The sequence below is a fragment of the Durio zibethinus genome, chromosome 26 (genome assembly GCF_047325235.1).
Source record: "Durio zibethinus cultivar Kanyao isolate XHJ-2024 chromosome 26, ASM4732523v1, whole genome shotgun sequence".
NCBI classification, from domain to species: Eukaryota; Viridiplantae; Streptophyta; class Magnoliopsida; order Malvales; family Malvaceae; genus Durio; species Durio zibethinus.
Window position 1 is genome coordinate 10529145 of NC_143187.1, and position 72089 is coordinate 10601233.

Consider the following 72089-nt stretch of genomic DNA (forward strand, 5'->3'; position numbering starts at 1 on the left):
TTTTTATTTGGATTTATTTAAATTTAAATTAATCAAATTATTTTTTAAATTTTATAAAAGATATAATCATTTTATTTTGATGTAAGACGATATTAAAGGGTCCAATTACAAATTTTTGTTTGGAGGTGGAATGTGCGAATAGAGGAGCCAAACAGGCTGCTTTAGTGGATTTGGGTCGGCTTAGATGGAATTCAGATATTTTTATTTTATATTATTTTTATTCGTATTAGATTTAGATTTAAATTAATCAAATTATTTTAAAATTTTATAAAAGATATAATTATTTTACCATGTATTTAAGTTTATACATTTTCAAATTTAAATCAATTTGCATTCAATTTTTTTAAAATTTTTTAAAATCTAAATATTGATTTTATTTTTTAAATAAAATTTATCAAATTCGAAATGATTTTACCATAACTAATTGAAAGTATGGCTAATCATGTGATCTAAGGCGGTTCATGGACACTGATCGGATTCATTGGATTAGCATTGTGATAAGGGGAAGCGGTGGAGGTGACTGACAGGGGAGACAAAGTCACCGTTGGGACTTTGGATGCACGCAATAATGGGCTCTGCTTTTTTTCGCGAATGGGAACGCAATGGAGCACGTGATTTTAATTCAGACAGGACATCAATAATTAACTTTACATTAACATACTTAAACCTTACTTTGTCATTATTTTACGAGATTAGCATCTTTCTTGTCGCCTTGTCTAAACGACCAACTCATCCTTTCGAATATAAAAAAATTGAAAATTTCAATTAAAGAATGTCATGTTCACACTACACTCAAAACCAAGGGCATCTTTCATTTTAATAATTTAGGACTGTTTTTTCATTTTTTAAAAAAGACAAAACAAAACAGAGACATATGCTCAGAGTTCATTGTTGTTCTTGTACATGAAACAAGCTTGTTAACGATGTACTTTTCTATTGAAAAATCAAACAATGAAAATTTATTTTAAGTGCTACGAAATGAATGACATAATCGCAAAATATATATACTGTTTTGTACAAAAAGTTAGAAGTGGGTCATTGAATTTTTCATTACCCAAAGAATTTGTTTGACACAATGATTGAATATAACTTTGAATTTTGACAAAAGTTGAATGATTTTTTTTAATAATTGTAGACCATTTAAGAAATTCTTTTTTGTAAAGTCAAGAACTAAAAAAATTTTTAAAAAATTACAAGGACCGGAGGTGAACTTTAATTTTAATGGAATTCAACTTTTAAAGGAAGAAAGGAATTATTTGAACTAGCTCTAAAACTTTTAGAAAACTCGTTTCAACACATCATCTTCTTCTTATCATTGAGCTTTGATCAATCCACTAACTGCTGAATATGGTTTATTGACTTGCTCTGTTGCAGAAAATGGATTGGAATTCACAGAAAGAAAGAAACAGTACTAATAAAAATGGAAGACTTTTGGTCAAAGTCCAACTGAGAAAAGAAAGAAAACCACTGCAGAATGTGAATGCAACAGAACATAAAGACGAAAGGTCAATTTCGTCTTAAATTCTGTGGACATGACTGTAATATCCGCTACAAACAAAGGGCAATCTTGTATTCTTCTCCCTATATAAGCAGTGACAAGGGACAGCTTGTGAATCACACACACAATACGCCCGATACATCAAATCTCAAGCCCAAGTTTTCCAACGGAAGCTCTCTGTTTTCTTCTCATATCGTCAATATTTAGATCTTAGGAGAACTTAGAAATGGCAGGTGCAAGGAGAGAAATGATCAACGGTGGGAATTTTTCGCCAAGGGTGGCTGGACGTCCGATACCAAGGAGGGGTCAAGTGAAAGTAGCTATATTGGTGGGAATAGCCCATTCTTTTGCTTCTATTTTTTCTCTAAGTAGTCGCAGGGCAGCTGCTGCTCAATTTTCTTAGGTTACTTCCTTTTCCCAAAGAAGGAAAAAAAAGAAGAAACGAAATTTTGATGATTTTGTAAGAAAGAGTGGGAGGGGTTGTTGCCTGTCCTTGGAAAGATGTGAGCTGTTTTGTTTTTTTGGGTTGATGTTCATGTCTGTTTTGTACAAAGCTTGTATTAATAGCTTTCAGTTTTCAGATAAATGAATTTTCGTTTTCATTTTTCCTATTAATTTCACTTTTATCTGAACTGGTTGTAGTGTTAATATCTTTCGATTGATTCCCATTTCTAGGACTTGGATAAAATTCATCTTATGGGCTTTTTCTCCATCTTTTTTTGGTCTTTTTTATTTTGGGTTGGTTCAAAAAAGAATCAAGCTCTCAAGTTTGCTGGAACTGTGCTTTGGCCTATGATTTGGTTCATCCGATAGATCTGTTACAAAAGCAATGATATTATTCATAATCATATACTATTATATTACACTGGGAACAAAATGAATATGCAGAGCAAATTGGCTTTAAGGAACCCCTTCAATTAATGAACCCGCTTGAATATATGCCTTTTCCCTGCTTTTTGTAGCTACATTCCATAGTGTTTCCAAAACAGTTGACAATATTAAGCTAACAACAAATATACAAAATGTGGAGTAAATGTGGAATCAACGAAAGATTTAGCATAAGACTCAAAATATTAAAAGACCGATCAAAGCCAATAAAGACATGGGCGATGGGGGCTGTGTTAAGTGTCAACCTATCCTGGAGTTGTCTCTGCCAAAGACCAGCGTGGTCGCCCAGTTCACCGCCACATAAAACCTGTTCCTCCAACTTACCACACGAGTCAAGTAAGCCGAGCGCCATATCAACCAGCTCACAAACCCGGCAAGTGATATACCTTTAGCGTCCTAGCAGCGCAGCATACATGTTTAGAAGATTAATTAGTAATAATCAAAGCATTTATTGTCGAAGAAGCAGAAGTCAAGACTCAAAAGAGTAGACGGATGCCAAGATAAACTGGTAAACTTTGTTCAAAATGTTCCAAGGCAAGTGGGTTTGTTTTCAATGTTTGAAATGGCTATTGATTACCTTAGATTGGCGAAGATCCACCAGGGCCTTGTAACGTCCGACAGATGCCATGCTTCCAAGATGCTTATAGACAAAAGGTTCTCCTAGAGACATGTCCTTGGCACTAAAAGCCTTGCCTCCATCCTGTTTCCCAATCCTGTTAAACACCTCCACCAGGTATTTACCTTGTCTTTCTGCAACCTGTTTAAAGTGTGCAAAACAATTAGCTTACCAATTGTAAAATATATCATCAACCAAGAATAATGACATGAATTGATTCCGTTAGTTATTTTCAAACTTTTTCTAACTACAGTTTATTTGTCTTCTCGAAATGTTTTTGATTAACCAATACTTCCACCATGGTAGGATTTTATAAGGTTAAACATTGAATAAAAGAGTAAAAGGACAATACGGATCAGGAAGCAAGAATTTCTTGAAGAATAACGGACCAACCTGAGCTAGAGCTGGAAGCACAGACTTCCCTGTCTGTTCAAGGAAACCAGCACAATCTCCAAGTGCAAATACATCTTCTACAGAAGGAACACGCAACCATTCATCAACCCCAATCCTACATAACGCTATAAAATTAGTTAATCTGATCCAATAAAACAGCATTGGGAGGGAAAAGCAGAGTAAATTTAAGCAAAAGAGAAAAAAGGTCGGCAAAAGAACGCTAGTTTTTATACCTTCCACCAGGGGACATGGGAAGATCTAATGATTTCACGAACTGAGAGGGACCAACACCAGTAGACCAGACTAAGAGGCCATAGGGAACGTCAGTTCCATCACTGAGAACAATTTTTTTGGGATGAACCTCTTTTACAACACCTCGCATAAGGTGAACACCAGACTGATGCAAAAATCAGGATGTCACAAATATTTCCAAGAATTATGAAAAACGAGACCTCTAGGATATAAGAAAGGAATTCAAATTACCTTAGTCAAGTGATTTGTTGCATACTGGCGTAGTCCAACATCAAAGGATGACAAAATCTCATTTGCCTGATCAAGGTATAGATAATGACAAAATCAACATCCATATATATAGATATTACTTAGAGAAATATGGGAAGGAGTTGCCCTGTTGCTTATAAATACCTCTATAAGAGTGACTTTGATGTAATCTTTTACGTGACTGTACCTCTCCTGGACATCTCTCATTATAAAATCACTCAACTCACCACTAAACTCCACTCCTGTAGGGCCACCCCCAATGATAACACAGTGCAAGAGGCGTTTCTTTTCTTCTTCTGATATGCCTGCAATGACAAATTGAAATATAAGAGAACGTATTCCTTTATAAAAACTAGTCAAGTATATGCTAAATGACATCAAGACCTTGTCCCTCGGCCAGACAATTTGGGGTCAATTTTAGGCACAAGGAATCCTAATGAGGAGTTTGAACATAGAGAGAGAGAGTCCTCATGATAAGGAAAGGTGATGGGAGTTTGTGATGTGATTATGTGAAACAAGAACAAAGCAAAGATACAAAGGTTACACCAGATCGAAAAATCTATGGCCAGAAAAACATCACTCACCTGGATTTACAGAGAGCATCAGGTTCAAAAGGAGCTTCTTCCTTATTTCTTGGGCATGATTCACTTCACGAAGGAAATATGCATTTTCCTTCACCCCTTTGATACCAAAAGTTAAAGGCTCAGCTCCAGCAGCAATTACAAGCTTGTCATATGCAACTTTAAATTGATAAGGCTCATGAGGTAGTCCACCATTGCTCATTGTTTCACAATACACCTGATGATTTGAACGTATATAGTTAGGCTAATAACTGTGACAAGGAAAAAACATGGAAACGAAATCTGTCATTGATATTTCCCATGTATAATAAGCCAATTCACTCTCCCCTATTTGCTTTTGCCTTTATTCATAACCAATATTAATCATGACTACATGCATGTTATGGGACAGTATGGAATAAGAACTGATTGGGGAGGAAAAGGCAGCAATAGTATAAGAGAATATATAAGCGGTATGCATTAACTCACCTCATGTTTGTTAGTGTCAACGCCTATGCAAGAAGCAAGATAAAAGTATGAATGGGGGCTTGTCGACAATGCAGACTGTATCCGGCTAACAGGCTCAGCAACTGAGCGGAATTCGAGGGTTCCAACACAAGTTGAAGCAAGCAATGGGGTGAAGACCATGTGGTTTCGAGGTGATACGCAAACAACATCATAAATTTTGGTGTTTAGCCCCTTGAGGAATCGGCATGCTGCCCATCCAGTACCAAGGACAACCACTCTAGGCTTTTCACCTGGCTTGGTCGCCTCTAGTCCTGGATACCTTGATTCATCATATTCTGACCTACACTCGACTACCTGCTCTGCTGAGGGAAATTGATAATGTGGGGTTGTCCTAATTTCTCTGCTCCAAAAACTCGTGTAATTTTCCTTCTTGATGGTGGAAAGGTATGTCAAATTACCGTACGCATTGATTCTTTCAAGGGAGGGAAGTAAACTTTTGTGGCCGGATACCCTTTCACAGAAGAGATCCCTCTCACTTGTGTAACTGCCAATGGTACCTCCTGATCTTCTCAAGCCACTCCTAGCAGCCCGTGCAAGTGCCATGAAGTACTTGCTTTAATCAAATTCTAACAAATTAGGACTTTTGTATCTGCCCTGGAAAAAATAAGAGAAGTAAGCTATGCAATTCCAATATAGCAGAAGGCCTAAATTCAGGACAAGAATTATATAGAGAAGCAATACAGAAACTCCCAAGTATTTGGAGGTATGCACTGATCCAGAAGACTAAAATTTTTTTTTTTAATGAGAGTACATTGTTTCCAAGGGTCAAGACAAGGAAGCAAATGCCGACTTTGCTTTGCTCGTTTGGTACAGGTAGATAAAACGAGGAAAACACTTTCTAAAGTTTTATGAGGAGCTAACGAACACGTAAAGCTGTCAGCTGTCACTCCAATTTCCTATGTGACCAACCAAACATGTTTAGGTGAACTCTTTCGGATGGCATCCTAAAGGAGTAGCTGAGAACCTAACCGGACACATATCTAACATCAGATAGGGAATGGTATATTATATGCTCGTATCATCCATTTGTACCTTTGGATTCTTTTAACAATAGAATTCCTACGTTAATTGTCATTCACTATGATAATGATAGATCAAGAACAGGATACCAGTACCATGACATTCTCGGAAATAAGAATCCAAGAAAAGTCAAACACGTGATACAACAAAATGAAACAAAATGAACTGGCGACACCAACCGAAGGTGATTTTAAAGTCTCTCCATGTCAAACGTAATTGCTTAAGCTCAGGGATTGGCAATTTGGCATTTGTTTCATAGCAATACCGGCCAAAACCCCTGCTTTACCTACACAAAACACTGCCTAACTCTTTTTTTTTTTTTTTTGGTTGTGAAATCTAGAAGATACCAAGAAAATGTGAACGATCATTGCCATGAAAGTTCTGACTTTGCAAGAAATATATCACCAAAAGCAACGATTTGTAGAATAGGACAAAATGGGGTTATAGTACAAAGTAGTAATAAACGTGGGCATATCTTTCGAGAATATTCATTGGTTTCAAAGATCAACATGGGAAGACAATAGGCGGCTCGACTAACATTTAACAAACGCATCTATCCTGCTATTTATATTACAAAGGACAGAGATGAACAAGCACAATGAATTCTTTAACATATGAAATCAGTGAAACTATCACCATTGTCTCAACTACGTACAACGCTTAAGTACGAAGGATTCCAAAAACAAAGATTTTCACTCCAACCAACCTCATTTAACTTTAACAAGTGAATACACATTAAAAAGAAAGAAACCTAAAGGTTTTTAGAGATCTTATAAAAACCTCAGATAGAGAAAAAAAAAAAGGTTAAATAATTCTACTTTGAAGCTAACAGAACCAAACTCTTATAAACATATAGCATACATATACAATATGAACTTTAAGAAATATTTATATAAATGAACATCCTTTTAGCGCAAAATTGCCTAACTGAAAACAAGAAGGCAAAGAAAGAACAAACTTTTTGGAGAAGGTTCAAGAACATTACTTTGGAAATATTTGAGCTTTCTCTTGTTTGCAAGCTTGAAGTGGGCGAGTATACCCAAGATTGTTGGAAAGGTTTTGAGGGAAAAAGTTAATGCTTTGCTTTCATAGAACCAAAAAAAAAAAAAATCAAAACCCAAAAATTTTTATCGTTGGTGAAGTTGTGAATAGAAATAAAATAAAGGGTAGACCAAACTCAATTCTCAAAGCTCAAAGCAGCCGACTTGAGGCGCAAGAAAGTTGTTGAGCAAACTAAGCAATCTCCTTAAAACATGTATATTTAATTATATTTTTTTAGTGTTAGAATAGAATGAGAAAAAGAAAAAAAGTATAGAAATTAAGTTCTAGGAAGGAACTGGGGAGCTTGCTGCCGTATGTGAGTTGGCAATGGAAAGACAAACGCAGGAATATAAGGGGAGGAATATTCTGTGATTCCTAGTTCTTAAACGACATAGTTTGAGAGTGTATGATTACCTTAAAGACAACCTTGTCCTTGTTAGCATATATTTGCCTCTAAGATCAATGAAAGGTGGTTTTGGGGTAATTTGTCAAATTCTTGGAATATTGTATGGTCCAGCTGGCTATGGCTGCTGTATCAAACCCTAGTCCAAGGAAGAGGCAATTAAATGTTGTTGGATGGTGGCAGTGGCTCTGAACTGTTCCTGAAAAAAGTAAAAAATCCCACAAGTTTTTGGGAAATTTAGTATGGAAATGAACGGCTTTAATGGGCTACAGTCTAGAGAGACTTTCCAATCTTCAATTGGTGGACCCACCAATGAGAAACAGAAAAAGAAGTCGGTCCAAAACGGTGTCTCGTGTCAAAGCAGGATGTTGGCCGCCAACGGTGTAACTTTTTCTTCGGGGTCAATTTTGACCGGGCTGAAGGGGTTGTTTCATTCTTTTTCTCCCACGTTCTTGGTAATGGATTGGCCCGCTTTTCTGATTGTTTCAGAAAATAGAATGGATGAATTGAATTTGGTATTTGGTATTTGGTTTAATACTCAGTATGATCTTTTTCTCAGCCTTCACCATGTATTTTAGATGGTTAGAAATTGATTGCCCAAAAAAAGAAAAGAAGGGATTCATTAGAAATGTGTGATCTTATACGCATACAACTAAAATATGTAGTTTTAGGCCAACTCCCAATCAGCTACATCAGACCAATTCAGAGTTTACCAAATTTTAGTTGTAGAAATTCAGGGTTGTTTTTTTAAATTGAATTGCAGATTTTGAAGAATTCCACTCAAGGTTTGTGTGCTGACATTGGCAACTCTTAGTCATGCTTGAACTTAAGCACATTATTCGACAACTCAACCTTGTTCTTGTGAAAATTTGGTTGTTATTGGATTCTCCCATCAAAACGAAATGGCAATTTGTCATACAATTTTGAATGTGTTAATAAAGTGAATTGGTAGGATGGTCGATGAGGGTATCGAGCAATGAACTTTGGCATGTTTCCTTTTGATTCTTTTTATTTGTAGCAGACAAATTATTGCATAAGATTAGAATTCCTTTTCCTTTTGATGAATAGAAAGGGTAGGGGATTTGGCAATCATGATCTTAATTCTTGGTTATCCCTTCTAACCATTGGGTTTCTAACACTACTCATTTGGGTTTCTAACATTAACGATATTGTTGTTTATGTTGCAAACAAATACTTTTATGAAAGTTAAATTATAAAGTACCAGTGAATACATACAGTGCTGAAGCACATACATACATACATACATGCATGCATGCATACATAAATACAGTTATTCTGACAAGTCAAATTTAACGATGGTTGTGGTTAACTAAAGCGTCTGCCTTTATTTTCTGGCCTTCTGCATCTGTTCGGTTGCTGTTGCAAAACCTTCTTCAGACTCACCAAAAACCTTGTTCAAGATCATGGCTAATCTAACTCCTCCTTGAGCAATTCTTTTCATGACAATTGGCATCCTGGAATTGAAGTATTCATCTATAACCGAAAAAACAGAGAGGATATTAATAGCCCCTTTAGGCTTTAGGCCTTAACTTTTAAAAACGTACGCATCCTGCTTTGATTGGTGATTGAATGAGTTTAAACGAAATGGGAAACCATAAAACCTGGCATTAGCTTCAATGCTTTAAGCAATAGCATACATACCTGCCAGAGTTTGCCCTGACTCTACGCCTTTATAAGCCCATTTGCAAGCAATATTTATGCTTTCTGTTGCATACCTACATATGAAAATGGAAGTTTTGATTAAATAGATGAAAAACCCATTTCCTTGAATTTCCCATTAGGTTTATAATAGTTTGAAAGAGGCAGGAAGTTAACTTGTTCAAACAAGGAAGAAGATCATCACATTCTTTCCATGATGCTACATCATCAAACCAGATCCCCTGTATGAAAGTAACAAGTATAGGTAAATACAAAATACAAGCTAGAATTAGTAGTAACTGGGAATAAATTCTAAAATAAAAATTACATCAGTAATGTTCCCCACGATGTCTTCTTGAAGGTTGTCCAGGTCCTTTTCATAGTAGTCTTTGAGAGCTGTAAGGACGATCTCCCTATCCCAAACCTGTACATTGTTGAAATTCATAAATCTAGCTAATTACTTTTTGTTAGCTATAGTTTCTAAGGTAAGATGATATACCAGAAATATGGAAGTGAAGGCGTTGAACAAAATAAGAATAACCATTGCAATCATTACTCACATGATGCAGATTAGATTTGTGCCTAAACCAGCGCAAGGCGATGGTATTTCCTCCTTGATCACTTGTAAAACCAACGTGCATTGGCTAAAAGGAAGAAGAAACAATTAAACCCACCTAAGCAAAAATAACAAAATGATACAGAAAACATAAGCTAGAGAAGTTCTTAGATCTAAACCTGATGGACATCTCCCATAAAGTGTGACAAGAACAACAAGGCTTCTGTCATGTTATCTGCAGAAACAAAGAAGCCATGTTAATTAATCAGAGCATATCACTAAGAAAGATAATTCTTAATCTTTGCACTAGCCATTAATTTTATGAATAATAAGCTTCCATACGGCGACGATCTGAGGTTCCCTCCCTAAAGTGCAAAAGCTGCGAGGTAAAGTTTTGGATAGCACCAACAACACACATGTTCTTCACGCCGTGGGGATCATGACAGTCCCCTAAAACAAATGACAAATTACATTATTTATAATTCAGATGATTTTGTATCGTTTTATGACCAAAAGATTGCTCAGCTTTCTGCTTACTTGAATAGTCATATGTGCAAGCATCGTCTGGGGTATCAATGAAGTGAAGTGGGCTTGTCCATCGATACCTGTACCAATGCCGGATTTGATCGGGCCACACACAGAGGGAAGACAGGTCTCCATTGGCGTGCTGCGGTAGCAAGTTTTCAACAGCTTCGGCAGCCTCGGGCTCTAAAAGACCCTTTGAAATTGGGCGGTAAATATTTGTCAATGTTTATTTGTTCTGAGAAGCCTTTGACTCTTTTTTGACATACTTTGAAGGCATGATTGCTTAGAATTATGGTCCATCAAATGGTATGTCATGTTTTTCAACAAGGTTAACTAATTTATAGGAATATTTTTCTTATCTTTTGCCAATTGACGGGAAAGAAAAAAAAGAAACTCTCATGCATGATAGCCAATTTGATGAACAAATAATGATACTCTATTCTTCAACATTGCTCTTCTCTTAGTTATCAAATAAGATGATGGATTGTCGTCTGCTATATGCAGATATAATACAAATTTATCATCGTCACCATTTCTCAGACATACGGTTCATCATATTCAGCTTACTTGAATCAAAGAATGGAACAAACATTACCTGCGCTATCCGACATGTCAAAATGTGACCCTCTTTGCTCCAGCCCTGGGTTCTGGGCAATAACATTAGAGCCAGACCCAAGAACAAAACAAACCCAAATGAAGACAACCTCCACAATTTGGCCATCCTAAGTCTTTCTTGCTCCCTAATACGCTAATTTTTTTTATCAGTTTCGACAACACATAACAAATGAATTGATACAACCCGAATGGGTTTACTTTATACACAAATACACCGAGTAACAGGTAATCATTGAGTGTAAGTTTCCATTTCCATTGTTTCACGGACCCTAACAGGTTGACCCTCAAATACAAGCAAGGTGGGGCATAATCCGGTATATGGGAGGCATCAGCAAAATAACAGAAATACCATCCGCCATAAACGTGAAGTTCATAACCTTTTTCTTGCCTTGAAAGTGTTGACAATGCGATAAATTATAAATAATTGAGCACAGAGTTTCGTGAATTTAATAGTTTAAGCTGCGAACAATACTGCAGTGGTCCCCACTTCATAATAATTTACAGATGCGTCTGGTCATCTATCTTCATGCTCGAGCAATTTTCACTTCAGAAGCAAATACTCGGTTGAGAACAGCAGCAAGACGGATCCCACCTTGGGCAAGCCTCTTCTCCACAATAGGCAACCGAGAGAGGAAATAATCATCTATGGAACAAAAGAAGAATCCATCAAACGAAGATGAAAAGAAGAATCTTTTAATCGAAGATGAGACATAAAATTTCAATTAACATAGCTGATCCGGTCTGGGAGAGGTAGTGATCATGTGGTATAGAACATGACCTCAACAGCATTTTAGCATGTCTTTATACCAACCATGGCAAGTTGCATAAAAGGCTGTATTGAGTTAGACATGTGCAGGAAAAAAATGTTTAAAGGCATGGTCAAAGAGAAAAAGATCATAAATGGCATTGACTAGCACGGAAATTATAATTGGTATTGTTCCTAGCTTCCATTGGTTTTCTATATCGAAAGAAAAGAATGGGTATGCATTTTACCTGGCATTCTTTTAGATACATCTCACCAAGTGCATCAAAGTACGTGGGTGAAATTTTCTTTATGTGAATTGAGGTCAGGATATGAAACTACCTACCTAGGACCTTTATAACATCTGAGTAGATAAGTAATGTATACTTCTTTCTCTTTAAATGTTTGTTTTTAGTTGCCTTATTTCAATCAGTAATAACAGAAGACAATTCCTAAAAAATGAAAAGCATCTAAAGATATTTTCTTTTCATGATATTTTTCCTTCCAGAAATAATTTTCCATTACCCTGTACAAACTCATTAAGATGATGATTGGTTTCAATTTTCAAAACCTGACCCCGTCTTTACTTGTAACAATGTTTTAAAACCTACATTGATGCCTTTAATAAACCAAGACATACATATGCACCTAATACAGGAACCAAATCTGTTACAGAGCAAGGTAAAACGGTCAGTAACCCGGTCATGTTTATGCCAGTTGATGGATTTAGTAGCAGCAATTTTGCACTCTCTCTCCAACAAGTTTTCAATTTGATCTATTTAACTCAACAACAGAGTAAAGAGATGTTCCATAAAGAGGTGTCTTCCAATTATCAAGAAGAAAAAAAAAAAAGGAGGAAGAAGAAAATACCTTCTAAGGTGCTTCCAGGTGTGGCATTCCTGTATGCAAACTTACATGCCAACCTAACACTTTCAGAAGCATACCTGTATAGAGGCAATTTATTATGTCTAATGATGCCAGTTCCTTGTAACAGGAAATGTAATTATCTTTCACTTCTTAGAATAAGAAAGTTGAAATTAAACTAAATGTGTTTGTATGTTTGCAGCATGTATATCTACATATTTCCACTCAGGCTTCTTTAGCATCAAGGAACATGCCTAACCTAACTAACTAAAGAAACTATTTCTCTCTCAAGCATGCATGAATAATGCTTTGAAATATGAACTGGTGCACATTTAATATAAGTGAATGGATTAATTTGTTATTAAACATAGCAATTAAGCAAAGAATAGAAACATAACTGTTCTTTCAGCATTTAATGTGCTTTAACAAATTACATCACAGTTAATACAATTGAATCAGTCCAGTATATGCTTCAGAAGGAATTGAAAGAATAAGTTAAGAGATATACTTACAGGTTAGGACAAACAGTTTGATTATATCCACAATATTCCCATGATGATACATCATTGGACCAAGCATCCTATAGATGAATAAAGAAACATAAAACAACAGTAGGTATCACACTTTTACATATGCATTAGCATGGGTCGCTTTAAACATACATAGAACTCTAAACCCAGGTAGGAAAAAGGAAAGCCCAAAACAACAAAAAAGGGGCTGGAGAAATTCCTGGTTTCCTAAAGTCCAAATTAAACTTGAGTGCTTTGTTTGTATGCATCATGTCAATTGAGTCGGATGGGCTGAACAATTCAAGACACTCAATGTGGAAACCCGCACCTAACCTAGGAAGTATTGTCTATTTTAACCCAAAGGTCTCATGATTTTATTCCACAAGAGATGCCTCATAAGTATGGAAATACATTTTTGCATATATGCCATAGCAAATCTTCACAATTTCCCAATGTGGGATCAGGGTGTCACACTCAAAGGACACAAACATAAAACCTTCTATTGTCTTTTTTCATACCATAGCAAATCCTCACAATTTCCCAATGTAGGATTGGAGTGTCACACTTAAAGGACACAAACATAAAACCTTCTATTGTCTCCTCAGTTGACTTCAATATTTTACACCTTTAAAAGTAAACAGAGTTTGTCTGTCAGAAGTAGCTAATGCATAAATGGCCATGAAGGAAAACAAGAGGCTTACTGTAATATTCCTCTGGATGGCTTGAATCATTATTGCAAGATCTGAGCCATAGAATGTCTTCACTGCAGAATCAATTATCATGGTATCCCAAACCTGGAACAATGATAGTATTATAAAATTGCAGACAGACGGTTTTCATGCATGAGTTTATTAGCACCTTCCGACACAAATCTCTTCTTTGAGAAGCTTGTTAAAAAAGAGAATCTCCATCCAAAAAATTCTGACAAACAAGTTAGGCCAAAAGAAGAGTTATCACTGGATCTAACATTGGTCAAGGAAGTCAGGAAAATGGTTTTAGTGACTGAAATACATATTTGCCTGAATTAACTCAGTCTCCTGCACTACATTTTCTTTTTCCTTTTTGTTTCTTTTTTTCTTTAATATATATTTCTCTCAATATTAGAAAGCGGAAATGACAACTGATTGGGTTAATATTTACTTGTTAGTTAACAGCCTCCTTTTAGGTCCATTAACCAGCCATTACCGTTTATTGCTTTGAAATGTAATCCCCCCCCCCCTCCCCCACTCTCCTCATCAGAAAAGAGAGGAGACAATTGTTTTTTGAGCTTATACTATAGCTTATAGTGGTTACATAAAGACAATAACATATGTTTTTGTCTATATTTAATTTGCTTTAACATCATTTTCCTGCTTATCACAGGGAATAAGTAAACTAAGTGCTGGACAGGGATGAACTTAAAAGGACAATGAATTACTCACATGGTGTAGATTTGTCTTCCTATGGTACCAACGAACTGTAATTGTATTCCCACCTAGATCTCCTGTGAAGCCAACATGTAATGGCTGTGATCAGAAAAGAAAAGGTTAGGTTGGAATATACACTCTTTTCCTGCAAGAAATAAGCAATGAATTTTCTTCAATATTTCTGCATGAAAAGTGAGAGGCTTAATCACTTTAAAAAAGGATAAAAGAATATAAGCAATATACTTGGTGGCTATAGAATATGGATGAGAATTATTTATAAAATCATGGCTTCGCAGCCAACATTGGCATCAAAACATACAACATTACAGAGAACCAGAATTACAGAAAATATTCATTGTACCTTAAAATACTTTAGCATTTTAAAGCTATAATATGTCATTCTAAACCAGTGGGCTAAGATTAAGCTGTTGCATTTAACAATGATTGTTTTCTACAAGCACCCTTCCTATGAACCATGTCACAAGACAAAAAAACATTGTTTGAAAATTCTGCACCACACTACCACTCTTATATAGACAAATCATGGTAAATGAACTAGGTTTTCACCATCCTCTCTTCTATTTCTTTTCTTTTTTGAATTAGTTAATAAAGCAATAATAGATTCCAAGAACATATATCATTATCAATGCATAAAACATATTCCTTAAGTCAAGTCAGTCATTCAGCCAATTCCCATATAAATGCAACTGCATGCTTTGCACGATTGCATCTTTTGCAGTTCCTTTAAGTTCAGAGGTACCAGAAGAAGAGCACAAACCTGATGGACATCCCCCACAAAATGAGCTAAGAACATAAGTGCCTCCGTCAAATTGTCTGTTACAAACATAAGAAGCCTCCATACGATAAACCGTTGAAGGTTGACAATATGTCATAGCTAGTACAACTGTCAATCCAGTACAAGCAGCACTTACATTTCAATTGGGGGTCATATCCCTGATATGCTGAAAAGAGTTGCTTTGTATAGTTGAAAATTGCTCCAGTTACACAACTATCTTTATGTCCAGCAGAATCATGGCAGTCCCCTATAAGAATGCCACAGCACATTATACAGGATAATTAATGTCTCTGGAAATGTCAAGCTCATTTATATCACTACAGAAAAGTTAACTGAAACAAATTCAAAATGATATTGACATTAGCAGAACTAGGGGTGTAAATGATATATCAGTACTTGCAAGCTACTAAAGTTAGACTCAAATAAACTCGAATTCGGTGCAGTTATTATCGAGTCGAGCTCGGGTAGTTCGACTTATTGATTGAGTCAAGTTCAAGTATTTTTATATTCGGTTCGAGTAGCTCGCGAGTCTAATCGAGGTTTTTATATTTTAATATATTTTAATTATTTTAATAAATAAAATATCTCGAACTCAAGATCGAGTTTGAGCATAAATAATTAAGTTTTTGCCGAATATAAGAATCGAACTTATTTTTACACGTTAATCGAGCCTAATCAAGCAAGCTCAAGTAGCTTGATTTCTATCTCGAGTCAAGCTCAAACTAAAAAAATAAAATTCGATCGAGTTCGAGCCGAGTTTCGAATTTCAAATTTTGAATCAAGCTCAAGTTCGAGCTAATACAGTATTAAGCTCGAGCTTAATACTGTATTAGCTTGAACTCGATCGATTATACCCCTAAGCAAAACTGAAACATGAAAAGAGAACAACATCAAACTTACGGCAGTATTGATAGTTACACTTGAAATCTGGGGTATCAACATAGTGTAAGGGGCTAGTCCAGTGCCACTTGTAGTACCACTTTATATCATCAGCCCAGGAGCATACAGATGCAAGCTCACCTCCAGCCGAATCAGGGAGCAGTTCCTTAACAGTAGCCAGAGCATCTTCAGTAAGATATGCCTGAACGATCAAGAAAGGCATAATCAGATGAAATGGCAGCATCTTCTGACTAACAGCCAACACATGCAAAACATCATGCCATCAACAAATGAATTCTTTGTATCAAGTTGGTAATTAATTACAAAATAATTATAAAGAAAAGTAACAATAACTTAAAGACCTACACCAAAAATAAATAAAAAAAAAAACCAACTCAAATCCCAGAACCTACAATTTATTAAGCTGGTTCAATGAACACTAAAGCTTATCGTTATCAATAACAAATAATAAACTGCTTTTTCCTTAATAAAGCTAAATGATCTTATTGTTCAAAACATTTGGACACTCCATAAATTACTCAAAAATCATAATGTTACAGATAATACACAGAAGAATAAATTAAAAAAAAAAAAGGAAAAAGAAGTCTCACCTCGGCTATCTTGCAAACAGTATAATGACCATCCTTTCCCCAACCAACTACCCCATGAACCAATTGCATAAGAACAAGAATCCTTCCAATCCATAGTACCTCATGCCAACCCATTCTTCTAAAACCCATTTGGTGAATTCTGTAATGTTTCAAAAGGCAACCATTTCAATTGTTTTTAAAATAAAAGGTTGTATTTTTCATGTTGAATCCTGCTTTTGGTTGATGTAAAGAAAGAGAACAGAACACAAAAATCCCATTTTGACCCAATTTATATTTCTTTATGGATTTCAAGAAAAGGAAAAGCCTTTTTTTTTTAATTTGGAAAAAATCAATCGGTATCACATTTTCTCTGGAACCAAGCAAAGAGAAAATCAATTATTTACTAATTTTTCCATAAAAAAAATGAAAAACCAATACCGCAAAATATGTTGTCTTGGATCACCGGGAAAAAAGAGAACCTATATTTTCGTAAACAAGGGGCTTAGGCTACATCATAGCTTCAATCGCCAGTGAAAGCCGTTTGGATTACCAACTTCGGTACGATTTAACAGGCCTTTAATGGCCACTAAAGCTTAAGGATCCAATGAAATATCATCCTCTCCATTTGCATCTCTTTTTTCCTTTTATACCCTTGTCATTTTTTTTTTAATATATAGTGTAAAGATGAATATACCGCTTAACATTTAAGTGGTGACTGATCGAAAACATTCACAAATTTTTTTTTTTAGAATTTTGATGGTACATATTTAATTTTTTTATTTGATTTACAGTAATTTAATTATGAAAAAAAATTAAAATTTTAATAATATCTAAAGTCTCAAAATTAAAAATATATATCTTTTTTTGTGATATTATAAAATTTCAAAAAAAAATTATCTTATTTTTAAATTTAACATGAATAAAAAATAATAAAATTATAGTTAACTTTTTTAAAAATATTTCTAAAAGTGATTAGAACTCAATTATAAGTTTTTGTACAAAAAAATATTTTTTATATTGTAATTAAGGTTTTTGGCATGAAAAAATATTTTAAATAAATTTTATATATTTTTATAAATAAATTATTTAAAACATTTTTATTCAAAAAATACTTTCAATAATCTATTTATATTTAAGATATTTTTGTATGAAAAACACCTTAAATAATTATTTTAGATTTTAATAAAATATTATTTAAGATGTTCTATACAAAAAGGCTTAAGTAATTATTTTATTAAATAATCTTTTTATATTTTAGTATTTAGAGTTAATCCTTAAATAATCTTTTTACAAATTAAAGGATAATTTTTAAATGATTCAAAATATAAAAAAATAAAAAAAATTATTTAAAGTATTTTTGTACAAAAATGTTTTAAATAATTTTTTTATAAATAAATTAAAGGAATATCTTTAATTTTTTTCATGATATAAAAAAAGTGACAAATGTATTAATTGATCTTTTCTTTAATAATTTTTCTTATCAATTTCTGTTACTCAAAAAAGTGTCAAATACCTTAATTAATTATATATTTAAATAAAAATAATAATCAAATAAAATATTTATCTTTTTTTGTTATTAAAAACATTATTTATCATTTACATATTTATTATTAATAAAATAAAATAAAAATTTATCATCATATATATTAAAAAAATTATGATAATTATATATGAATTAATATACTTAGGATTCCTTCAATCAAATGAATAAATATGAATACAAAATATCCTAAAAATAAATAAAAAAAATATTACACTTTTTTTAAGATTATATTTTTCTTGAAATACAAAATTTTACAAATTAAATGCCTCTTATTGTCTCTTTATGCCTACATCATCATTTTTTTTTTACCTTCATGCGGGGATGAGATTGGCCCTTGTCTCCTTTTTTGTTATTTATATTTTCATTTTTTATTTAAAGGTTTTCATATAACATTATTACAATTATATAATAAATCATTTATATATTTTAATAAAATTTTTAAAATTTTAAATGTTAAATAACATTAAAATCTATAAAAATAATTTATTATTATATTTTTAGATTAATTTCTTTAATAATTTTTTTCTAACAATAATTTACCTCAACATCATATTATATTTATATCAAAACATATATCTCATAATTACTTTTAATTTTATTATTATAATAATTAATTTCACTATTATATTAATTAATTTTATTTTTATTATTATTTTTAATCTCATCAAAATTAATTTTATTATCTGTCTAAATAAACTCTTAGACTACATTTAGATCACCAATTGATCTCAATGCGACACGATTCATGACTTCAATGTTAGTGGAAGTTATTTGGATCACCTACTTCAGCATGATTCAACCTTTTTTTATCGCACTGAAGCCTTCAATAGCCACTGGAGCTTAAGGATCTGTTAAAAAATCAACGTCTACATTCAAAAGATGAATATATCACTTAACATTTATTGTTTCTTCATCAAGGATATTAATATCATATTAATTAATATTTTAATTTTTAAAAAAATATGATATATATCAACATCAGTGGTTTCGATAAATTATTTTAGATTTTTAGGTTTAGTATAAATATATTTATAAATATATATTAATTTCAGTATTATAATACTATTAATAATTTACAAAATAAATATGAAATAACTTAAAAAATCAAATAAATAAATTTAAAAGTATAAACATAATATTATAAAACTTTAACATTAGTTTTACTATTGTTAAACTTTAAAAAAGAAATACAATTACTTTCTTGAAAGAGATTAAAATACTTATAAACTTTAATTTGAAAAAATAAAAATATATAAAAAAAATAAGTTACAATAAAAAATAAAGAAAATCAACTTTTAAGAGTTATTTTATCAATTAATTTTATTTTTATTAGGTTAGAAATAGTCAAATAATAAAATTTATATGTATTTTTGGTTATTTATATTTTTCATTTTTTATTTAAAGTTTTTCATATAACATTATTATAATGATCTAATAAATCATTTATATATTTCAATAAAAATTTTAAAATTTGTTTAATAACATTAAAATATATATAAAAATAATTTATTATTTAACTTTTAAATTAATATCTTTAACAATCTTTTATTTTCTAACAACAATTCATCTCATTGTCATCACTGTACTTATATTTAAATACATATCTCATAATTATTTTTAATTATACTATTACAGTAATCAATTTTACTCCTATATTAATCAATTTCACTTCAACTACTATTTTTAATCTTATCAAAACTAATTTTACTGTCCATTCTAATAAATCCTTAGTCTTGTTTTAAGTTTTAACATCCACACCGTCCAGTTTTACATGAAAAGCAAGCATGCTTTTCTTCTTTCCTTCTTCATTTTTTCTTTTTTTTTTTTTAATATAATATATATACTTTTTTCCCTTGTTTGTATGGATTAAAACTTCAAAAAAAAAAAAAAGCAAAAAAAATAAGCTAATCATTTAAGTTTATGATATTTTATTATAATTGATCAAACCCATAATTTTATATTTCAATTCAATTAAATAACTAATTTGAATAAATATAAAATTAAATCAATTATTAATCCTTAAATGACAATCAATTAAATCTTTAGAGAAATTTTAGAAAGATAGAAAGAAAAAATGAAGAAGAAAAAATATTTAATTTAATTTTCATATAAATTAATTGCTTTACATAAAAAAACTTTCATTTATTTTATTAATGGCATATGAAATTTTATCTCATTTAACACAAAAATTTAATGGTGTAATGTTTTTTTTTTTTTATCCAAGTAAAGATTTAATTAAATGCAAATAAATATTAGAGAAATTAATTGATTTTAATAAAAAATAAGAATTTAGGTATTGTTTAATTATAATTTAATAACGTTTTATATTTTTTAGCATAAAAATTACAATATTGATTTAGAGATCGTTTGGATCCCATGAAACATCTATGTGGCAGGATTTGGGCACTCTTTTGAGTTCAAAAGTGCTATCTTATTATTTGGCACGGTAAGTGCCAGTTAACCACTGGAGATTTTAGCTCCAGTCAAAACGATTTAATCCCATCATACCTTTATTATTATTATTTTTTTCAGTTATACCATTTGTGATTTTTTAAAATTTTTTCTTAAAATTATGTTTCATTTTTTTATTTTAATTTTTCAATTAAAAATATTGAAATAATTTTTATTGATTTAATATAATAAATAAATTTTATTACTTAATAAATAAATTTAAAATACAATTTTTAATAAAAATAATTTATCAATATACTTGTAAAATACAACCATTAATCATTTTACATTCCAACCTCATCACACCGTTACTTGCCTTTTGTCAAAACAAACTTGGAGCTTTTTTGTCTGCTGAAAAAACGATGAACTTTTACTTACTAACATAAAACCCTTATTTTTCTTTCACAATTTTTCCTGTGACCCATTTCCTGCTGTCAATCAAACTATAGACTGTATAGCCAAAACAAACAAAGAAATGAAGGCAATAGTGATAACAACACCAGGAGGACCAGAGGTGTTGCAATTGCAACAAGTAGATGACCCAGAAATCAAAGATGATGAGGTCCTCATCAAGGTAGAAGCCACCGCTTTAAACCGGGCTGATACTCTCCAAAGGAAAGGTTCTTACCCTCCTCCAAAGGGGGCTAGTCCTTACCTTGGTCTTGAATGTTCTGGTACTGTTCAAGCCGTTGGCAAGAATGTTTCTCGCTGGAAAATTGGTGATCCGGTAATTGATAATTTCACTTTTTGCAAGTATAATTCATATGGGTTTGATTAAAAAGTGTGATTTTTTTATGAATGATCCACTGTTTTTCATGAACTGAGGTTTAAAGATAAGATTTTTAGAGGGTTTTAGCCTTTTAGGGCATTGGGGTATTGCTAATACTACATACATACATACATACATATATATATATATATATATATATATATGAATGATCCACTGTTTTTCATGAGCTGAGGTTTAAAGATAAGATTTTTAGAGGGTTTTAGGCTTTTAGGGCATTGGGGTATTGCTAATGCTACATATATATATATATATATATATGTATATATATGTATGTATATATGGGGCTGCAACTTCAATGAGTAGCTTGTTGACAAACTGTATATGTGTAGGTATGTGCTCTTCTTGGTGGAGGTGGATATGCTGAGAAAGTGGCTGTTCCAGCCGGACATGTTCTTCCAATCCCACCTGGGGTTTCCCTCAAAGATGCTGCTGGTTTACCTGAAGTGGCTTGTACTGTTTGGTCCACTGTTTTTATGATGAGTCGCTTATCTGCTGGGGAGACATTCCTGGTAATCCATATCCACTACGTTTTTCTTTGTATTATTGAATATGGCCTCTTAGTTCGATGCTGCTTAATCTTTGGGTTGCTTGCTACAATAACTCAATTTAACAAAATGATAATTGATAAGCTTTAGTGTGAGGGTTCTTGATTATCGTAAGATCTTGTAGATAAAGCAGTATGTGCTAATTTTCTCCTCCAATATATACTTAGTTGTTGGCTGATCTTTTAATATGAGGCTTTCATGAGTTCTATCCTAGTACATTTTAGCTGCCAGGTCTACGATCAAGTACTTGAATTTTTTATTAAATGTCCATATTATTATTGGGATTATGTCTCCATGTCACTGAAGACAGTAAATGGTATGGTCTGTCCACTGTCTAATCTATTATCTTTCAACTTATTATAGGAGTTATTTTTCTTGATGCTTATCAGCAGAGAGAATCACTGAAAAGCATACAAATTAACTTATTCAGGTTTCACTGGAGGAATTTACTCTTCATGTTAATGAATGTTTCTGATGCCTGACAGTGACTTATTCTATATCTTTGTTTGTCTCTTTTAGTATTAGTCAGCTTTGTAACATCTGATCCATTGCTTGAGATATGACCTGATTGCTATTAAAATTTCAGGTCCATGGTGGTTCTAGTGGCATTGGCACTTTTGCAATTCAGATAGCCAAGACCAAAGGAGCAACAGTATTTGTTACAGCAGGTCTACCTACAATACTGACTGCATTGAAAATTTTGTGTTTTCATCTGTTAGTATATTTAGATGCAATAGTGTTGGTCTCCAGGTAGTGAAGAAAAATTAGCTTTCTGCAAGAAACTTGGAGCTGATGTGTGCATCAATTACAAGACAGAGGACTTTGTTGCACGTGTTAAGGAAGAAACTGGAGGGAAGGGTATGTTCTCTAGTTTCTGTAATTGCATCTTTGGTCTGCATTCGACACTGGAATTTTTGCTCTTGTATTGAGTCTCCACTTTGCCTCAGAGTTCACGGAGCCAATTTAAATTCTTAAATGTGTAATGGCAGGTGTTGATGTAATTCTGGATTGTATTGGAGCAGCCTACCTTCAGCGAAACCTGGACAGCTTAAATTTTGATGGAAGGCTTTGTCTTATTGGCTTCCAGAGTGGAGCTGTCACGGAAATTAAACTCAATACTTTACTTCCAAAGCGCCTCACAGTGCAAGGTACTAGGGAACATAAAGAACATGAAATAGAGACACCACATTTTTTAGAAATATTCACAAGCCACATGCATCTCCACAGATGAACCCAGCTTTCCCTGTGCTTCCGTTTTCTCTAAATAGAAAATTATACTGCTTCTAATGTTTCACATATCTTGCATCTGCTGCTAAAATGGTTACAACTGTAGTGGGATATTCGAAGCATGTCCTTTTTAGATCATAAATTATTATAGATTTATGTAATTTGATATTTTTGTATTCAGGGGCTGCCTTGCGACCAAGAAATCCAGAAAACAAAGCAATGGTTGTCAATGAAGTGGAGAAGAATGTTTGGCCTGCAGTTGCGGCAGGCAAGGTGAAGCCTATCATCTACAAATCTTTTCCCTTGTCTGAGGCTGGGGAGGCTCATCAGCTCATGGAAAGTAGTGAGCATATTGGAAAGATACTACTTGTTCCATGATGCTGGTATCTTGTCTTCTAGGGAGAAAATGTTGTGTAATTTGGTGATAAAATAAGCCACTTGCGAATCATGTATGCGTAGTTTATTTCCTGATGTCCTTGTGGCCTAATTTAATCTTTACCAAAATGAAAATCATGCAAAACTGATATGTTGTAAAATATTTTTTATACTTTCCAGTGGCACGTATTTCAGGAAGATAAGTTGCAGTGTTACAATTGCATTTAGTTGAGCTTAACATTTGTAAATTTGGAAAAAATATCTAGAGAGTAATGCACGACTATCCAATTTTTTGACATATTGTAGGAAAAATCTATAGTTGAAATTCAAAGAATGCCCTTAGGATTAGGCATTGGATATTTTGTTTGAAAGGCGTATATAACAGAATCAAGCAATCAAGCAAGTTAATGAAACGAGACCAGACTGAGGTTAAAAGAATATAGCATAAGATATTTTTGAAGTACAAATTCAGGGTACAAAGTCTCATCATTTTATTCTGGCAGTGTAGAATACAAAAAGGGGTTTGGAGAAGCATGCTTGGGGGAGGATAATAATTAGCCAGTTCCAAACAAAAACAGAGTTGCAATCCAACGAGTCATTCTCTATTATCAAACCGAGGATAATTCACAACACAAAAAGCTCAAAGAGCGACTAATCGTTTTATTGAAAATGACTTGCAATTTTGTTTATCAATGGAGTCATCTGGTATATGCTTGATTGAATCAGTTGTTAATTGTATCTTTTATTGGATTACCTAGCAAAATTTGTACAAATGTAAACAAATCTAATACTAATTTATTATGTCCGAGCAGCTATTCGTTTGAAATAACATGTTACATGCGTCATGCTCGACAAATATAAGAACACAAACCATATAAAATTTAGACTTCCAAAGTCCGCCACCAATAAGCTACAACATTCAAGCAAGCGGTTGCTGTCAGAAAGACTCTAAATCCAGCAATGAAGGCTGTAGTGATAACAAGTCCAGGCGATCCAGAAGTGTTGCAGCTACAAGAAGCAGAAGACCCCAAAATCAAGGATGATGAAGTCCTTATCAAAGTTGAGGCTGCAGCCCTGAACCGTGGTGACATCTAACAAAGACAAGGCTTTTACCCTCCACCTGAAGGAGCTAGCCCTTACCCAGGTCTAGAATTCTCAGGCATCATTTAATCTGTTGGAAAAAATGTTTCTCGATGGAAAGTAGGAGATAAGGTGAATTTATCTTTGAGCATAGGTGTATCTATGCACGTATGAAAATACGTTTGTATATGCACATACATACAGGTGTCCTTGCATACAAAAGTCAATTAAGTTACCATGAGACTCTCGTTTAATGGTTGTCTTAATTTTCTGTTTCTTCTAAAGGTGTGTGCTCTTCTAAGCGGAGGAGGGTATGCCGAGAAAGTGGCTGTTCCAGCAGGGCAAATTCTTCCTGTTCCATCAGGTGTTACAATGCCTGATGCTGCCGCATTCCCAGAGGTAGCTTGCACAGTCTGGTCAACTGTTTTTATGATGAGTAGGCCATGTGCTGATGAAACTCTGCTGGTAACATATTATCACAGATCACTCTTTTTCCCTGATGCATAATAATCAATGCTCATAATGTTAAGAAATGAACTGATGTAGATCCATGGGGACTCTAGTGGAATTGGTACATTTGCCGCTCAGGTTGCGAAGTTCAAAGGAGCAAAAGTTTTTGTTACAGCAGGTTTATTTGCACTTATGACCTTATATCTAATAATGTTATAAAATTTTTGTTTTCATGCATTTAGCAATCATTTGTACATCTTGGTTACCAGGGAATGAGCAAAAATGAGCCTTTTGCAAGGATCTTGGAGCCGACGTCTGCATCAATTACAAGACAGAGGACTTTGTAGCACGGGTAAAGGAAGAATCCGGACGCAAAGGTAGAAATTGTATCAAGATCCAAGAGTCCTTCAACATTAAAAAGACCAATATGTTAGAACTAAACATTTCCCTTTCATTTATGGCAGGCGTTGATGTTATTCTGGATTGTGTTGGAGCAGCCTACCTTCAACAAAACCTTAACAGCTTAAATGTTGATGGCAGGCTTTTTATCATTGGCGCCTTGAGAGGATTTGTCACACAAGTAAATATAGGAGCCATGTTGGCAAAACGGCTTTCAATCCAAGGTATTATAATGTTCACAAAAACCACCAGACCAGATCCTTTGCTATGTTGTATGACAATGAAGCTGGAAAGATTAAATTTTGTAAGAGTGTAATGTATAGAAAAACTTTTTAACCGATAGAATATCTTTCATTGCTGTGATATGCAGTGGCCGCCTAACGAACAAGAATCATAGAAGAAAAGACAGCAATTGTCAGTGACGTGGAGAAAAATGTTTGGCCTGCAATTATCTCAGGTAAACTGAAGCCAGTCGTTGTCAAACGCTTACCACTACGAGAAGCAGCAGAAGCTCACCGGCTTATGGAAAGTGGCAAGAACATTGGGAAAAAACTGCTCATTCCATAATTTACTGAGGAATATCGTCTTGCAGCGTACGAGAATGCTGGCTAATTTCTGTCTGCTTTGTTAGTTAGTATGAGAGCACTTTAACTTCTCTATCGATTTTTCTTTCTTTCCTTTTTTTTTCTGTTTGTAAAAGTTGAAGCATAAGTTGGTCACTTTTAAAATGAAGTAAATAAAAGAAAAAAAAATCTAACTTCTAATTTTTATGTGTTATTACCTTTTTTTTTTCACTCAAGTCGATAGGCTGAGTCATGAAGAATTCGAGATTAAGTGCATAGATGCCTGTCAAAATCGGTTTCGAACGCGTCACAGTATTGTGCTAAAAAATTAGAGAAAAAAAAAGTCATCCTCCAATGTGTTCCTTTGCATGAGCTAATCTTTTTTAAAAGAAGAAACGGAAAAAGAAGAAATCCCGAATGGCAAGGCTTTTCAGCACACCAGGGCAAGGGTCACCAAGGTTAGCTGTGGAAACGGGTTTTGAGCACTGCTCCCGACCAATGAAAGCCTAAAAATTCAAACAACACTGCCAAAAAGACTTGTTCTAGAACGGACAGATTTTCTTTGCACAGCTACAAAGGTTCAACTGAGAAATTTTCCTACCTTCCGAACCATGGACAAGTATGTTTACGTGACATATCCCTGTCCTGAATGCACCACAATTTCCTTGTGTAGACCCAAAACTGTCAACGTTAATTAAAGTAATGTGCCATCCTTGTTCACAGGTCAGTCGAGCTTCAGGACTTTAAGGCATGAAGCCTAAGTTAGGTCTCCAAGAATCAGCAAGCCGCGGATCTTCCTCAGATACAAATGAACAAATCTCTTGGTCAGTTCGTGTCAGCATTGCAATCTTTGTATGTTCACCACCTAGCTCTTCATGAAGGACTAATAGGTTCTCGCCAGGATGTGATATGATACCTGGACAACATGATTAATTCTAATCAGGAATGGCAATCACATATTAGGATCAGTAACACGAGTGATAGAGCTTAAGTATTCCATCAATCAGAACACTATTTACTAATGGTTTACGTGTAGAACATGAAAAGCAAAAGGTTTTTACACAATGATACATTAGCAGAATAATGACTGATTAAAATTTATCATGCAATGATTTTTAATGGAACAAATCTACTATGTTAACCCTTTAATAGGTTAGAACAGCAAATTGCTTAACTCAGCTTGGTTTTTTAAATCGATTTAGCCCCACTTGTCCATTCTAGACTATAGCATCTATTCCTCAAACAATAATATGCAAAATGGACCTCAATAGTATCATGAGGTTGACATATAACCTACATGAATAGCTAGATTCAAGAATACATCAAATCCAGAAATTTACATAGGATCAAAATCAGATGTTTCATAAAACTTACAATGTCTGAACAGGTTGGCCACAATCTTTTCACATTTTGTCGAATCTTATTCTCCTCTGTAATCACAATTCTTGGTACAGCCTTCAGATGGTGAGAGATAGACAGGCCAGTATTGTCCTATGCTTTGTCCGTTAACCCAAGCTTGACTTTTTCCCATGCTAATGAGATTTAAGGCTAAACGCTAAAGGACCCTTGCATTCAGGAGCAAGGAAAATAACATGAGGTCAAGAAAGAGAATGTCAGACAACAAATGCTCCAACCACCAGTTAACAATCAACCTTGAGTGAGCAAAAGACTTTCTTAAGGGCATTAGGGGATGGTAATCCAAGGTTTGTTCATTGTCGACAATGCTTAAATGAAATGGAACAAAGAGTTTATCATGTGCTAAAAGGCATGAACACTGAAGAAAAAAAGAACTTATCTAACGGGTGGAATAGTCCCTTTTTCCACATGGAACTATTTGCAAGACTTACTTTATCTAGTCCAAGGTATTCTCCCTCAAGTCCAACCTGATAATTGTGATTAATAGCATTATAATCCAGGGTAGAAATTACATTAGCAGTGAACATAAATAATTGCTTTCCCCATTGGGTGCTTTTGACAGTTACACTTGATCTAACAGGTTGCATAGACCTTATCCAGTCTCCCTCGACCGTCGATAGACAATCTATCACTAAACCAAACGTATGGAAACTACAAGATAGTGACATTTGGATAGGATCCTGACCGCCCATTTTGACATACCCTAAGTCTAACGTGTAGTTTGTGTAGATAATGACACTTGGACACAATCCTATCCGTGCTGATATATACGTAGACTTAGTCTAAGTCTACACTGCTGACTTACGTTGATTTGACATTAACGTTCAAGCGATGATCACTAGCGGAAATCTCGTCTCAATCGCTTCGCACGTATTGATTAAGTTGGATTAAGAGTGTAATAATAAACATAATTAAATTACTTTTTTAATTTTTTTGTTGATATAATAAATATACAAAGATAATATATTGTTGATATAATAAATATATAAAAATAACTATTTGTTCAATTTATTTAAATAATATAAATTGCTTGAAATTAATTTAAATAAAACATGTAAAATAAATATTAAATAAATTTAATTAAGAAAAAATTACAGACCACAAAATAAAGAAAAAAGGGCTTGCAAATTAATTGTGTAAAATTGATAAATTTTTAAAATAAAATCGGATTGAAAGAATCTTTAGAAATAGAAAGTTTAAGGCTTTTAGTCTATTAGCTTTAATTCCGTTAAAAAATACATGAAAATCTAAATCTAAAATATTATTTAAGTTCATCAGGTTTTAATTTGTTTTCACTTTCAAAGATTGAAAATCAAGAACAAAAGTGAAAAATTTTTGTTATTAAAATATGTATATAATCTGTATGTGTATATCATTTATATTTAAAAAAAAACTTAAAACTTTTAAAATATCTTATTAGAAAGAGATATTGTGACCATCACTTTTAAAAATTCTAAGACGGCAAAGGTCCTTGCTGATTTGCCAATTTTTGGCAGTAATTTTTCTTCTTTTTTTTTTACTGTATAAAATCTTTAAAGGTTAACTTAATTGTTTGAGGATTTAAAGAGAGTGAAAATTTTGTGGATACGGGTTATAAAATTTTTGGGCTTTTCAAAAGCTATTTATCATTTGCATTTGTGTTTAACGTTGGGCTTTATGTGATTGTTTAAATTTTGTACAAAACAAATGACTTTTACCAAACAGTTAGGCTTCGTATAAAGCTTGGACTAGTTTTTATATATTTGTTATTATTTTATTAAGTTTATAAAATTTTGTTAAGTTAAAAACAGTTGGGTTTTACTGGTTGTTTAAAGTGGCTAGTTAAAATAACAATGAATATGTAGGTTTGTTTAAAATAATTGTTCAATGGAATTTAATTTTGTAAATTTTGATTATATATATGAGTTTTTTTATAGCTAAAATTTTCTACTGATGATTTCGTTGGGAAATTTTGATGTTTTTATTGGAGTATAATATTTGACAAAAAAATTTTTAAAACAATTTTTTTTTTGACAATAAGTGCTAATGGATTTATAAAAGGTTTAGTTAATTCTACTAATTGATTTTTAATAGTTTATTTTTAGATCAATAATGTCTTTCATAATTTGAGTAAAATTGTCTTAAGTTTGGAGTTTTAAATACTAATAATTTAAATCAATAATTTTTTTGGTAATATTGTTGGAACATAGAACAATTAATGAAATAATATATATGATATAATAAAATAAATTATCAATTTTTACTTAACATGTGACAAATATATTTGCAAAACTTGATGGTTTAATATATGCATTTGTTAGTATAGTAAGATTTAAAATATATTTGATCAATAATATAGAACTAAAAATTAAAGAAAACAAACAAAATTTAAACAATAAAACCTATTAATATAAAATAAAGATGAAGTAGAATTCATTTATCAAAGATAGTTACAATTTTTAAGATGTTAATTGGGCATTTTTAATAAAAAAAAAAAACTAGCTAAAACAATAGCCTGTAAAGAGAAACTGCCATCAACCATCTTGTAGAAGTTACAAAAATAGCTTAACAACAAAAGTAGCATAAATAAAAATTGTTTTATGTAGTTTAGAGAAATCAATAATTACCAATTATCATTATATGCAATAACTTTGAATTTATTTGGACCAATTTTCATAAAAATACAATGATCTCTTGGATTTAAATTGTTTTCAATTGCAAATTGATGCTAACCCCTAAAAAAAGCTTTGTTTTTTCCTTCACATATATATTGAATGTTCCATTGTTGCTCATTGTTTGGAATAGAAAGAGTAGTGATTGATTGGCATTTTGATAGGTGTTGTTAAGCAAATTGACTGGGAATATGCTGTTATTAAAATAGATATTATTTAAATTAGTTATGAGAAAAATATGATATGATAATATAAAAATGGTAAATTATTATTTATTATCAAAATATAGGATGTTCGCTTATTCATTTTTGTTAACATGCAGTTTTTAGTTGTGATGTCATTCTCATTATCAGAAGTTTGTTGAGAGTTGAATTCTTCATCATCAAGATCTTCACTAGAGTGCAGATAATGAAATTTTTAGAATGTGCATTTGAATCTTCAAGGTTGATAACTTCAACATCATTGTTATTAGATGAGCTAGGTTGATTTTTGAGCATTATGGAATTCTATTTTCAAAAAATAAAATATTAAGTTAAGGTATTATATAAAGATAAAATATAAGAAAGAAAGAAAGTACAAACTATTTCTAGCTAAAATTGTTTTAGCGGTTAACAGAACTTTATCAAAGGTAAAGATGGAGACATCAAATGTATTATTGACTCTATTATATTTAAAAATAGCAATTTCTCCTAATTTCAAACAATGAACAGTTGTAAAAATTCTCCAAACATTGGAGCAATGTACAATGCGTTGAATAATAGTTAATTAAACTTGAAAAGTTTCTAGATGTATTCCCTTTAGGTTAATAGTTTTTGAGATTTGCATACCTTGCATGAATTGACAAACGAAAGCTATAGGAGTAGTTGAAGTTTAGTATAGAACAAATAATCTATTAGTTCCTTTTGTATAGACAGATTACATTTATACTTTTTTAGTATAAATAAACAAAATAAAAAATAAAATTGTTATTTTCAGGCTTAGTTATGAGTTTATTTATATAACATTTATATTGTGAATAAACAACAATACTAATTTTTGTGTAATTTCTAGAATCACTTGTATTGCAAATAAACAATAGCATTAATTTCACACTTATATTGTAAATAAAAGTTTTGTATAAATATTATTCTATTATATAAATAGATAACACATAATTTATTCTGATATATAAATAAACACTAAGCAAATTCTAGAAATTATATTGTGAATAAAGAATAGTACTAAAGTATAGAATAATAAATGGAGCTAAATTCTAGAAATTATGGACTAAATTCTAGAACTATATACATTTGATACATGTTGAATAATCGTTAAATAAAAAGAGAGAAAATAGTATAAATTTTTTTGCTTTTTTATTGTGTATTTATATTTCACGTACATGTATATATTATATCAGTATAAATCCTAAAACGAAAAAAAATTAACAAATAAATTAATTTGCTAGGTTTAGATTATATAAACAATAAAATAGAAATATTTTTTAGAATTTGATTTTTGTTTTTGATTGAATAACATGTATAGAGGAAAAGAAAATAAATAAATAAAAAGTATTTTTTTTCTTATCAATGAATCCCATGAAACTGTTGATCTTTAGCATTATTTTTAAAAATTAAGTTGAATTGTCTGATGATGTGATCTTGAGTAAGAGAAGAAAAATGTTAGAGGAACGATGTAAATGGTTAGAAATTGTGAAAAACTTTTAGGGTTCTTGGATGAGAGAAAGGGAATATTTATGTTGGTGTTTTATTTGTAAAAAATGTGGGCATTTAATTTGGCTTAAAGGTATGAAAGGCTTTAGTATGTATTTTTTGGGTTTGAGTTATTGAAAGTAACAAATATTTGTGGGCTTTTTATACAAAATGAGTTAAAGATATATTTGTGGGTTTATTTATTTAAAATGGACTGAGTAAATAGGGAATATAGATTGTTTTGTAAACTAGGCATTTGGGTTATGAAAATAGTAAAATATTGGAGTGAGAATTGTTAAAGAAAAAGAAAAAATTGTAAATACCAAAAAAGAGGAAATGAGTCATAAGGAATTTGGATTTAGTTATGAAATTTTTTTTATTTGTTTCATTTATGAGATTGAATAATATGTTTCTCTTTGCAATTTAACTTTTTGAATTTTAGTTGGTTATATGAGTCTTTGAAACTTCAATTTTTTAGTAGTATTTGGTTTAGGGATTTATGTTTCTTTGTTGGAGTATAAAATTTGACGTAAATGAAAATTAATAAACTTTTTAAAAAGAAATGAACTTTTTTTTTTACAATAAGTGCTTGATGGATTAATAAAAGTTTCAAGCAATTCTCTTAACTGGTTTTTGATAGTTTGTTTTAAGATTAATAATGTTTTTGCTAATTTGGGTGGAATTCTATCTAGTTTAAAGTATAAAATTCTAATAATTTAAGTTAATAATTTTTTGGTGATATTATTGCAAGTCATAATAATTAATGAAAATATGTCAACACCTTAAATCAATTTTTACTTAACATATGATTTTGGTTTAATCAATTTCTTAGAAAAAGAAAATTTTAAATAAGTTTGATCAATTAAATAGTGCAAAAGATAATATAAAACAAATAAGTTATGAATATATTAACTTGTTTATATAAAATACTGTAAAGAAGAAATAGAACTTATTTTTTTAGAAACAATTACCATTTTTTATATCTTAAAAGTATTAATTTTGTTTTACATGCTTGAAACTATATACAAAGAGTTTAAAAGAGTAGCAACAAAATAAACAAAAAAAAAACAAAAAATAAGTTAAAAATTTTGGAAATAGAACATGACTATGATGGTATCAACAAACAATACAAAGACCATGATGTTTGATGTCCTTCATAACATTCTTAATCAAGCATGTTTTGCTTAATGTAGTTAATAAGAAGATGACTACTATATTGAGATGCTCAATTGAATCAATGAAGATGTTTCTTCTTACTGTGTCAGTACTAAAACATTAAAATGTTATAATATTCATTGCTATAATACAATTAATATGTTAATTATAGGAAATAATTACTTGATAATTTTATGTCATTGAAAGGAAAAATGAAATACATAATATAGACTAAATTATATGCATGAAAATACAAATAATGTTATGTACTTTACTTCGAAGAATGAGTAGCAAGTTCTTGAGATTCTTGTTCTGAAGCAATTTTTGTAGTCTTTTCAACAGTTTGAATATCATCTTGTGAGTTAAAATGTGCTTTACATCAAATGTAGCAAATTCATCCTTCTCAAACTACATCAACTTTCTCAATTTTTGATAAACTATTGAATTAGAAATAATATATAATATGTCATATTTGCATACAGTATGTAAATGTAAATACAAAATATGAAAAATTAAAGTAATTTTATAAAAATAATTAATGTAATAAATAGTAAAAATGTTAAAAGTACAAAGCACAATAATAAAGTAAATAAGTTGTTAGTAGTTGTATAAACTATTTCAAACTTGCTTGTTGCTTTGCCAGCAGTGGTACTAAGTCTTTTAATTGAAAATTAGTTTATTAAAAGTGACATTGCCATTGGTTTTTGAATAGTAAGTGCTAATAGTATCTTTTTTTTTTTTACTCCCAGAGATATCAACTATTGGTTGATAAAATTGATTATAACTTATTAGTAGTATTGTTTCAGAAGGAATGGTCACCATTGAAGGTTATAAATTGATAAAAGACATTTTATTCCCTTGGTTTAATAAATCATCAATTTCTTGCAAAATACTTTTTATCGATGTGTTTGTTGTCTTAGCTGTTTTTGCAAATATAGACGATTCAAACATATTTTTAAATAACAAAACTTTTTGCTACAAAAGTTCATCCATTTGCTTCTCACCAAACTTCATCAAATGTTCAGAAATTTGATCAATTCCAGGAGAGTCAACTTCTAATTTTCTTTTTTTCTTTAACTTTAAATTATCACATCAAGTAACTTGTATGCAACAATTCCAATCTTAATAGCTTTAGAAGTTAACAGAACATCCAAGGTTCTCATTTCATTTTTTAGTGATTTGATTGGTCCTGGAAGCACCATTTTGTCATCTAGCAGAGCTACATCAATTGTGTAAATATGGCTTCAGTTAATTTTTTTACTATTTTGCCAAATACCATCAATGACAGTTATGCAGTCTCATCTTCAATCACAAGCTGTACTTTAACTTTGAATGAAAAAAATATTTTTATTATTATGTATCAATATATGCAAATTTCAAGAAGATAATGTATTTCATTTTCTATTAAAAAAAAACTTACAATAGCAAAGGAATTTTTTCACTATGTTGCAAATACCAAATTTTTCAGCATAAAATTGTAGAGTATTTACACATTCATTGCATGAATTATAAAATCAACTATTGGTTGGATCAATATTAATAATCTTAACTTTTATGACAAAGTATTCTGTCAAATAAATAATTAAATGGTTCAATTAGTATCAGTAAGCGTATTTTTTTATTTAGAATTTAAAGTCAAATTGCTATAGCAAAATTTGTACCTTTGTTGGATCAACAACAACTAAATTTGCACTTTTTGCATTCTGTTTTCATTTCTGTTTAAGAGTGTTCTAAAAAAAAATGTTGCTGTTGTAGAAGTTGTACACGCACTAGATCAAGTTCATAACTGATAAATATGTATCATCAAATAAATAGTCTAATTAATAAATCTATATAACATTTACATAACATATAAATTAAAATAATCAGAAAGTTGTAATTTTTATATTACTTTTCTTTCAATTAATTTGTCCCTAGATTATCGAGATCTACATAAAATTTGTTCGCAAAATTAAATGCCAAGTAAACTTCTCCTACATATATAAGTGAAATAGGAATAAAGAACATGATAAAAAAAATGATCATGCATGTATTATTTAATATAAGTTATAAAAAGTAGATTTTAACAAAACAACAAACCCATATTTTTTTTTACCATCATTCTAGTAAAATTATAACCCACATTTCTATTTCTTTATAAATAACAATTTTCAAATGATGGTTGTTATTTTCAGATAGTAAATACAATCAAAAAGTAAATAACAGTGCATAATGAGTATATTATTATACAGAGAAATTGAATAACAGATAGTAAAATATTTCGAATAGTGACATACCTTATATTTTGAACATACATATCTCTTTTGGTAACATCATTAGACCTATTATTTAATCTAACTTGTCTAGTAGGTTCAATAATCAATAGATCGCAAAATCACGATGAAATTTGTTTCAATAATAAGTTAATAAAGAATAGAGAGAGAAAATTATTGTAATTATAAATTTTAACAAAAAAAAGTCAAGTATTTGTCATGACTAATTCTATCATTTAGCTTGTCGTAAAAGACAAAATTAAAGCAATATCAAGGATATGGAGTCACATCTTTTTGTATTTCTTCAACTTGGCTTACTCTGGTTAAACAAATATTAAACAAACCAAGAACAATGTTATAATTATGCTTGTAATTTCTCAGCTGAAATTGTGTCACTAAATACAAAGAACACTCATTTAAGATTGAATCAAACAAAGGTGTATCAAATTCTCTTATGTAGAAGTTCATTGCATTTCTCTACAAAAAAAGCTAAAGTAAATAAAATGAAAGATATTCGTTCATGTTACAATAACTGTAATTGTAACAAAACACAATTTTTTTAACATTCCACTAACTTAAGTATTTATTCCTACAAATTTAAGATGAAGAATATTATTTGGTTTAGTAGGATTAACACATTTCCAAAATCTACATATTCTGAATTTAACACATTTTAAAGGTTTGGAAAGATTAAGTTCATCAAAAAATTAATAGCTTATCTTGCAAAATTTGAACATAAAATTAAGATTAATTGAAATAAAGTATAGTATTTTGCATATGAGAAACAAAAAAGAAACTAAGAAAGAAAACATCAATCATAAAATTATAAAGTAAATGAAACAATATGCTTAACGTCATTTAAAAATTTATAGCTCATGTTGCAAAACTCAAATAAAAAAATAAGATTAATTGAAATAAACCACAGTATTTCGTATAAGAGAAACAAAAAAGAAACCAAAAAAAAAAAATCAATCATATAATATAAAGTAAAAAAAAATAGCATGCTTAATTTGTAAGGAAAAGTAAAAAAAAAAAAAAGTAAATGAAAAACAAAAACAATTACTGACTTAAATTTAAAATTTGGAAAAGTCCCTTAAAAATAATATTTTTTGTTTCATCCTTTGCTATTTTATATTTATTATGAATAAAAAAATTCAAACATTTTCTAGATGTTACTTTTAAAAGAGCTACATGCATTTGATCATGTGTAAAAATGGGCTCAAGTAAGTAAAGACCAACAATATCTAATGTTTGTCTTTGAATTTTATTGATGATTATTCCCTAACATAATCTCATAGGAAATTATTTTTCATTTAAGACAAAAGGTCATTTATGATGTTTAATGGTCAAAAGAATTCTAAGAATAAAAACTTTATCACCAGCATGAGTTCCTGACAATATTTTACCTTTAATGACATTTGAAGCTAATTGTGTTACTAAAAGTCTATTACCATTGCATAAACTTGAATAATGGTTTATGTTTCTCAAAAGTATAATAACAACACCAATTTTCAAGCATAATTGATGGTTAAGAATATTAGAAAAATTTAGAGAGTTCAAAAATTTAGTGGGATAAAGCAAATATTAATCACTAACATGTTTTGAGTCCTTTAAAAGGTAATCATTGTTTAAGTATATTTTTTATTTCATCTAAAACTAAATTAAAAACATAAGAATTAATCAAATTGAAACTTTCATTGCATGAAGTAATAATTGCTCTTTGTTTAAGAAAGCAAAGATTGAAAAAATTATCCTGAAAATTAGAGTATACTGCAAATACCATATTGGCTATTGGGTTGTCAATAAAATGGACTAACAAATCTTGAAAAATTTTTATGCATGTTGCTTCTTCCTCAATTTCAAGCACTATAAATTCGCGCTTGCCATCATTCATGTCCAATAACCATGGTGCAAACTCTGTAATGTCATTTTGCATTGCCTGATCTAGGTTTTGTCTATGTAATCTCATATTTTTTTCTTAAATGAAATATTTTACAATTAAGCCAAAGCCTAGATTGATTTATTGAAGCATTCAAAACATTTGTCTTTGTTCTTGTTTGAACAACAGGTAATGCTTACCTAAAATCTTCACCCAAAATAATTGTTTTGCCTCCAAATGGTTTTGCCGTAAGGATAAAAACATCTTCTATAAGTATATCTCTTAATGATTTATTCAGAGCCTCAAAGCAATTTTGTTTCATCCCAAAAAATCAAACTAGTTTTTTGTACCAATCAAGCAAGTTGTGTTTTTTTTTTATTTGACATGTAGAATATTCATTAATAGTCAAAGGAATTTTAAGCCAAGAATGTGTTGTTTTACCTTTTGGAAGTAGTAAAAAGCAATGCTCGATGGAGCTACTATTAAAACAATTCTTTCTGTTGACCTAATACCAAAAATAAGTGTATTTTATAAATATATTTTTCTTATTCCTCCATGCCCGTAAACAAAAAACATTTTGCTTTTGTTTTCATTAATTAATAACTTTATAGATTCATAAATTTGCATCTATTCTTCATTCAAAGTAAATAGCAATTGCAAATGTTCACGTTGAAGCTCAACTAAATCGTAACTCAATTCTTCATGAATCAATTTATCATTGATGCCATGTAAATTTCTTTCAATTGATACGGATAATTTATACTTAGATAAAGAATTGCAATTTTTATTAAAAGTTTATTCAAGAGCAATCAAGATATTTTTTTAATTCATTAACTGGAATAAAATAATTAAATGATCCAAATGCAACTTTTAATCTATATTCAATATCTTCAGCCATAAATCTCCAATTCTATTCCCAAAAACTAAAAGGATCTCCAAACTGACAAAATATAATAATTGTAACAAAAAGCTACCTCAGTTCTTTGCCTAATGCCCATTAAAAAGCTTGAACCAAAACATCATTCCATTATAGATCATCACCCAACAAACATAAAGCAAAATATGTAGCTTGATAAGTAGGATAAATGATTTCATCCACTATTCTAATTTTTTCAAAATTTCTTGCTCCTCTAATATTGTTCAACAACAACTTCAAAAAATATAACTCACTAGATGCAAGATGTACATATATAATTCTACCTATAGATTTTTCTTGTTTTATACGCAATCATTTTTTTATCTTACTCTTTAAAACCCACTTTGTAGGAAAATTAGCATATAACAAAAGCCTAGTGTCTTTGTGCACTTAATTTGTATAGATCCATTGAGTTACCATTGTCTGTTGAGCATGAGGCCTTTTAACAACAAAAGACAAATCTTCTTGATTATTGAAATATAAATATTATTCATTAGGTAGATATACAAGCAATATTTGAATAGCTAGCCCTTTATGATGTATTCAAAAGGCAAAAATTCTCCAACGCACTTTATAAACTGATAAATACCTATAATTGAGATAAATTTTGACTTCATCAATTTCAATAGGATACTGATGATTAATTTCATTTTTAGATGATAGAACACTTTTAAGAACAACTTTTGATCTTCATGTCCTTTGTTTATGTATTTAAATAAATATTTGATAGTTTTAATTTTACTACAAACTTTCACATTAACATGAGCATCATATTTAATAACCAAATCATTGTGCGGAATAACAAAATAATTATCTAATTCAATTTTATTTCTAACCATAATGTTTTCTCACATAGTTGTTTCCTTCTTTTTATACAATGGAAATCCATCTTCATTGATCATAGTTTGCAATTGAAACTTTTTAGAAAAAAAATTAGAATAACGACCTTTAAACATGCATGGCGCTTGAGGAGACGCAATATCATATGGACTATGAATCATAAAATTAGTAATAGCATTATATCCAATAGGATCTAATTTTTTATTAAAAATTTCAGCACATATAATCCTATCAATTTTAGCCATAGTTTGATATTTAGCATCAAAATGTAACCATTTAAGAATATGAACATAACGTAGCCCGTGCTTTTAAAACTTAATTCTATAAGTAATTGCATTAAACATTTATAAAAAAATCAACCAATTTTTCTTTTGAGGAAAAAAAAATACATCACAACATTAACAAAAATTAAAAAAAAAAAAACCCTACTATAACATGACCAAAATGATTTTTCTTGGTTAAATCATCCATAAAATAGCATAACTTAATCCTGAAAATTTGCAACACAATGTCAATACGATTATCAGTTCATTGACCTGGAATTAAAGCAAATGTTTCTTGGATTTCTGGTCATCGAGCATTGCATGTAAATGTTATGAATAAATCAAGATAACCATAAAACCTGTAAATTGTCATGGCATCTTGATAATTCTAAAATAAATATCGATGATCAGTTATAAAATGTAAATGTAAGTTTTCATGTTTGTTTTGAAATATCATCCTTCTCTTCGTATTACATGACAACATCACAAAATAGACAAACACATTTTAGATTGCCAAAATTAAAAAGTTCAAAATATGTTCCTTTAAAAAAAAAATTAAATCTCAGACAAATGAAAAAATAATAATTAAACTACAAATAAATAAAATACATAAAATATAATAAAATTTACTTAAATGATCACTTTGCCTTATCTCTCTACTATAGACATTCAATTGTTCTTCTTTTTCTAAAGAAATTGTCATAGAATTATAATCATCTAGACACATTTAAAAAAAAAAAAAAACTAAATATAAGTTAATCATTACTACAAATATATATATATATATATATATATATAAAGATCACCATATTAAATGAATATTACTAGCAGATTCTGCTAGAGTCAATTCTAAATTTCAAGCACATCTAGAAGAACTTGTAGAATCACCTAACTCCAATCTAAACTTTTTTTTCTTTGACATATGAGCAATTAAATCTCTTGTAATAATAAACTTGCATGTATTAACTCTAATGGTCTATAATTTCCTATTAGCATTAATAGAGGAATGCAATCATACATGAAATTGATATCCATTTTCTATATTAGCAACAGTAGGATCATGTTCAAACACATGACTAATAGACCGCGTAAAATTATGAATTGAAACTAAAGATCTTATTCTCCTAACATCACTAACAAATGTTCTATTTTCATTTCTATTAGTAGTATCAAAACTGATATCACCATGTTTTCTTTCATCACTAACAGACTGTATTAAATTACCAACTAAACTTGAATATCTTTTTTTTTCTAATATCAACAAGACATATATTATATTCAAATCCACCAATGTCAAACAAAGGAAAACTACTCGTACAAATATTTTGTTTTCTTCTCAATCTGACAGACCACAACCTTTCTAATCTTCTAATTATATTCTCCATTCCTCTACTAATAGAATCTATCACTAAATATAATAACTTAACACATACAATCTTTAACTAATATACACACAAAACATCATCTACTAACAAAACCATAAACAATAAAAAAGAATGAAACCCAAAATAAAAAAATATCATTTCATACTACATTCCTAATAAAACAATACACCTAAAAAAATCAAAAAACAAATAAACCAAATAAATAAAATCACACACAATAAAAAAATACACAAACATAAAAAAATATATATAACAATACAAAAACCAAAAATCCATCTTAAAAGTTACCTCACATTCAAACAACCTATAGTTGCAATTGTACTTGCAAAAAAAACACCTCATAATTAAAAATAATAAAAACAAATCAAATAACAAATTCACTACATAATAAAAAATGGGAATAGAAACAATAAACTATTTTTACAACTTTTACCTACACACACATAAATAGATAGATTGATTGATAATATTATAATTTAATTATAACTTATCTAAAATAATTACACTAATTACACTTTTAATTTTAATTAAAATCCATTCATATAAACTTGTTTACTGCATCTATCAAATGCATTCTTTATAATATAAAAGGAACTTGGTAAGCCTAAAAGTTATTGGTCAAGCTATTAACAACTTTTATACTTCCTGGTCAAGCTTTAAACAACTCTTAAAGAAACTTAAGATTCATAAAACTTAAGAAACAAAGTAGTTGATTGCCAATCTGAAAAACTTACACTAATGACATTTTTAATTTTAATTTAAATCTATTCATATAAAGTTATCTACTGCATCTTTCAAATACATCCTCTATAATATAAAAATTGTTAATAGTTTGATCAGTAAACCTAGAACTTACATTGTAAAGAAACATTATTTTTCCTACCATTTTTTTATAATTAAATGTAAATTTTAGCCTCCAAATCCCCTCCTTCCTCCTTATCTTATATGTTATTATACTTACAATTGAATGAAAACTTTAAAGCATGTACATAAGCTCTAGTAGTACAACATGACGAAATAAAATTAAAATAAAGTTATTGCTAGATGCTTCTCTTTTAAATCTAAGACAAAAAAAAAAAAACAAATAAAAATATTTCTATCTTAAGCTCTTATTTTTTAGCTAGAAGGCCTATTGAGATTTTCTTACCTAAAAAAATACAAACAACTTTACTAAAAAAAAAAGGGATTTTCCCTTTTTTTTCTTATAATTTATTTGTCCTTTAATCCTTAAATTAATAGTCATTTGTAACTTTTAAACAATTACAATAGAAATAATAATTTCAGTTGTAGTTATATATATATAAATATTCCAATAATTAGTAAGTTAGAATCTTGAACCATTAAACTCAAGTTCTTCTACTTTATTAATTTCAAAATATCAAGTAGCTGATTAAGTATAAATCTTATATGTAAAAAATTTAACATAAGTAGAAAGAAAACAAAGACTTTTTCATAAATCTTATATGTCGCATACCAAATAAAAATAACTATACACATCTATCATATTAAAAATAAAACAACGAACTCAAAACTGCAAGTACACCAATAATGGTCTTCAATATTACATAGCAAAAATGACTTCCCTTCTGTATCGCTTTAAACTTATGATCTAGTAGTTAGCTCATTTCTATTTAAGGTGATACAAAAGGTACAATTGCATGGAAAAATTGATATTTATAAATGTTTCAAAAGTAGTAAAATATACCACATTATCAAGTTCAATAATAATAACAAAAAAATCTCAAGTTCAAACCAATCAACCTATATCTTACTCAAACTCATATTCAAAACTCTCAAAATAGTTATATATAACTTAATCTAATAACAACATGAGACATTCTAAGGAAAAAGTATTAGCTTTGATATTTTGGCACTTTTCAAGACAACTGTATATAACTTACTTTTAATACAAAAGTGAAAGCTTTAATTTTTTTTCTTTTTTTTTAATAGTTACATATTCGTAATTCTTCATTAAAAAAGTAAAAAAAAAAAATTCAAAAAAAAATAGAGCTTAACTAAACAAACACTAATCAATCAACCTATCTTTTTAATCAAACTCACATTCAAAGTACTTTTAAGACAACTACATATAACTTACTCTAATAATAACATGAGGAATACACCTATCAATATATGCACATTAAAAAAGAAAAAAAAAGCCAACACAATAAAAACACACCTGTCAACAAAAACATCTTAAGAAATAAAAAAAAACCTAGCATCATGACCACAATCCTCAAGGAATGAAGCTGTTTGATTCATTAATTCATTTAATTATACCAAGACATTATAAGAAAAAAATAAACATAAACAAATAAACACTTGATAGACATAACAAAGGAATGAAATATGCAATGCAAATAAACAAATACCACGTACAACTTAACAAACCAAAATATATAATAAATAAAGTAAAACAACACAATACAATTCATACTAACCTGAAAATTAAATATCCAAAAAACTTCAACAAACCTGAGACAATAAAAAGAAAAGATCAATTGAAAACAAAATCACAACTTCATTCAAACAATAAGCAAACAAAATACTCATAAAAAATGCCATAAAATATGCACTAAAAAACTATGTTTGTATAAAAAAAATGCTTACAACACCAATAAAAAGAAGCATTGTCAAACAAAATAACAACTTAAGACTGATTTTAATTCAATATTACAACATACAAAGATAAAATCTTCCAAAAAACACATCACAACAACATACAAGCCTCAAAACCACAAAATCTATATCCCATTCAACAATCCAATTACATTAAACAAAATTAAAATCTATAACACCAAAATTATCCCAACAAAAACCAAAAAAAAAAAAAAATCCACATTCAATTAAACAACAAAAAGAAATAAAAAATTTTATCCAAAAACACCTAAAAAAATACAAAAAAAAAAAGAATGAAGAAATACACATACTAAAGAAGTCTGTTTTTCACACCAGGCTTTTTTTTTTTTTAAGTAGTAATGAAAAGAAAAAAAATTCAAAAATCACGTTAAAATACACATGTCAAATATAATAAAACAAAAAAAAGCACTTGTGAAAAAAGTTTCTTCCTCTCGCTTCCGATCAAATATAAAAGAACTATAAAAAAAAAAAAAACTCACACGTTGCTTCCAATCAAATATAAAAAAATTATAAAAAAAATACACGTATCAAAGTCAAATCCCTTAAGGTATACTATTTATATAGGGTAGTATTAATTTATTTTTTCTTAAATAAAAAATAAATGTATTTTTAATATATATAATTTAATTTTTAAAACTATAATTATAATTAAATATTATATTTGTATAATAAATTAAATAATCAATTATTACACTATAATTAATCAATTAAATAAACTAAATGTAATAAATCAGCTAACAAATTAAAATATAACGAAACAATCAAACCCATAAAATTTAAATCTAAAATTTCAAAATTCTAAAACTTTTTTTTCCTACCACTAAACTAACTTCATTAGCTATTTATAATTCAATCAATTTAAAATTTTAGATGGTTTAAAAGTATACCAATTCAATGAGAGCCATACTCCCTATACCATTAACAACATGCTGATAAATAAAAGTCAATCTTGTTTACATTGAAAAAATGTTGATCAATTAATGTTAAAACTTGACCATTATTATATTAATATATTAAAAAAATTAGTGTATGAATAATTTTTAAATTTAATAAAATATTTAATATAATATCTAAATTTTAAAAATTTTTATATGATATTTGATTACAAATCTATTAATTAATATGATGCTTACTTCTAATATAATTAATTTAACACATAATAAATAACATTTTAAATATTATGTTAATTAATAAATTTATATTTAAATATTATATTAAAAATTTTTAAAATTTAAAATTTCATTAAATATTAATATAACATTTAAAATTTAAAAATTTTTATGTGATATTTGACTAATGAATCTATTAATTAATATGATACTTACTTCTATTATAATTAATTTAACACATAATAAATAACATTTTAAATATTATATTAATTAATAACTTTATAATTTAAATATTCTATTTTTTTAATTTAATACTTTATTAAATATTTCACTATGATTTAAAAATTATTCATAAAATTACATTATGTATTAAGATTTTAGTATATTACTAGTAATTCGACCTCACTTTGCAACGGTTTACCATTTTATACTATTATAATGGTGTATGGTAATTGTAAGTTTTAAAAGTGTTTAAGTGTAGTGAAATACATATGAAATTAAAAACACTTAAATCAAAAACCATTCAAATTGTTAGAGAAAAATAATATTATAATTTTTATCAATTTATAAAGTAATTCAATCAAGAGTAAGATAAACATATAAAACATACCTAAAGTTGTATGTCAATTCTATTTTAGAACGTGTAAAAAATCGCAATAAAAAACAAAAAATTATCAAAATTTAAATTCACTAAAATTTTATATTACCAAACAAAAATATACTTTTTTTCATATTTTCCTTTTTTTTTTTTTCTTACCTACTCTTTTCCTCCATTCTTTGAAAAGCCAATGTTGACTCTACTCTTTTTTTTTTCACAATTTTCTACCATTTTTTCCTTTTTAACTTATAACGCAATTTCCTTATAAATAATATATGTATATATATGAGATTGAAACTTAAATTTATTTCAAGAAAAAATAAAAAAATTAAAGAAATAGAAAATTGATGAGCTTATGTTCATTTTACTTCATTTATTTTTACACTTCATAATTTGATGAAATAAATGAAACAAAAATTTTGTAAATTCAAAAAATTATAAAAAAATGATGAATTTAATAAACAATCACCTGAACTTATAATAAAAGGAGATTTAAAAAAAGATAAAAAGAATATTATTGAGTAACATATTCAATTTTTTTTTTCAGTACCTCTAATAAGAATTTTCATGCTATTGTTTCAACTAAGGTAAAAAATCTACATCTATCTCCATTTTCCTCCCTTCACTTCTACTTTTTTTTTTCTAATTTTTTCACCCTACTCTTGAACTTTTCACCTTTGTTATTTCCTAATCATTTAACCAATGTCACAAAAACTCTTTATTGTCCTCAACATTTGGGAAAACAGACGATTTACACCTCAATTTTCTATCTTCACACCCCACTACTATTAACACCTGTAGACACCCAATTTGGTCCAGGCCTGGATCAATTGGGCCTAGCCCAAATAGGTAAGTCTATATATATATTTTAATTATTTTATTATTATTATTATTATTTTTTGTATTTCACATTTCTAGTTTTATTTTTATTTTTATTATTATTGTTTATATATATATTTCTTTTATTTTTATCTTAGGTATTTACTTATTTATTAATATGTATATATCTTTATTATTATTAATTTTTTTCTGTTAAAATTTATATGTATATCGGATTATATTATCTGTTATTTAATTTTAATTTATCTGTTAATTTTTTTATTTATCTGATTTATCTGATTTTTTTTTCATTTCTTTGATTTATTTGGCTGGAAATTGGATTAGGATTCAATCAAAAGAGTCCATGTTGGATTCAATGATTGAATCCCGATCCAAAGAGGAGTTGGGATTGATCAGAAACTCTTCTGATCAATCCTTATAAAAAGAAACCTCTGGAACAGAACGAAGAACACAGAAACACACAGAAAAATAGTAAGCAAAAGCTACTGATTGAGAGAAAAGGGGCGTGTAAAAAATTTTTGAAGGCTAGGAAAAGGTTTAGAAGTATTTCGGGAATTAGCAAAAATTTTTTGAAGATTTTTGGAGATTTTTTTTCTGGGAATTTCTGGAAAATTTCAGATTTCGATTGAATTTTTCGACGAAATTTGCATTTTCCGACGAAAATTCCGATCAACTTTGAAGTTTCCGGCGAGCTGCCTAGTTTTTGGCGAAGGATCCCAGAAACCAACCAACTTCTGGTGAACTTTTGGCGAAAAACCCAGATTCCGATGAAATTTTCCAAAATCTGATGAAAATTTAATCGGAGTTCTTCGGCCATTTTAGAGAGAAGCGAGAGAAAAAGGAGGAAGAGAGAGAGAGGGGAAAAGGTTTCTGCTAAAAAATAGAGGGAAGAGCCTTATATACCCTTCCAAAATGACGTTGTTTTTGCCTTAAGTGACCCAGAGGATCCGCGCGTTTTGTTGAGATCCGATCCGACCCGAGTGTCGACCCGCTTCCTGACTCGCACGTGTCTCCCCCCTCCAATCGATAGCCGAGCCGAGCCAAGGTCCCAAGTCGCTTCTCCGAGCCGTTTTCTCTTCCTTGAACCGAGCCGAGCTAAGCCGTACTTCGAGCCGTTCTAGGTTTTTTTTTTTTTGAATTTATTTATTTGTTTATTTGTTTTATTATTTTTTTATTAATTAGATTAGGTTTATTTAATATTCTTTTTATCTTTATTTTATTTTTGTTTTACTTTTCATTATTTTATTTTATTTTATATTTTTATTTATTTTCACTTTTATTTTGTTTTATTATTCTATTTTCTTTAAATAAAAAAAATATTTTTAGGGAAAAGTTGAAAGTATCAATTTTTCCTAAAATAAAAAAAAAGGATTTTTGAGGAAAAGTTGAAAGTATCAATTTTTCTTAAAAATAAATCTTCAAAAAAATATTTTTGAGAAAAAGTTGAAAGTATCAATTTTCCTTAAAAATAAAATTTCAAAAAAAGTATTTTTGAGGAAAAGTTGAAAGTATCAATTTTCCTTGAAAATCAAAGTTTCCAAAAAATAATTTTTGAGAAAAAGTTGAAAGTATCAATTTTCCTTAAAAATAAATCTTCAAAAAAATATTTTTGAGGAAAAGTTGAATGTATCAATTTTCCTTAAAAATAAAATTTCAAAAAAAAGTAATTTTGGGGAAAAGTTGAAAGTATCAATTTTCCTTAAAAATAAATCTTCAAAAAAATATTTTTGGGGAAAAGTTGAAAATATCAATTTTCCTTAAAAATAAATCTTAAAGAAAAATATTTTTGGGGAAAAGTTGAAAATATCAATTTTCCTTAAAAACAAATTTTCAAAAGATATTTTTGAGGAAAAGTTGAAAGTATCAATTTTTCCTACATACAAAAACAATTATTCTTTCCTTCTTTTTTTATTTTGATTTTGATTTTGATTTTTCTTTAAATAATCCGACGACAGAGCCTCTGCAAGTGAAACAGTAGTTTTTCTTGCATACTCTTGAGGTGAGAGAATTTTTTTAATTTTTTGCTAAAAGTATTAGAGTCAATTGAGAATAATTTCTAATAATTAATTACTCGATAAAATTTTAAGGCTCATTGGATAACATAAATTTAAGTTGGTACCATCTTTTGATGGGTGTTGTGAGGGTACTAAAACCTTTCTCACACGTAACCGAACTCCCGAACCCTGTTCTGGTTAGAAGACCTGAACCTATTCTTTTAGGGACCCTTGAACTTAGGTATTCTCTGAAAGGACAGATTCTTTAGGTGGCCAATCGCACCTAGATAAAAAAAATTAGTGGCGACTCCCTAAAAGTCAATGTCTAGCGATAGATCCCCAGATCTAGATGTTATGACAGCTTGGGGACTCCGCTAGGGACTTTGAGAGTCAGGCCAACAAATAATTTGTGTTATCCAGAAGCCTAATAAAATTAAACATTTTTGTATATATGTGTTATTATTCATTCATGTTTTATTTACTTTGTTAATTATGTCATTCATATGCATGTGCATAACATAAGCTCTATACCCGAGCTCCGTCCCTTTAGGAGAGAGTAAAGTACCTATTGCTTTCGTGAGGTCTAATGCCTCCACAGTGGCTAGCGAAATACTCCCACTCAAATTGAACCTTTTCTGTTTGTAGCCTGTAATGGGTGAGGATTAGGGTGCATTATTAGTCTGTGATGGACAAAGATGTAAGGAACAATTTGAGGACCTTTAGACTTTGACCTTAAAACCACATATAATGAACCTTAAGAGTGCCTAAACCTAGGATAGAGCCCTTTTCTACCCAATGATAGATATACTCTGAAATTAAGACACAAAAATGATGTTTATCTAATCATTTTAATTGTTTAACTTTGTGCATCATTTTTATTATCATATGTGCATTAGCATCACTTTCATTTCATTTATGAAACTAACTATGTTGTTTGTCTGATTGTATGCATCTGCTTTATTTTCATGATCATGTCTTAACACAATCATTTACATCCATTTCATACTAGATTTCATTTAGAAAAATGTACATTTCATTCGTGCATCAAAGCATCATACATAAAACATAGCATAACATTTCTAATCATAAGATATGGTACTCAAGGTTCCAAGATAGCTCCATCTAGTAAGAACCTTACCCATCGATACAACACAAGATCCAGAGCAAGACAAATGGAGCAAAAAAATTCCCATAGATTTGAAAAGATAAAAAAAACACAAGAGAAGATTGAAAGTGAACTGAGCAAAATTTTGGATGCTCTTAATAACATGAATAAAGGAAAAAGAGTTGAAGAAAATGCAAGCCAACAAGTTCCCTCGTTGCAGGAAGTGGCTGACCCTTTATATCCTTCAGATTTTGGCCCACCTCAAGCCTAGTCTGCTCAAGAGGTCCCGTCACAACACTTCGCATATCCAACATATCATGAAATGCCATCAGCTTCTAATCCAGGATAGTATAATAGCTATGTAAATCTTATCTTCACTGAAAAGGCAACAGAACCAATTTTTGATCTAGATAATTTAAAGAAGAAAGAGAAAGAAAAAATAAGAGTGAAAGTTCAAGAAAGCTCTAAGATTAGTATGCTAGAGCAAAAGTTACGGGCTATGGAAGGATTTAGCTTTTATGGGTCAGTTGATGCTGCTGGGCTCTGTCTAGTCCCTGATGTGGTTATTCCCCATAAGTTCAAAGTACCAAAATTTGAAAAATATGATGGTACAAAGTGCCCTAAAACTCACATCACAATGTATTATCGGAAGATGGCAGCTCATGCTCATGATAAAAAACTCTTGATGCATGTATTTCAGGATAGCCTTACAGGCTCAACGGCCAGGTAGTATGTTCAGCTGGACAAAACCCACATTCGCTCTTGGAGCGATATGGCACATGACTTCATCGATCAGTATCGACATATTATCGATTTGGCCCCTGATCGTTTGTCTTTACAAAATCTAGAGAAAAAGACAAACGAGTCTTTTAAAGAGTATGCCCAAAGGTGAAGGGATGCTACTTCTCAAGTACAACCTCTTTTGACTGAGAAAGAAACTACAGTGTTATTTGTCAGTACTTTGAAGTCTCTCTATTATGAAAAGATGATAGGGAATGCAACAAAAAATTTCGCTGACATGGTAATCTCTGGAGAAATTATTGAAAATGCCATAAAAAATGGTAAGTTGAAACGAGGAGAAACCAAGAAGGCATTAGAAAAGAAAGAAGCTAAAGCTCAAGTTATGAGCTTTGATAAACAGTAACTTAGAGGTTATTCACCCTACCCACCACCAGAATATCTACCATATCATCCCGCTGTAAATAACACTTCTTTTCACCCATACCAACCATTTACACAACCACCATATCCCCAAACATATCAAACCCCTAATAGACCCCAAAATACCATGTACAGTCCTAACATTCAACCTATCCCAAGACTCTAAAATTGCCCAACTAACTCTATTGGTGGCTCACGGGAGCAACGAACCACTCGTGAGAAACTTGTTTTTGACCCAATTCCAATGACCTATTCAAAATTATATAAGGAGCTCTACAACAATCATTTGATTGCTTCAAGTAAATTAGAACCCCTCAAGCCACCTTACCCCAAGTGGTATGATCCCACCACCTACTGTGACTACCATTATGGGATTACTGGTCACTCTACCAAAAATTACACTACTCTAAAACACAAAATGCAACGGTTGATCAAGGATGGGATGATTTACTTTGATACTGAAGGGATGATGCACCGAATGCTAGTGGCAATCTTTTACCGAATCATAATGTGAATGCTATAGGTGAAGAACATGAACGTCATGTGAAGAAAAAAGTGGTAGATATTAAGACACCTTTCGGCCAACTGTTTGATATTTTACGAAGAGCAGACATGATACAACTGATAAGTCCACACAGCTATCATGAAGCATATATAGCTGGCACCAGTTGTAAGTATCATAGTGGAGCAATGGGCTATTCCATTGAGACCTGTAAGCAGTTTCACCAAAAGGTGTAAAAACTTTTGGATTCACATCAAATGAAGATTTATGAAGAAAGAAAAGACTTGAAGAATGCTGAAATGTACATGACTGATAGGCCTGTAAAGTTGTTTTCAAAACCAGTGACATTCAGTGTGGGAACAAACCAAAGTCAGTCATAGATAAACTCTTTCCCAGGCCAATAACTTTTAAAGTCCCGACTCTTTTTCCATACAAAGATGATAAAGCTGTACCCTGGAGATATGGCTGTGACACTGTAGTTCAGGGGCAGAAAGAAGAGGTATCCAAAATCGATGCTTCCAATATAACTGGTGTAGGAGGTATTACTCGAAATGAGAGATGTTACACTTCAAAAATATTAAAGAAGGCTAGAAGGAAGAAAGCTAAAGAAAGAGAAAAATAAAATAATCCTAAGATAGAACCTGAAGAAGATCAATCGAAACCAGTATCAGAAAGAGAGGTTTGTGAATTTTTGAAGCTGATAAAATATAGTGAGTATTCTGTTGTGAAACAGTTAAATAAAATGTTAGCTTGAATCTCATTATTATCATTGTTGCTGAACTTAGAGCCATACCGAAATGCTCTATTGAAAGTGTTGAATCAGGCATACGTGACACATAACGTATCTGTTGAATATGTGAACCACTTGGCTGAAAACCTAGTCATGCCAAATCACATTTCATTAAGCAATGATGAGATTCTTTTAGAAGAAAAGAAAATACCAAGGCTCTGCATATCACAGTCAAGTGCAAAAGCCATATTATAGCCAAAATCCTTATCGATAATAGCTCTGCTATCAATGTCATGTCTATGTCAACTTTGGTAAGGTTACCCATTAATTACTCTCACATGAAGGACAGTCAGATGATTGTGAGAGTTTTTTATGAGACTAGAAGAGAAGTCCTAGGGGATATTGAGATGCCCTTACAAATTGGACCATGCACCTTCAATATAAAATTTCAAGTGATGGATATCTTTTCATCCTACAGCTGTCTGTTAGGAAGATCATAGATTCATATGGCGGAGCTGTGCCCTTTACTTTGCATCAAAAGATCAAGTTCAATGTGGAAGGTCAATTAGTAGTGGTAGTAAAAAAGAAAGACATGTTAGTGACCCAACCATTGAACAATCCATACGTAGAGGCTATCGAATAAGCATTGGAATGCTCCTATAGATCTTTTGAATTGGTCAATTCTATAGGTGAAGGATTTTAAAATCAACCTTTTTTAAAGATAGTGATGAGCCAAGTCATCAACAAAGGTTGGTACCCGAGACTGGGGCTAGGCAAAAACTTGTAAAAAATTAAAGAACCTCCGACAATAATAGACAATAGCGATAGGGTAGGCCTAGGCTATGAGATGGTAGAGTGGGAAGTCAAAAGAAAGCCATCAAGGAGGACAGCAAGACTGATGTTTATTTCACACTTGTATGAAACCTTCAGACCTGGAGGATTCATGTACCCAGATGCAAGAAAAAGTGTGGAAGATGTTTTTACCCAGTTAGCTATTAATGTTGTTGAAGATGAAGTGGGGATTAATCAAGAGGAGTAGGTTCGCCTTTGTTTACCAGATTTTAAGCTTAATAATTGGAGTGCCATCGAGATGCCTTCGACTTTTGATTTTGATGCAATGTAATTGTAACATCTCAATAGCTATTGCCTAAGGCATTGGGGTGATCTTTTTGTTTGGGCCATTTATCATTTATTATTTTTAATAAAAATTAGAAAAGATGCATTTTTATTCACTTCTTCTTGTGTCTTTATTATTTCTATCTTTTCAAGCACATTTTGCCTACATATCCCATTTCATTCAATTGTAGGTTTTTAAATGAACATAAAGATAATCATGATAACAATCAAGAGGTTAGCTTTGAGAATTCAATTAACACTGATGAACTTGACAATGAAAAAAATTTTAAAGAATATGTTATGCCTCCGAACCTAATGAGGATGATTGAATAAGAAAATAAGCCAATTGAGCCTCATCAAAAGGTAGTGGACTTAGTGAATCTGAGAGATGAAGAGAATAAGAAAGAGGTCAGAATGGGCAGTTCACTTTCATTAATAGATAGGCAACGATTGGCAAACCTTCTTTGAGAATTTGTAGAAATATTTGGTTGGTCTTACCAGGATATGCCAGGATTAAGCACAGAGATAGTGGAGCATAGATTGCCCCTAAAGCCAAAATGTAAGCCAGTTCAGTAGAAATTAAAACGGATGAAGCCTGAAATGCTACTAAAGATTAAAGAAAAGGTGAAGAAACAATTTGATACAGGTTTTCTGAAAGTGGCTAAGTATCCAGAATGGGTAGCCAATATAGTCTCAGTTCTTAAGAAAGATGAAAAAGTACGAATGTGTGTAGACTATCAGGACTTGAATAAAGCTAGCCCAAAGGATAACTTTTCTTTACCTCATATTAACACACTAGTAGATAACACAGCTAAGCATTCGATTTTCTCCTTTATGGATGGTTTCTTAGGATATAATCAAATAAAAATGGCTGCAGATGATATGAAAAAGACTACTTTCGTGACCATGTGGGGAACCTTCTACTATAAAGTCATGTCTTTTGGGTTAAAGAATGCTGGAGTAACATATCAAAAGGCCATGGTAACACTCTTCCATGACATGATACACAAAGAGATCGAGGTATATGTAGATGATATGATTGCAAAATCTTGTGAGGATGAAGATCATGTCACTAGCCTCAGAAAGTTATTTGAGAGGTTAAAAAAATTTTAGCTCAAATTAAACCCAGCCAAGTGTACTTTTGGGGTAAAGTCAGAGAAGTTGTTGGGCTTTGTGGTCAGTGAAAGAGGAATTGAAGTCGATCCCAATAAGATACGGGCTATTCAAAATTTGTCACCTCCCAACACACCAAAAGAAGTTCAAGGTTTTCTAGAGAGATTGAACTACATTTCTCAGTTCATCTCTCAGTTTACTTACAAATGTGATCCTATATTTAAGCTTCTCCGTAAAGATAATCTTGGAAAATGGAATGAAGAATGTCAAGAGGCATTTGATAAAATTAAGTAATATTTATCAAACTCTCCAGTATTGGTGCCACATGTTCCAGGGAAACCTTTAATCTTATACTTAACCGTATGTGAAAATTTAATGGGATGTGTGCTGGGGCAGCAAGATGAGGCTAGTCAAAAGGAGAGAGCTATTTACTATCTGAGTAAAAAGTCCACTGAATATGAATCCAAGTATTCTTCATTGGAAAAAATTTGTTGTGCATTAGCGTGGACTGCCAAAAGACTCAGATAATATATGCTCTATCACATTACGTGGCTCATAGCAAAACTGGATTCCATTAAGTATATCTTCGAGAAGCTTTTTTTGTCTGAGAGAATCGCTAGATGGTAAGTAATGCTCTCGAAATACGATATTATTTACATGAGCCAAAAAGCAATAAAATGAGGCACTATAGCAGAATTTCTTATAAATCGTGCTACTGAAGAGTATGAGCCGATAGAGTTGGAATTCTTTGACGAAGACTTAATGACTATTTCACAACCAGAGGAAGGGGAACATATAGGAAAATGTTGGAGAATGTACTTTGATGGAGCTGCTAATGCCTTGAGGCATGGAATTGGGGTAATTCTGATTTCTCCAGAAGAATAATATTGTCCTGTAACAGCAAGGTTAAATTTTAATTGCACAAATAACATCACTGAATATGAAGCATGTGTTATGAGTTTGCAAGCTGTTATAGATAGAAGAGAGAAAGTACTGAAAGTGTTTGAAGACTCAGCTCTAGTCATATATCAGTTGAAAGGAGAATGGGAGACGAGAGATTCAAAACTCATTCTGTATCATAAGTATATTCTAGAGTTGACGAAATAATTTGAAGATATCCAGTTTGATCACTTACCTCGATAAGAGAATTTAATTGTTGATGCATTGGTTACTTTGGCTGCAATGATTCGAATTAATGATAATACTGACATTCAACCCATCAAGCTAGATGTTAAGGATAAACCAGCTTATTGCTCTAATGTAGAGGGAGAAAAAGATGGAAAGCCCTGGTATTATGACATCCTACAGTATGTTAAGGATCAGCAGTACCCAGTTCAAGCAATAAAAAATGATAAAAGGGACATCCGAAGATTAGCTATGAGCTTTTTTCTAAATGGAGATGTCCTGTACAAAAGAAGCAAAGATCAAGTATTATTGAGGTGTGTAAATGAGATTGAAGCGAAAAAAATCATTGAAGAGGTGCATGATGGAATATGTGAGGCACATGCTAGTGGACATATGATGGCAAGATAGATTATGAGAGCAGGATATTACTGGTTGACGATGGAGAGTGATTGTATTGATTATGCTCGTAAATGTCATAAATACCAGATATATGCTAATAAGATCCATACTCCGCCATCTGTTTTATATGTTATGGCACCACCATGGCCATTCTCAATGTGAGACATGGATGTCATTGGTCCAATCATCCCAAAGGCTTCTAATGGGCACAGATTCATTTTTATGATGATAGATTACTTCACAAAATAGGTAGAGGCAGCATTATATGCAAATGTGACACGTTTTATGGTTTGCAAGTTCATAAAAAAAGAGATCATCTGTAGATATGGACTTCCGAAGAGAATTATTTCAAAAAATGCCAAGAATCTAAATAGCAAGATGATGCAAGAAGTATGTGCTCAATACAAGATCAGGCATCATAACTCGATACCATTCCATTCGAAGATGAATGAGGCAGTTGAGGTAGTCAATAAGAACATAAAAAAGATTTTAAAAAAAATGATTGAGACTTACAAAGATTGGCATGAGAAGTTACCATTTGCTTTACATGCATATCGAACGTCAGTTCGTATCTCTACTGAGGTAACCTCATTTTTTTTGGTTTATGGGATGGAAGCTGTAGTACCAGTGAAAGTAGAGATCCTCTCTTTGAGAGTTTTAAAAGAAATTGAGTTAGAAGAAGCCGAATGGATTCGAGAACGTTATGAGCAGTTAAATTTCATAGAAAAAAAGAGATTGACTGCATTGTGCCATGGTCAGTTGTATCAAAAAAGAATGATGATGGCTCATGATAAAAAAAATTTAGCCCCGTTGCTTTCGAGAAAGAGAGTTGGTCTTGAAAAAAATTATTCCAATCCAACACGATAGTAGAGGAAAATGGACTCCGAATTGGAAATGACCATATGTGGTGAGACGAGCTTTTTCGGATGGAGCATTGATACTGACTAAGATGGATAGAAATGATTTACCCCATCCTATAAATTCTGATGCTGTGAAGAAATACTATGTTTAAAAAAATGAAAAAATAAAAAAAATGATGAAAAAATGAAAAAATGAAAAAATGGAAAAAATGGAAAAAATGAAAAATGAAAAAAGAAAAAGTTAAAAAGGAGGATTCAAGGCGAAAACCCTAAAAGGGCGGTTTGAGTTATAGGGGGTTTGTCTAAGTTGAAAACCTGAAAAGGCAGCTTAGATAAGGAGAATACAACATTGAATTTAAAAGTCCGCTAATATGGAGGCTAGCAAATTCGGAAGAGTTTCAAGTTGTTAAATACATCAGAGGGTTGAGTTTTCAGAAAAACTTTGAGATGTGTTATCATGATTATTTGATTATTCATTTTGGGCTTTGTCCCCACACCTATCCTTATAATTCTTTCTTGGCCAAAGTTTGCCAACATTTTGCTAATAAGAGATATTCTGTTTCATTCTTTGTGTCTTTTTATTAAGACTGTTTCTTAACATTCAGATTCTTTTCTTCTTAATACCCCACCATTGAAGAAATGTGCAAATGCATTCTTACTTTTTGAGTTTGAAATAATGATAGATGAATGAATAACAACATAAAAGATTTTTACATTACATTGAATAACAACATGAAAGATTTTTACATTACATTGAATAAGTCAAAAGTGAAAAAGGTAGAATCGAGATGTTCAGCTTCTAATTAGGACATTGAATCTGGGAAGAGATTTTTTTACAGGAAGAATGTGAGTGGAAGAGACAATTAAGAGCTACACTGGTTTGATCTTAGAAGAGCAGTGTAATTGGATCTCTGAAGAATCAAAAGGCTTAATGCTCAAAAAAAAAAAAAGCTTGAAAAACTTGAGTACCATACATTGAATAGGAACTAATTGGCCAACATTTGCATAGCATGCATTAAAATTCATATGCATTTTGCATAGCATACACTACTTTCAGGAAAGTATAGAAGCATGAGTGTTCCAACATCCCACATGGAGAAGACAGTTATGAAGATATTTTGCAAATTTGAGAAGAAACTTGTCAGGTAAGTTCCTAATCCTTGAAATAGGATGTCTTTTGGTATCAGGGTTGATTTATAAGACCTTTGGGCATAATCTCCTGAAATTCCTTCAAATACAACTTTTAACTCCTTTGGACATGATTGTCAAGGAGTAATTTACTTTTCAAAGTCGTGGTGCCTCTGTTTAGAGGAGCAATTTATTTTTCAAAGTTATGATGCCTCTAATTAGAGGAGTAATTTATTTTCCAAAGTCGTGGTGCCTTTGTTTAGAGGAGCAATTTACTTTTCAAAGTAGTGGTGCCTCTGTTTAGAGGAGCAATTTACTTTTCAAAGTCGTGGTGCCTCTATTTAGAGGAGCAATTTACTTTTCCAAAGTCGTGGTGCCTCTGTTTAAAGGAGCAATTTACTTTTCCAAAGTCGTGGTGCCTCTGTTTAGAGGAGTAATTTACTTTCCAAAGTTATGGTGCCTCTGTTTAGAGGAGCAATTTACTTTTTAAAGTTGTGGTGCCTCTGTTTAGAGAAGCAATTTATTTTTTTCAAAGTTGTTGAGCCTCTGATTAGAGGAGCCATTTATGTTTCTCAAAGTCATTGAGCCTCTGCCTAGAGGAGCTTTGATCAAAAACAAAAAAAATAAAAAAAAAAGTAAAAAGGTCGAGTTGAGTCTTGATTGGGTGTCTACGTCTTTGCGCAATTTCTGTTTCACAAAAAATGTGCAAAAAGGGGCAGCTGTAGACACCCAATTTGATCTAGGCCCGAATCAATTGGGCCTGGCCCAAATAGGTAAGTCTATATTTTTTTTATTATTTTTATTATTATTATTTTTTGTATTTCACATTTCTATTTTTATTTTTATTTTTATTATTATTATTGTTTATATATATATATTCTTTTATTTTTATCTTAGGTATTTACTTATTTATTAATATGTATATATCTTTATTATTATTATTAATTTTTTTTGTTAAAATTTATATGTATATCAGATTATATTATCTGTTATTTAATTTTAATTTATATGTTAATTTTTTTATTCATCTTATTTATCTTATATTTTTTTTATTTCTTTGATTTATTTGGCTGGAAATTGGATTAGGATTCAATCAGAAGAGTCCATGTTGGATTCAATGATTGAATCCCGATCCAAAGAGGAGTTGAAATTTATCAGAAACTTTTCTGATCAATCCCTATAAAAAGGAACCTCTGGAACAGAACGAAAAACACAGAAACACACAGAAAAATAGTAAGCAAAAGCTACTGATTGAGAGAAAAGGGGCGTGTAAAAAAATTTTGAAGGCTAGGAAAAGGTTTAGAAATATTTCGAGAATTAGCAAAAATTTTTTGGAGATTTTTGAAGATTTTTTTTCTGGGAATTTCTGGAAAATTTCAGATTCCGGTTGAATTTTTCAGAAAATTCCGGTCAACTTTGAAGTTTCCGACGAGCTGCCCAGTTTTCGGCGAAAGCTCTCAGAAATCGACCAACTTTCGACGAAAAACCCAGATTTCGACGAAATTTTTCAGAATCCGATGAAAATTCAATCGGAGTTCTTCGGCCGTTTTAGAGAGAAGCGAGAGAAAAAAGAGGAAGAGAGAGAGAGAGGGGAGAAGGTTTCTGTCGAAAAACAGAGGGAAGAGCCTTATATACCCTCCAAAAATGACGTCATTTTTATCTTAAGTGACCTAGAGGATCCGCGCGTTTTGTCGAGATCTGACCCGACCCGAGCGTCGATCCGCTTCCTGACCCGAACGTGTCTCCCCCCTCCGAGCCAATAGCTGAGCCGAGCCGAGGTCCCAAGCTGCTTTTTCGAGCCATTTTTCTTCCTTGAGCCGAGCCGAGCAAAGCCGTATTCCGAGCCGCTCCAGGATTTTTTTTTTTGAATTTATTTATTTATTTATTTATTTTTATTTATTAGATTAGGTTTATTTAATATTCTTTTTATCTTTATTTTATTTTTATTTTTATTTTACTTTTCATTATTTTATTTTATATTTTTATTTATTTTCACTTTTATTTTGTTTTATTATTCTATTTTTTTTAAATAAAAAAAATATTTTTGGGGAAAAGTTGAAAGTATCAATTTTTCTTAAAAATAAATCTTCAAAAAAATATTTTTAAGGAAAAGTTGAAAGTATCAATTTTTCTTAAAAATAAAATTTCAAAAAAAGTATTTTTGAGGAAAAGTTAAAAGTATCAATTTTCCTTGAAAATCAAAGTTTTCAAAAAATAATTTTTAAGAAAAAGTTGAAAGTATCAATTTTTCTTAAAAATAAAATTTCAAAAAAAGGTATTTTTAAGGAAAAGTTGAAAGTATCAATTTTCCTTAAAAATAAATCTTCAAAAAATATTTTTGGGAAAAAGTTGAAAATATCAATTTTCCTTAAAAATAAATCTTCAAGAAAAATATTTTTGGGGAAAAGTTGAAAATATCAATTTTTCTTAAAAACAAATTTTCAAAAGATATTTTTGGGGAAAAGTTGAAAGTATCAATTTTCCCTACACACAAAAATAATTATTCTTTCCTTCTTTTTTTATTTTGATTTTGATTTTGATTTTTCTTTAAATAATCCGACGACAGAGCCTCTGCAAGTGAAACAGTAGTTTTTCTTGCATACTCTTGAGGTGAGGGAATTTTCTCAATTTTTTGCTAAAAGTATTAGAATCAATTGAGAATAATTTCTAATAATTAATTACTCGGTAAAATTTTAAGGCTCATTGGATAACATAAATTTAAATTGGTACCATCTTTTGATGGGTGTTATGAGGGTGCTATAACCTTCCTCACACGTAACCGAACTCCTGAACTCTGTTCTGGTTAGAAGATCTGAACCTATTCTTTTAGAGACCCTTGAACTTAGGTATTCTCTGAAAGGACAGATTCTTTAGGTGATCAATCGCACCTAGATAAAAAAGATTGGTGGCGACTCCTAAAAGTCAATATCTAGAGATAGATCCCCGGATCTAGACGTTATAACAACACCCATCTCTTTTTCTCTTCACACCCCAAATTAAAACACTAATTTTTTAAAAAACCAAACACCCCACACCTCCCTCTCTTCTTCTTCATCAAAACCCAAAACCCTTTAAGGATTCAACCCAAATCAAGCTCCAATCTTGATTTTAATGATATATAGCTTAGAATCATAAGTAAACTATTTATTTTTTTTTCTATTTATTCGTTTGATTTTGTGTTTAGTTTTCAAATATTTAAGATTTTAAATTTAGAGGTATGATTTAAGGTAGTGATTTGAGCCTTCCTGAAATGAATTTTTGAAATGTGTTGAAAGTTTTCAGAAATGGATGAAGGTTTCTGTAAATGGATGTTTGAAAATTTTTCAACTTACCAAAAATTCAATTTCGGAATCCCTTGTTAGAAATTTAATTCCTGAAAACCTTTAAGAATTTTCAGAAGTATATTTTCGAAATTTCTCAATAGTTTTCGAACATTCATTTTCGCAATCCTTTAAAACTTCTGGAAATGGATTTCTAGTACGCTATAACTTTCAACCACCAACAAAGATCAACTAACTATTCGGTATACAAAAATTGCTCATTATGTCATTAGCAAATTAGCAAATTCGCCAATAGGGACTTTTAATCTTTCAGTCATCAAGCATTGTAGGTTCAATAACGTTTACATATTTTATAATTCTGATAGACATGCATTTGAGAGAAATTGCTAAGTGTGAAAAAAATACTTGTGCAAATTGATTGATGTACTATGTGCGATGAAGCATGACTACCTCATCACATAGTGCAGTAATCATTTGCACGGGCATTATTCCCAATTGATGATTCCTTTCAAATACATGTTTATTAGAATTGATAAATATTTCAAATATTATTGAGTAGATAATATCTGATCGACAGATTAGAGATTTCTACTACCGAAATTAAATATCGTATATGTAAGAAAAATAATTACAAACTCACTTGAAGATCGCAACAGAAAAATTGAAGTAAAAAAGTACTTCTAAAAATATATATCCAGATAATTGCAATGCTTTCCAAAAATATAATTTTAAATAATTATAATGCTTTTTGAAAATGAATTTTTGGTATATTTAAGAATTTTTTGAAAATATATTTTTGAAATTTTGGTACATTGAAAAAATTTTTGAAAATTCATTTTCAATAACTTACTAAGAAGGGATGTAAAGCACAAAGAAATAATTAACTAATGAATATTTAAAAAAAATTTTATTTGATTAATTTTGTGAGATGCATTAAAAATTATTTGGATGCAAATAATCCCACTTTAGAGAAAAACTCTTTCTTTTTTCTCTTTTGTTCTTTTTCTTCTTTTTTTTTCGTTAATATCATAAGTACCTTTATCTTTCTTTAGGTTTTTTGTTTTTTTAATTTTACTATTTATTCATGAAATGTCACAAATATCTTTAACAAAATAAATAATATTTTTTCCTAAAAACAACAGGTGTTGCGCAAGGAAATGGTTTGTCGACAAAATTATACAGATGTTAGATGAGATCAGCAAACATCAGCGGATTAACTTCTACAGTTCTACCTTGGACTTCTAGTTCTTTCGCTCGTTTAGACTTTAGTTGCTATTATCTCAATTCCCGCGAAGATTTCGTTGATCAGGTTAGTTTCCCAAATCTTTGTCTTAAATCTCTGTTATTAAAAACTGGGAGCTCTTAATTTTTATTTTAATTTTGACGAATTTGTAGTTCATCCCCTAAGTTTTTAGGTCAAAATTTCGGTTTCCTGATCGGTATAGTTCCATCCCTTTGCAGATTCGTGCTTTGGGTTTCTCATCTCTTAGCTGAAACCATGGACTTTAGCCATTTAAGTCGTGAGCAAACTACTCTGATGGGATCTGCTTTTTGTGTGATGCTTACAATGCATTTCACACTGCAGCTTCTATCACAGCATCTTTTCTACTGGAAAAACCCAAAGGAGCAGAAAGCTATACTAATTATTATCCTTATGGCTCCTATTTATGCTATTGACTCCTTTGTGGGGTTATTGGATGTTCGAGGAAGCAAAGCGTTTTTCATGTTTTTGGAGTCAATCAAGGAATGCTACGAGGCATTAGTGAGTGCCCCCTTTTGCTCAATCTTTGGATTTGGCTTTATTGGATTTGTGTTTGTTGAAGTTAATCACTGCTGCTTTAATGTTTTTGGCTGTAGGTGATTGCAAAGTTCTTGGCTTTGATGTATAGTTACTTGAATATATCTATTAGCAAAAATATTGTACCTGATGGAATCAAAGGAAGAGAGATTCACCATTCATTTCCAATGACCCTTTTTCAGGTATGGAATTTTAAATTAATATATGCTATTTCAACAAGTTATACTATTAATCAAATCTCTTGATATATTGCGGTTGCTCAAACTACAGCCTCGAACAGTTAGGCTGAACCACCAAACACTAAAGCTTCTCAAGTATTGGACATGGCAATTTGTTGTCATCCGCCCCGTGTGTTCTGTCTTGATGATAATACTGCAACTCCTTGGGTTTTATCCTTCTTGGTTGAGCTGGACATTCACTATCATCCTTAATATTTCTGTTTCATTAGCATTATATTCTTTGGTAATCTTTTACCATGTTTTTGCAAAAGAGTTGGCACCTCACAAGCCACTTGCAAAGTTCTTGTGCATCAAGGGGATTGTTTTCTTCTGTTTTTGGCAGGTAAAACCTTGTTCTGTTCTTTGGTTCTTTCAATGAATCTTTTTATTTTTGGAGGGCTCACTTAGTTCACAAACAATAGAAGCATGAAAGGATAGACATTTGTTTTCTCTAAACCCCAAAGGATAAACAGTGAAGGCCCAAAGTAAAACTAATCAAACCTATTTCCTAGGCTCTGAACACTGTGGAGATAGGCTAACCAATACTCAGCTTTCATAATTTGCGATCAGAAAAGCATTGAGGCCTCTTTAAGGAAAATATTCCTCCCTATGGACAGGGGAAGATATTTTGCGATGGGGCCTAATCTAGGTAATTCAACATAAAATCAAATGCATCATGTACTTAATCAGATGGAACTCATCAAAGAAGAGTAAATTATAGCATATGTGCTCATTATTCAAACTTAGCAAACCATATAGCTTCTCAATTTTCTGCACTCCTCCTTTGGCTAGATATATCTTATGTTTCTTCCTTCTAAGAAGTTTGCCTGATTAATGCTTCAGAGTGGAACTTTCTGATTTGAGGACTATAAATTCTTCAATTATTTGTAGCTATTGCAGAGTTTTTGACTGTTTTGTTGCATTAGATTTGAAAACCAAGCTATACATGCAGTCAAATTCTTAAAGTTGCCTTGTGTTGCAAATGGCAACTCGCTTCCCCCCAGTAGTAGCAACTTTACATTTTCTTGTCTTTGTATTGTCAATGGTTTGTTGAATTGTTGTTGAACTTCATTATTCTGTAAGCATACATTCGATATTGGCATTAATGGACCACATGCAGGGAGTGGTGCTTGAAATACTTGTTGCGGTGGGCATTATTCGATCTCATCATTTCTGGTTGGATGTGGAGCACCTTGAGGAAGCTCTTCAAAACGTATTGGTGTGTCTAGAGATGGTTGTTTTCTCTGTTCTCCAGCAGTACGCATACCATGTTTTCCCATATAGTGGAGAAACTGAAGCTAAGATGAAGCTAGGCAAGAAAAATGAATGATATTGGATGCCCAAACTCCAATTGGAAGAAAATATGTGTTCCTATGGTATTAGAATATGAGCATGTGAATGCTTATGCTTTATGTTATAATTGTTTTTGTATATCAAACATGAATATATGCAAGAAAGACATTTCTTGAGGAACTTTTACTTTACCAAATGCAAGAAATAAAAATTTTGAAACCATAATATTTAACTTGATAGGGTATGCGGCCAATAACCTCACTGTCAATAGAAAAACGATATGCATAATTAGTTTTTCTTTCTTTGGACATGCAAGGTCTCTTCATCTCTAACTATGCCTGACATTGCCATACAGAGAGTAAAATCTTATAATGGACTTCAAAAACTGTGAAATATTACTCGCTAAAGATCACCTACAGTTGTTATCATACTGCTAAGTTGTTTTAAGTTTATTGTTAATCACAATTTGTATATTAATGTTAATTTGATTTGTTCAAAGAAACAATTCTTTTTTTGTTATCATTTCAGAGCTGGCCAATTCGAGAAATTGAGATTAAACTCCAATTCTCAGGCCCTTGTTATAATTTTCGTCAACTGACTCTTGAAAGAAAGCATGCTAGGCCCTTGTCTGTTTGTTTTTGAACCATTCCCTCTCACTATACTATTTCTTGTTTATTTCTTAGTTTTCCCCTATAACTTCAGTAATATTCCAGTCACCACCCTATTTCTTGTTTTTCCCATATAACTGTTTAGGTTAATGCACTGATTGATCTTAAAAATTTTAAGATCCTGAGTTGTTGCCTTACTGCCTTCCCTAATAGCCTTGAAGGCAGTACTAAATCCCACTTAAAGAGTACAATGTTACTATGATCATAGATCATCAAAAATCAACTAGTGAATACGTTAAATAGGATGGATTGGTTTTGGTAGACACCAAAGATGAAATCCCCTTACGAGTCTAATTGTTGCCATGATTATAGATCATAAATTGTTGGATAGGCTAAAGACAATGGATTGGTTTTGGTAGACGCAAAAGACGATTCTATCGCTCATACTAAAAATCAACATAATTGTCCCGATCTTAACTTGATTCAATATTTCGATAAGAAATAAGCATACATAAAAATCTTAGAGTTCCATGGATTTTACACAAATGGAGCTCTATAAGATATTCTTAAATTAATGATATATAGTATATGATTTAATTATGGGATGTGATTTTCTTCTATATGTTGTAATTTGAGATTCACGAATCATACTTAGAAAGATCTAAACTGTTTTTTTTTTTTTTTTTCAACTCCTAAGCATTATAAGATGCAGGCAAAGGCTAGGCATGTAGCTACCAATCTAGGGCTTTATTTGACGCAAAGACAAAGCTGAGCTCTAAGCGTCATTTTCAATGAGAATGACCATTTAGGCAACGTAACATAAACATGAAGTCAAACTTGGTATGATCTTTCGAAATAAAATCAGAGACAGCTTTCAGCTTCACATTGTTTCCATGTATACTTGGTGAACTTCAACAAAAACAGAAAAAGAGTTTATTTTCTGAATGAATTAGCAAGATAAAGAATGTAATATATATATATATATATGGAAAAGGAAATTTGGAAACCTAGTAAGAATCACATTAAAAAACAAAATAGATCCATATTACAAATTAGGGATGCCAACGAGTTGGGTTAGGACGAGTTTTTGTTCGCTCTGAATCCGACTCGATTTTATAATCATAAAATTCGTATTCATATTCGTACCCAATCCAAAATTTTATAATTTTTTTTATCCGAACTCGATCCGAATACGACATTATATAAACTATACCCGATTCGATTCGATCTGAAATTAATAAAATATTATTTTTTAAATATAAATATATAAATATATATTAAAAATTAAAAATAATTAAAAAAAATATTTTTTATATAATATCAGATCGAGTCAAATTTACCTAAAACTCTTATTTAATTTTCACTTATTAGTATCTGATTTAACCTGATCTAAAATCTGATTAAAAAAAAAATTTAACTTTATAAAATCAGATCGAATCGAAATCTTTTCGTTTTGGATTAGACTGCCAACCATGTTACAAACGCCTCTAGACAACCTAGGGCATGTTCCAATGAAAGAATGAAATTTGTCACCTATCCAATAAAAGGACGGTGCCATATCAGCAACAGACTTAAGAGTTAAGACTATAGACTTGAAAAAGTGCCTCATGTTTTTCTTCCTTTCCCATCTCCATATTTGTTGTTCTTACCCAACGAGTGAATTTTAAATTTTTATATGAAGTTCAGGAAGTTATTTTTTAAAAATGGTTTAATAAAAATTTTAATAAAAATATTTAAAATGATATTGATAAAGTTTAATATGAAAATCAATAATATATAAAAATAATTATTAAAAATATAATTTATAATTTAAATTTGATAAATATTTATTCAAAAGTAAAAATTATGTCAAAATTTTTTATTAAAAATATTTATTTGACAAATATATTAAATTTATTTAAAAAATTAGAAAATTTGCTCATCTATATAATAAAATTTTTTAATTTATTGATTTTAATTTTCCACAAATTTCTCTTTAAAAACTTTATTTAAATCTTTTCGTTTACCAATGACTCAAGTAGTCATTAAAAAAATTCTACGGTTAAGTTCAATATTGTCTCTACTTGAACCAATCAATCAGGATTTTCCAATTTGTCTGACTTATCTACTCCCACCACCGTCCATACTTTCAACTGTTAAAACGGTTCCCTAAATTACTAGTAAAACCTTATCGTTTGGAGATGTCATTTCCAGGATGTTTCTTGCGTCTAGGATTCAGCCAAACCGTCTCTATCTCAACAAAACTGTTCCACAGGCCACAAACCCTTTTGATTTGTCTGCTTTATTTTTTGTTTTCAGTCAAAATTCATGCACTTTTTGGAGGAAACAACAAGCTAACATGGAACAACTCCTCATAATCAGGACAAATCAAAGGTGGTTAGCTCAAATGAGAAACATTAACTTCCGGTGTTAGTTTGTGGACTTAATTTGTGGGACATATTTGCAATATTATCTGTAATATTATCCTGACAACCCAACTGTAGGCAATTAAATATGCTTACTTTTGTGACTGTCATCTTCATTTTTTTTCTTCTTACAATGAATATAATACTTGGGTATGTAATGTTTTGGTGATGCTAGCTAGATAGCTTAGAGATCAAGTTTGTTTGATGGGAACATGGATATAAAATCAAACAGCTTTACCTTTTCTTTTTAAAGGATGTTTATTCTCGTGTTTCACTCCATGCTTGTTAAAATTATCATGGTTTTAATAAGTGGTGTAAGTGAAGAAAGAAGCAACATCTGATCAATAGGATTAATGGAGTGATTTTTTTTTTCTTATATGAGTTAAGGATTAATTAGAGCTATTAGTCGGAGAAATATCATAAGGAAAAAAATAGCTTGGAATCCTGAGGGAGCATAACTCAAACGAAAGCATCTCTCTAAGGTGAACAAAGACATATACATAGACATGACATATACAAGTTCCTTATGCTCTTTTAACCAATGATAATCAATCAAATAAACATTGGTAAATAGTAGTACTACTGTTTTTGGATGGCTTGAAATAAAATATCTACGTTAATATATAGGGGTCTCATAATTGAGGAAGATAGAGCCAAAGGAATATGTTCCGAGTATCCATTTATTTTAAAAAAATCTCTTGTAGTAAGTACTAATTTTCTAGATACTTTAATCAAATGATAGTTGGCCAGTCTACCATACGTTCCATGAATATACCACGAATTTTGCACTGAAAGCAGTTGCAGGGAAATCTAGGAAAGAAAAGGGGAGGAAATAGATTTCCTTTTTCCAGGTTAATGATTGAATATCCAAAGCATAGATTATAAGGAAAATTAACGCACCAAACCACCAACAATGTGGTCATATTTTTAGTACATAGGATGAAATAATTATTTGAAAAGTATATACAACATTGCTTTATCCGAAGTTTTTCTATTTGAAAAAGAAAATGAAATCTTGTTCTTTGAGTAGGAATCATGTATTAATTAATTGAATTAAATGTTTGTATGCCCAAAATCAAGAGCTTTTATCATTGAAAATATGCTCTTTTTTTTTTTTTATCAAAAATTTCATGTTGATCAATGATTTAGGTATTGTTTGCTAACTATTTGCTCTTCACTTCGAAATTGGATTACCTCTTTTTCTATTAAAAAAAAAAAAAAACCCGAACTACCACCATTATTTCTGATGCATACGCATACCACATGTGCAGCATTACTTGTTTATCCACAAAATACATGGCCAAAGTCCTTCTATGGTGAAATATCCATAATTTTCTAATTCAAATCTTCATACACTTTCGCTTGAAAATGATTTTTTTTTTAATACAACTACCATGCACTTTCTTCTTCTCTAGACTTTGATTAACGGAGTCAACTCTATCTTCTCCTTGCAGTACCTAATCCTAAAACATTTTGGAATATTAATGGACCGACAATTTGTCACCCTTCTCCGACACGCGTTTTAGCCGAAAGCAACCGTTGTTCATCAGCCTTCATTCTTAATCCTTTTTAGGGAGCGTTAATTTCAAATCTTAGCACAACATTAATCTAGAAAGTACATACTAAATTGACATCTGGAAAGACCAATGACTTTGAATGTCTTAATCAGTAAGTTTCTATCTCTTATCCCTAAAGTACTGTAAATTGCATGCAAACGGATGGCACGATACACGGCAACAATTGGGTTTCTCAACTCCCATCTCTTAGGGCTCGTTACTTTTGGCAGAAAAAGTTACTTAAAGCATATCTTTTCAGCCACTACCCATAGTATTTAGTTTTTGCATGAAAGACTACTATACGTGACGGCACATGCAATATCGTCTTAAATTTTTTTTTTTAAAGTATGAATTCGAGAGAGATTGAATTTAATTAATAAAATTAAGAGTTTAATATTTTATCAATGAGTCGAACAATTGTTGACAGTAAAAATATTGCGTTTCGTTTGGTTTGAAAAAAATAATTTTTGTTTTTATCTTTTAGTTTCATTTTTTAGAAAATAATTTTTATATTTTGTTTTCTAAAAAATGTATTAGTAATTGAAAATAAAAATTATTTTCTAAAATACAAAAATAAGAAAATAAATAAAATATTCAATAATATTACTACTAATATCATCTAATTATAAATATAATATATATTTATTAATCAATAACATTAAAAAGTGTTTAAATATGCTAATTTACAAAACATAAGGAAAAAACTAATGAACATCCCTTATTTTTACAATTAAAAACATTTTTTTTTAATTTTTATATTTCAACTCATTTTTATTTTTATTTTCTAAAATTTTTTTTTCATTTTTAATTACCAAATACGTTTTTCACTCATATTTTTCATTTTCTTGAAAAATAAAAACAAAAAATGGTTCTATTTTGTAAAACCAAACACTATCTTACTATTTTTGGTTGATTTTCAACTATTCAACCAATAAAACTTATTGTCACACCTAAACCGCTATGGAAAATTCTTGTGATGCCCACGGTTACATCATTTATTTACTTTGGATTTATTATTCTGAAACTAATGATATACTCCTTCTGTCTCATTTTCTTTGTGTATTTTTTTTAGATGTCCCAAAATTATGTCTTTTTTTTTTTTAACATCTAAAACTTTTACTTTTTTATATTTTAAAATTATTTTAATGATTTTTTGACTTTTTAATATTAAAAATTATGGAACTTTAATTTTATAAAAAAGATTTTTAATTTTAATATAAATACATTAAAGTTAATTTTTTCTTAAACTCCGTTAAAGTCAATACAAGACAAATAAATTGGGACAAAAAGAGTATAATATATGATTTAATTATGGGGTGGGATTTTCTTCTATTGATATATTATAATTTGAGAGTCACGAATATATATTGGTTGTTTAATTATTTTAAAGGAAAATGAATCCTAAATAATTCTAAAATGATAAGAATCATATGTAATATTATATATTAATTGATCATATATTCATGCATTTTGCAAACGGGAGTCTTGTAGCCAGCAAACAAAATTATGGATAAAACGTCATGAAAATGAAATAATTAAGAGTTGAAAACTAATTAAAATATTGTTATAATGTTTTTATATATACAATTGCAATTATAGAATTCTCTTGCTATATATATATATACATGGTGGTTCACAGTTTATAATTTTTTTTTCTTGACTAATTTATTTGACATGTACTTTGAAAAATATCTGCTCATCAACCAACTGTTAAAACACCCATCGACCAAACAGGGCAGAATTTCATGTCTCCACTCTAAGTTTCATGATATTGATGTTGTTGATCAGAAACATAAAAAATGTCAATGACTTTATTATGGATGGGGTCTCATGTTGCCTTAATATATAGTTTTGAGCATATATTATAAATTGTTTGTCCATAAATATGGACCGAGTCCTGACTTCAAGTCTTTCTTATCGCTCGTCGTTTTTTTGTATTTTGGCTTTGTGCTGAAAAAAAAAAAAAAAAAAAAAAAAGACTTTGAGATGCTTAGTCAAGTCTCTACCTTACCCCATAAGATGCGAGACTCACGAATTATTATTATTATTTGCATCCAAATTCGAGAATTGGATTCTTTTACCCGCGTTATTTTTTTTTTCATTCCTATTTTGTCTTCAAATGAGTATTTATTTATAAGAATCTTAAATTTTGTTTTTTTTTCTTCTTTTCTTAACTTTAATCTAAAAAAACATTTTATTATTTATTAAATAAAATTTAAAGATTTTAAATGTTAAATAAAATTAACATATATATAAATAATTCTCAAATATTTAATAATAAAAGTATTATTTGATAAAAAAATAATTTTATTAAGTTTCAACTTATTAACAAAAATATTATTTGACATAGAATAATTTTAATTATTTATTAATTTAAATAATATATAGATTATAATTTTATTACATATTAATTTAAATCTAATATCGTTAATAAGTTTTTCTTCTTCTCACTAAACTTCATTTCATCATTATTATTGCATTTTACATTTATATCTAAAATATATATTTCATTATTAATTTTAATTTAATAATTACAATATTTAATTTTAACACTATAATAATTAATTTTATCGTCATTATTATTTTTAATTTTATCAAAATCAATCTTATCATCCAATCTACATGATGAACCGTTAAGCTATGATGGCTATTTAAATGCAGTAAAAGGTTAGGTGAAAAAAGCGCAATGTTTCTTCTCAATAATCACTATGTTAGCTAAGGAATCTCCCATTTTTTTTTTCCATTTAAATGAAATGAAGTTTGAGCAAATATTTTAAACACCAAAGCGACGCACTCATAAAAGCCTGATTAAAAGGGGAAAACAAAGAAAAGATAAAAGCATTCATGACAGGTTACTACGTTTGGGGACAGACACAGCACATATCCTCTTAGTAACTGGAAATTGGTAGGACACAGCCATTAGCCACACTGTTCCATTTCTTTCAATAGTTTCTTTTCCATCTTTCTTAAAATAACCCATGCTTTTCCATAAAATGATAAAATCATTAGTTATTTCAATCTTACAAAGGTTCTATTTAGATGAATGATAAGATTAATTACAGTAAAATTAAAAATAATAATAAAAATTATTGTAATTATGATTTAAAAATTTATTATAATTATCATTAAAAAAATTAATAAAAAATTAAAATTAATTTAATTTTATTAATATTATTATTTGAATTTAATTAATAATGTGATAAATTTAATCATATCACACCAAAATATACGATGAAATTCAAACGAGAACAAAGAAAAAAAGGTTGGTCGGTCAGAGGTGCGCCAGCAAGCTGTAGATCACATGCCCAAAGGTCGAACCCCCTCCGCACCCACTGGAGCAGCGCTTCAGGATCCTGCTACAACTTGCGTGAGTAACGGTCAATAATATGACCGTTGGAAAAAAATGGATTACTTCTATTCCCATTAAATAATTCAAAAGGAATTCCTACTGCTACTTTTTAGCCCCATTTACTATATTATAGTACACAATTATAGTCTGCAGGTTTCTTAAAAAAGCAATTCTCTTTACAGTCTCCAGAAAGATTACTCACTTAAATATATTAAAATTCTTGAAACCCCCGCGTCTATTATTATTTGTTTGGCCCCACACTTTTTTAAATTAAAAATTAACTAGTTCTCACTCAACTAACCACCCAAACAAAAAATTTGCCATTATTCAAAATTTTAAAAATAAAAACATTTTCATTAATCAAATAAATATTATAAAAAATATTATTTTAAATAATTTATACAATTATTTTTAAAAAATAATATTAATCCAATTTAAAAATCAAATTTTAATAAATTAAAATTCATTCTTTTATTCTTATATTTTAATTTTTAATAAAAAAATACCAGAAAAATTTAAATTTACGATATGAAATAAATCCTTTTTAATTTATCTTTTAAGTTATTAGGAGAAGAAATAGTAATGGTAAAATTATTTTACCAGAAATTAGTTTGATTGATTGAGAACGTAACTTAATTGTCAAAAAAACATAATTACGATGGTCTAGTTCTGGAAGGATCACTTGTTTTCGTGTCGACTTGAAC

The 72089-nt window shown here is 30.3% G+C and overlaps 5 protein-coding genes and 2 pseudogenes across 9 annotated transcripts; 3 read left to right on the forward strand and 4 right to left on the reverse strand.

Moving 5' to 3' along the window:
- Positions 1 to 2314: 2314 nt before the first annotated feature.
- On the reverse strand, positions 2315 to 7363 carry LOC111275089 (internal alternative NAD(P)H-ubiquinone oxidoreductase A1, mitochondrial-like). Of its 2 annotated transcripts, none has more exons than XM_022860224.2 (9): positions 6990 to 7363; positions 4946 to 5578; positions 4481 to 4694; positions 4041 to 4201; positions 3879 to 3944; positions 3629 to 3792; positions 3396 to 3510; positions 2964 to 3143; positions 2315 to 2782 (listed from the first exon to the last, which is right to left on the reverse strand). In XM_022860224.2, exons 2-9 carry the CDS (start codon positions 5525 to 5527, stop codon positions 2627 to 2629), a joined length of 1638 nt encoding a protein of 545 aa, XP_022715959.2. In that variant the 5' UTR covers positions 5528 to 5578; positions 6990 to 7363; the 3' UTR covers positions 2315 to 2626. The 2 variants fall into 2 exon arrangements, with proteins under 2 accessions (XP_022715959.2, XP_022715960.2); XM_022860225.2 differs by having other exon boundaries at positions 4946 to 5573; positions 6990 to 7358.
- A 1270-nt stretch (positions 7364 to 8633) lies between these two features.
- LOC111275092 (endonuclease 1) lies at positions 8634 to 10917 on the reverse strand. The gene is made up of 9 exons (XM_022860228.2): positions 10784 to 10917; positions 10201 to 10381; positions 10006 to 10113; positions 9843 to 9898; positions 9668 to 9751; positions 9436 to 9531; positions 9285 to 9349; positions 9111 to 9184; positions 8634 to 8942 (listed from the first exon to the last, which is right to left on the reverse strand). The coding sequence occupies exons 1-9, from the start codon at positions 10907 to 10909 to the stop codon at positions 8794 to 8796; spliced, it is 939 nt and encodes a 312-aa protein (XP_022715963.2). The 5' UTR covers positions 10910 to 10917; the 3' UTR covers positions 8634 to 8793.
- A 244-nt stretch (positions 10918 to 11161) lies between these two features.
- Positions 11162 to 17215, reverse strand: LOC111275093 (endonuclease 4-like). Of its 2 annotated transcripts, none has more exons than XM_022860233.2 (10): positions 17028 to 17215; positions 16611 to 16749; positions 16021 to 16201; positions 15257 to 15367; positions 15103 to 15158; positions 14340 to 14423; positions 13620 to 13712; positions 12922 to 12989; positions 12416 to 12444; positions 11162 to 11446 (listed from the first exon to the last, which is right to left on the reverse strand). In XM_022860233.2, exons 2-10 carry the CDS (start codon positions 16737 to 16739, stop codon positions 11328 to 11330), a joined length of 870 nt encoding a protein of 289 aa, XP_022715968.2. In that variant the 5' UTR covers positions 16740 to 16749; positions 17028 to 17215; the 3' UTR covers positions 11162 to 11327. The 2 variants fall into 2 exon arrangements, with proteins under 2 accessions (XP_022715968.2, XP_022715964.2); XM_022860229.2 differs by having other exon boundaries at positions 12416 to 12489; positions 17028 to 17212.
- A 3784-nt stretch (positions 17216 to 20999) lies between these two features.
- On the forward strand, positions 21000 to 23723 carry LOC111275091 (uncharacterized). Its single transcript, XM_022860227.2, has 6 exons — positions 21000 to 21310; positions 21703 to 21882; positions 22505 to 22586; positions 22669 to 22776; positions 22908 to 23066; positions 23327 to 23723. The coding sequence occupies exons 1-6, from the start codon at positions 21059 to 21061 to the stop codon at positions 23521 to 23523; spliced, it is 978 nt and encodes a 325-aa protein (XP_022715962.2). The 5' UTR covers positions 21000 to 21058; the 3' UTR covers positions 23524 to 23723.
- Positions 23724 to 23819: 96 nt separating this feature from the next.
- LOC111275095 (uncharacterized) lies at positions 23820 to 26873 on the forward strand (annotated as a pseudogene). Its single transcript, XR_016333970.1, has 7 exons — positions 23820 to 24732; positions 24886 to 25065; positions 25147 to 25228; positions 25320 to 25427; positions 25515 to 25673; positions 25820 to 26631; positions 26736 to 26873. The product of XR_016333970.1 is annotated as an uncharacterized LOC111275095 (transcript).
- On the reverse strand, positions 26756 to 27978 carry LOC149511338 (beta-galactosidase 6-like; annotated as a pseudogene). Its single transcript, XR_016333971.1, has 2 exons — positions 27387 to 27978; positions 26756 to 26928 (listed from the first exon to the last, which is right to left on the reverse strand). The product of XR_016333971.1 is annotated as a beta-galactosidase 6-like (transcript).
- Positions 27979 to 61294: 33316 nt separating this feature from the next.
- LOC111275094 (uncharacterized) lies at positions 61295 to 63704 on the forward strand. The gene is made up of 5 exons (XM_022860235.2): positions 61295 to 61467; positions 61620 to 61920; positions 62016 to 62138; positions 62227 to 62517; positions 63295 to 63704. The coding sequence occupies exons 2-5, from the start codon at positions 61657 to 61659 to the stop codon at positions 63502 to 63504; spliced, it is 888 nt and encodes a 295-aa protein (XP_022715970.1). The 5' UTR covers positions 61295 to 61467; positions 61620 to 61656; the 3' UTR covers positions 63505 to 63704.
- The last annotated feature ends 8385 nt before the right edge of the window (positions 63705 to 72089 follow it).

Bases quoted from the DNA above. Each gene is read 5' to 3' on its own strand.
- LOC111275089 (XM_022860224.2), bottom strand. From the start codon at position 5,527: ATGGCACTTGCACGGGCTGCTAGGAGTGGCTTGAGAAGATCAGGAGGT. The intron at 4,695-4,945 runs GTGAGTTAATGC...TCAAATCATCAG, and splicing joins TTGACACTAACAAACATGAG to GTGTATTGTGAAACAATGAG. The intron at 3,511-3,628 runs GTATAAAAACTA...AGCGTTATGTAG, and splicing joins CCCATGTCCCCTGGTGGAAG to GATTGGGGTTGATGAATGGT.
- LOC111275092 (XM_022860228.2), bottom strand. From the start codon at position 10,909: ATGGCCAAATTGTGGAGGTTGTCTTCATTTGGGTTTGTTTTGTTCTTG. The intron at 10,382-10,783 runs GTAATGTTTGTT...CCAATTTCAAAG, and splicing joins TGACATGTCGGATAGCGCAG to GGTCTTTTAGAGCCCGAGGC. The intron at 9,350-9,435 runs GTAATTTTTATT...ACTTTCATACAG, and splicing joins TCGTGGGGAACATTACTGAT to GGGATCTGGTTTGATGATGT.
- LOC111275093 (XM_022860229.2), bottom strand. From the start codon at position 16,739: ATGGGTTTTAGAAGAATGGGTTGGCATGAGGTACTATGGATTGGAAGG. The intron at 15,368-16,020 runs GTAAGTTTGATG...GCATTCTTATAG, and splicing joins GTGTAACTATCAATACTGCC to GGGACTGCCATGATTCTGCT. The intron at 12,490-12,921 runs GTAAGTATATCT...GCCTCTATACAG, and splicing joins CAAACTGTTTGTCCTAACCT to GTATGCTTCTGAAAGTGTTA.
- LOC111275091 (XM_022860227.2), top strand. From the start codon at position 21,059: ATGAAGGCAATAGTGATAACAACACCAGGAGGACCAGAGGTGTTGCAA. The intron at 21,883-22,504 runs GTAATCCATATC...TTAAAATTTCAG, and splicing joins CTGCTGGGGAGACATTCCTG to GTCCATGGTGGTTCTAGTGG. The intron at 23,067-23,326 runs GTACTAGGGAAC...TTTTGTATTCAG, and splicing joins AAAGCGCCTCACAGTGCAAG to GGGCTGCCTTGCGACCAAGA.
- LOC111275094 (XM_022860235.2), top strand. From the start codon at position 61,657: ATGGACTTTAGCCATTTAAGTCGTGAGCAAACTACTCTGATGGGATCT. The intron at 62,139-62,226 runs GTATGGAATTTT...CTCAAACTACAG, and splicing joins TTCCAATGACCCTTTTTCAG to CCTCGAACAGTTAGGCTGAA. The intron at 62,518-63,294 runs GTAAAACCTTGT...GACCACATGCAG, and splicing joins TTTTCTTCTGTTTTTGGCAG to GGAGTGGTGCTTGAAATACT.